The following is a 72,089-nucleotide window of genomic DNA, read 5'->3' as shown; positions in this document are numbered from 1 at the left end:
AGTGGGAGTCTTGTGTTGAACCCCCCAAAAGACTCTTGGTCATTAGAAGTAGCACCAATGTGGTAGATACAAGCTTCGGGTCTGATGTTAAGTCTTCTGCTTTGTCTAGAAGGTTAGAAGCTTTGGAATTGAATCATCCTAAACATAGGTCTCTTGTTGAACCTGACGATAAGTTTAGAGCCTCTCAAGTGTCTAGTTGTGGAGTAGAACCCAATAACTCATTTTGGGAAGGTCAGGTTAGTGAAGATCAAGCCCATGCTATCTATAACAATGCTAGGTTTGAGAACCGATAAAAGTTTTACCCATACTCAGAGACTTACAACCCTGGTTGGAGAAACCATCCTAATTTTTCTTGGTCTAAGGGTCAGAATCAAGGACTGTCTAGTAATTCTCAGCCTCCCCCAGGTTTTGGTTATGCTAAGAACTCTTCAGGTCAACCCCAATTTCAGAATGAGAAAAAGATCTCCATCTTAGAAGAAACCCTTAATATGTTAGCAAAGAACCATGAGATGTTATCAAAGAACCACTGTGGTTTTCAAGAAGAAACCAGGCAGAATTTTAAGAATAATTCCCAGTCTCTTGCTAACTTGGAACTTCAAGTCGACCAAATAGCTAAGTTTCTTAGTGAAAGAGAAGATGGAAGGTTCCCTAGTCAAACTGATCATAACCCTAAAGGAGATAAATCGTACAACCATGTGAATTCTATAACAACCCTTAGGAATGGAAAGAAAGTTGACAATAAGGTTGCCATACCTGATAGTGAACATGTTGTAGTTCACCCTTCTGATCCAGAAAATGAGGAGACTGATAGAGTCTCTAAAGACACCAATGAGGGTCATCCTGAGCCCGGCTTTTTCCCAGAGCCCCGTTCCCCCAGCTACTAGTTCCAACTAAGAGGGAGTCCAACTTTAATGATATATTGGAGGTTTTTAAGCAGGTTACTATCAACCTCCCCTTGTAGATGCGATTAAGCAGATTCCCTCTTATGCCAAGTTTCTTAAGGATATGTGTACGTGAAAGCGAAAACTTAGTATCCAGAAGAAATACTTCCTAGCTAGTCATGTGAGTTCTATTATTCAGAATACCACTACTCCTAAGTATAAAGACCCAGGGTCCCCTACTATTTTTTGCACAATAGTTAAATATCGTGTTGAGAAAGCTTTGCTTGACTTAGGAGCCAGCGTGAACATACTTCCATACCATGTGTACCTTAAGCTAGGACTTGGTGAGATGAAACCTACCCAGATGACACTTCAGTTAGCTGATAGGTCCGTTAAAATTCCTCGTGGTGTGATCGAGGACGTTCTTATTGAGGTCGACAAGTTTATTTATCCAGTGGATTTTGTTATCCTAGATACCCAACCTGTCCCTGACCCAGAGAACCAAATACCAGTGATTTTAGGTTGCCCGTTTTTAGCTACATCCAATGCGATCATTAACTGTCGAAATGGTATTATGAATTTGTCTTTTGGTAATATGACTATTGAGCTGAACATTTTTAATATTAGTAAGCTACCCTCTGAACTAGATGACTCGAGCATAGAAGAGGTGAACATGATAGGAACATTAGTCGAGGAGTCATTACCAAACACTTTGTTAGAAGATACATTTGAGAAATGCCTAGCCCACTTTGGGATTGATTTTGATGATGACGATGTGATCAATGAGGTGAATGCTTTGTTAGATTCAAACCCTTTGATAGACACTAGTAATAGCTGGAAACCTAAGTTCGAACCTATACCCGTTTCTGAGTCTACCCTAGTTCCTTCGTTAGAAAAGCCTCGTAAGTTGGACCTTAAACCATTACCAGATTCCCTGAAGTATGTGTTTTTAGGCCCATATGAATCTTTACCTGTGATTATAGCATCCGACTTGGATAGTGATCAGGAAAGTAGTCTAGTGACTGTCCTTCAGAATAACAAGGAAGCTTTAGGGTGGACCGTAGCAGACATTAAGGGTATAAGTCCTACTGATTGTATGCATCAGATCTATTTAGAAAGTGACGTTCTAGGGAGATGCAACGTCGACTGAACCCTAACATGAAAGAAGTAGTTCGAACTGTGGTTCTTAAGCTGTTAGATGCAGGCATTATCTACCCCATTTCAGACAGTAAGTGGGTCAGCCCCGTTCAGGTTGTTCCCAAGAAATCCGGTATTACTGTAGTCCAGAATGATAACAATGAGTGAATCCCAACCCGGGTGACCACGGGTTAGCGTGTCTGTATTGACTATAGGAAATTGAACAAGGTCACTAGAAAGGACCACTTTCCCCTTCCCTTCATCGACCAAATGCTAGAGAGATTAGCTGGACGTAGCCACTATTGCTTTTTAGACGGATACTGCGGTTATAATCAGATTGTCACAGCCCCAGAAGACCAGGAGAAAACCACTTTTACCCGTCCCTTTGGTACCTTTGCGTATAGACGCATGCCTTTTGGGCTATGTAATGCCCCTGCGACCTTTCAACGTTGTATGATGAGCATATTTTCTGACATGGTAGAACGGTTCTAAGAGGTCTTTATGGATGATTTTTCAGTGTTTGGTTCGTCTTTCGATGAGTGATTGCATCATTTGTCATTAGTTTTGATTAGGTGTAAGGAAAAGAATTTAGTGCTTAATTGGGAGAAATGTCACTTCATGGTTCCTTCAAGAATTGTTCTAGGGAATATCGTATCTTCGAAGGGTATAGAGGTAGATAGAGCCAAAGTTGACCTCATTAAAACTTTACAAGTCCCAAAAACCGTAAGATATATTAGGTCATTCTTAGGGCATGCAGGTTTTTATCGTCGATTCATTAAGGATTTTAGCTAATTTCTAGACCTCTTTGCAATTTTCTTGCAAAAGACGTTAAGTTTGTCTTTGATGATGCTTGTTTAAAGGCTTTTGAGAAGCTTAAGAATTTACTCACTACCGCCCTCATAGTCCAGGCACCCAACTGGAACCTACCCTTTGAGATCATGTGTGATGCTTCAGATTATGCTATTGGTGTTTTGCTAGGTCAGCGAGAAAATAAGTTACTTCATGTGATTTACTATGCTAGCAAAACTCTGAATGATGCCCAGTTGAACTATACCACTATGGAGAAGGAACTATTAGCTATTGTGTTTTCCTTAGACAAGTTTAGATCCTACCTCTTAGGTTCTAAGGTCATAATATTTACTGATCATGTTGCTTTGAAGTATCTTCTTTTCAAGAAGGATACTAAACCTAGATTGATTAGATGAATCCTATTGTTGCAGGAATTTTCCTTAGACATTAGAGATAAAAAAGGTGCAGAAAATGTAGTAGCAAACCACTTGTCTAGGCTTGTTGTGGATACCCTTAATGATTCTGCTCCTGTTAGGGATAGTTTTCCTGATGAACAACTATTCTTTGTTACCCAAGCACCTTGGTATGAGAATATAGTGAATCATCTTGTTACTGGTCGAATGCCCCAACATTGGGGAAAACAAGATCTTCTAGGTTTTTAGCCGAGGTGAAGCACTTATTTTGGGATGATCCTTATCTGTTTAAGTATTGTCTAGACCAGATTATTAGGAGATGTATACCTGAGAGTGACTAGTCCAGTATTATTTCCTTTTGTCTTGATCATGCTTGTGGGGGTCACTTTAGTGCTAAGAAGACTGCTGCTAAGATATTGCAGTGTGTAGACTTTGTCATGATCATGCTTATGGGTCCATTTCCTAATTCTTTTGGTAACCTTTACATCCTTGTCGCTGTAGACTATGTCTCTAAGTGGATTGAGGAGGTTGCGTGTAAAACAAATGACCATAGGGTTGTGATTGATTTCTTGAAAAATAATATACTTACACGTTTTGGTACGCCGCGAGCTATAATTAGTGATGGAGGGACGCACTTTTGTAATGGACCTTTTAGGATTTTGATAAAGAAATATGGTATTACACATAAGGTATCTACCCCATATCATCCACAGACTAGTGGTCAGGTAGAGGTTTCCAATAGGGAGATAAAGCGCATATTAGAGAAAACAGTTAATCCTAATCGGAAAGACTGGTCGTCTAGGCTTACTGATGCCTTATGCGCTTACCGTACTACGTTTAAGACCCCCGTTGGAATGTCGCCTTATCGGCTTGTGTATGGCAAGGCATGTCATTTACCTGTTGAGTTAGAACATAGAGCTTATTGGGATGTTAAGCACCTAGATTTTTCACTTGACAAGGCAGGAGCCCATAGGAAACTCCAGCTCAATGAGTTGGAAGAGATTCGTATAGATGCTTACGATAGTTCGAAGGAGTATAAGAACACAATGAAACTTGTGCATGATAGAAATATTTTAAGGAAGTCATTTTCTCCAGGTTAAATTTTTTTTCTGTATGATACCCGCTTGCATCTTTCCCTGGGAAGTTACGTTCTCGGTGGACGGGTCCTTTTATTGTTCGCACTGTCTTTCCTCATGGAGCTGTTGAGATCGAGACACCGGATGGTAGTAATTATTCGAAGGTTAACGGTCAGAGATTGAAACCCTTTTTATAGCCCTTTCCTACAGGTAATGTTGAGGAGGTCCCTCTGGAGGACCCTGTTTACCCTTGATTGACCATCGAGGCGATTGTATGTTGTATATTAGTTTTTGATTTCTCTCTTCACCCAGGTACTATCTTTCCGACTTCTCTCTTTACTGATTCCGCATGTTACTTTGCTTTTTGGTATTGTTCTTTCACTAGAAACACTGAGGACAATGTTAGATTTAAGTTTGGGGTGGGGAAGAAACTTTTTTTTAGCTTTTAGTTGCAACAAATAAACTCCAGAGCCTAGAAATTTATGCTTATTAAGGTTGGCACTAACCAATCTAAGTGGATGGGAACATCTTGGTTGTAGGAGTTGAGGAACCAATCTGATTAGATGGAAACATCCAAAGAGTCTATTCATAAAAGCACAGAGCTCAGGTGTTAGAATTAAAAAAAACATGATAGTTTCGTCATAACTCGTTGAATCCTAATCCCTTCTGTTTTTATTTCTTAAGTGATTTGGTGGGGCACGCGACTCAAGTTGTTACCATTGCTAGGTGAAATAGGGTGATTGAGATACCAAAAAAAAAAAAAAGTTTGAGACCAGACCATCAGACCAACCGGAATAAATTCAATAAAGTTGATCACTCGTTCCCTTGTATATGCCAGTTGTGTTGACCTAGAGTTAGGTTTATCGACCACTGGTCCCCGTGTATATGCTAGTTGTGTTGATATTAGTCATACCGGTATCTCAGTCCATTAGGATAGGTTCATCTTGGCATAGGCCTTCAAACAGATATGGGAAACACCGCTCACTTCAACCATTTATTTTTCTCTTTATCCATCTATTTAATCTTTCCATTGATTTGTTGACTCCGATTATGATGTCTAGAAACTATCTGAGTAGAGCTCTGTCACTTATATATGAATGTTAGTATGCTGAGTGCAAACTCGTGTACAACAATTGGAATTTCGCATTAGGGTACTTCCTCCTATAGTCAATGATTGTATGCCAACCAAGGAGATTCTTTAGTGCCTTCCAAGGTTCTGCGTAGATAGCTAGGGTCTGGAGTAAAGGTTTTGTGGGTACACCTCTGGTAAACCCTCCGGAGACACCACTCCGCCGCTAGGGCCACCTAGTGGTTTAACGGCTTGCTGCACGTGCTAAGTATAGTCATTTTGTATTTGATTTGCTCGAGGACTAGTAAATAATAAGTTTGGGGGTATTTGATAGACACATTTTTGTGTCTGAATTGTCCTCAGTGTCTCTATTGCTAGTGCTTGATTTTGTACTTATTATGGTGTTTTTATGTTTATGTAGGTGTTTTTGGAGAAATACACTTGTGGGAAAAAGTTGCTCAAAAAGTGCTATTTGGACCCCTGAAAGACATTTACTATACGGACCCCAGATTTGGCTAAGGGGCACCCAAGGTTATGCGTAGCCAAAATTCATCCTCAGCACCCAAATTTGTCCTCAGCACCCATCTGCTATTCGCACCCCTGGTTTGGTTAGGAGGACACCGTCTTCATCATTTCAAAAATCGTTTTGGCGGGAAAAAAACTCACATGATGTAGCAGATTTGCGTTTCACATTTTGGACGGGAATCAAAGAGACTAAACGGTTGAAACTCTTTGGGATGACGTGATTGGGCTTATCAGGCTTGGTAAAGGCCTTTGGTTCGATCCAGTTTGGCTGGATATTCCGCGAGAAGAAAAGATGGTAACACGTTACGGAGAGAAGTTTTCACAAGATTTTTTGTTGTTTTGGAAAGATTATATGTGTCTGAGGCGTGTTGAATCAATCGTACAACGAGTACGATCATGTTTGGAGTGTTTATACATCATTTTAGCGCGTGAATTGTTAATTCAGGAAAGAAAATATCCAAATATTATTTTCTCTTTAGTGCCGAGTAATGGAGAATATTTATTGTGCACGAGAGGTATAAAAAGGTCCCTGGGATGTCTTAGAGGGGTTACGAGAGTTTGGGGGAGATTACAGAGCTGTGAAAGTCGAGTTGCAGAAGAATCACCATTTCTGCTGCTGTGAAGAACACCAAGAATATTAGGCGCGCAACAACAGTCTTTTCTCAACAGTGGAAACGACACACAGGCGAGGGTCGAGAATCAGCGACAATACTCTGTTTTATCGTTCTTTTCAGTTTGTAACACTTATAACTGTTACAAACCCGGTCTTTAATATTTTCTCTCCATTTCATATTTGTAAACAATTTTTGAAGCAATGAACAAATATTTTGAGCGTGTTTACACAATGATGAGCTAAACCCATCCTTTAGGGCGAAGGAGGAAGCTATTTCACCAATGAAAAGTGGTAATTTCTAATTTATGCAATTATTATATGATTATTTGCCTAGATAAATAAATTGATAAAATGGTTTTTGTTAAACAATTGTCATTTCAATTGATGGAGCATGCTAGCCTAGGGTTTTGATGTCCCATACTTTCGATGTATAATTGTTATTTCTAAAAAATCAACTATTGCAATATTAAGAATCAATTTGAATGCATGATTTGCACGATTATAATTAGAGAATATAAATCACTTTGATATTGGTAAATAGTGGATTCCATAGCCCCAGTCTTCTCCATATTTTTCATATCACTTTTATTTAAGTTTGCTATATTTTTAGTCTTAAAAATTAAATCTAAAATCTATTGCTTTCACAAGTCTCAACGAACCTATTACTACAACTCAATTTGAAATCTGATCAGTCATAGATAATTACCCAATTAATTGTGAAAAGGATTTTATCATTGGCAACACAGACTATCAATGAATCGGTTCTTTGTTTGAAGATATTGAGTTCTTCTTCACCACCACCAGTGCTAGAATCGAACCACTTAATCGATTTGTTCAGAAATGTAACAATAATTGTAAATCTGCAACACGAGATTGGTGAGTTTCAGATATAAAAATCATTTGCTTGGTTCATCTTGTTCAGCAGCAAGAACATCAAATATGTTTTAAGCAAATCTAGGGTTAGGGGTTAGATATTGGTTTTTCAATCAAGAAGACGCAGGACAGGGATGATGAACATAAGGTTTTTTTTTTCTGTATTCAAGAACACGGGGTTTCATTTGAAAGATTTCAGAACTTTCACCAAAACAGGGAAAAGGATTTGGGGTTTCATTTGGGATCACAGGAAGAACGAGAAAGAGAAGAGAAGATTGAGATAGAGAATGAATGAATGATTGAGATTCGATAATAATAAAGATAAGAGAACCGAGTCAGACTCCCGTATCTGAGTGAGCTGAATAGTGAGTCAGTTTCAAAGTGTGGGAAGCCACACTAGTTTTTCGCACGCGTACAACTGGGTTTAGTTGCGAATCGCAACTGAAACAAACTGTTGCGAGTTTTGTAACTGCTATAAACTGTTGCGAATTTTTTGCAACAAAAATTAGCAACTGAAATTTCGCAACAGCTACTAAGTTGTTGCGAATCTGAGTTGCTAAACCCCATATTTGGTGTAGTGATGTGAGCAAGTCGTGCAATCAGTTGGAGGAGTTATCAAAGTATTGGATGGAAAATTAACCAAGTCTTCGCACGATGAGCAACTGGTTTTAACACGATTTCCACTTCCCCACTCTTTGACTCCAGCAACTGTCACACTTCATGGGATCATGGTGTCTATTTCTTTTGCAACATAAATAGTTCTCTGAACCGATGATTGGAAGACAGAACAATTCTTTCCAACAAGACAACGTTCATACAACAGACAATTCTCGATAGACATTTTTTCGTCTACGCGAACTCATCGTCTTAGCAATTACTCTCAACTGAGTAAAATCAATAATTCTGAAACTATTTTCACGCAAAATACACAACACACCAACAATCCTTGATCACCATTGATCTCATACATTTCTCAGCTTCCCTCCTACAGATCGACCCATCCTCTCTTGTGACCGAATTGACTCTGGAACGACCATTGTCTTGGTTTAGGCCGGAGTCCTACAGATTGATCTCTCGAACTTAAAGCACTCCCTTATCGCAGTGTATCTATGTGAGGTCAAATATTTCACTCGGTTCAAGGAGTTTCCTCCGCACGATCATCTCGTCAATTACGTAAACACCAGCAAATCGTTTTTCCCCATCTACAGATTGGCGACCACACTGGGAGATTATTCTCTCGGTTGCAGTTCTCACAAAGATGGTCGATCTTCGTTCTGGTTCAGTTACCAACCTGGGTTCAACACCCAACCCTCTCAATGTTGCTGGCTCATGGAATCGCTAATACTACTCCGCCGGCCAGCAATATCACGCCACAGGTTACTACTACTCCTATGAGTGCTGGTGCTCCAGTGATCATTCCTATCAATGCTGCAAGCAATGCTACTGGCACTATCAACAATCCACTTCCTAGCGAATCTCCATAGGAAATCAGCCTTCGATAGTTGATCTCATGAAGATTCAGACTGATAAGGCTGCAACGCAGAAAGAATGATGAAGAAGTCCGCGAAGCTGCAGACGATCCACCAAGAAATGAACCTGTAAGTTTCATCACTCGAGAGGACCTGGAATGATTTTTAGAAGATCGAGGAAAAGACAAGACATTATCTGTCCAACGTCACCAACCTCCATATCCTGCTGCTACACAAAGGATTCCTCTGCCATAAGGTTATACCTCTCCAACGTTCACCCTTTATGATGGAACAGGCAATCCTCAAGAGCATGTTTCTCGGTTTCTGGAATCACTAGGTGAACATGATCACAACCATGTCATTCGTCTGAAGGAATTTTCAAAGTCTTTGACAGGCAGAGCATACGCCTGGTACAACAACATCACACCAGGAAGTATTGCCAATTGGGGAGAGATGATTAATGCTTTCTACAGAAAACAATTCTTCGTTTCAGAGAAAATCACTCTCTCTGATCTAGGAAGCATGTTTCAAAGGAGAAATGAACATCCCAATGGCTATGTGAAAAGGTTCAGAGTTCAAGCCTTGTATTGCCACGACCCTGACGTCATAGAGCAGTAACTTGTAAACTTGTACCAACGGAATGATCTCGGTCTACATAGCCTTTCTAGGAAATCTCTGGTTCCAGACTTTCTCAGAGCTTCATGAAGCATCCATACGATCAGCGGCTTCACCTGCTTTTATTGGAAAAAGCAAAGTCTGCAAGGTCGAGGAACCTCGAAGCAGCCGACGCCTAGTCAACAAGTAGTACAATCTCCAACCTTCCATGAATGATGCTGAAGGGAGCAAGAGAAAAGCCGAAGTGCAGCCACATATGAACTCTTCTCCAACATCCCAAGCTCCTCCGAAAGTGCAACGAAAGGATAACCAATCTTACACAATCCCCGACCCGGCATCAACGAACGGGGAAATGATCAAACAGGGACTCAAACTTTCATCTTCCCACTGAAGAAGTGATCGAGTTAGTGGAATTCTGGGATCAAGATGATGCAATCTACTGTTCATCAGAGAGAGCCAACTGAAGAAAAAATGGAGAATCCCAGGTATTGTCATCTTCATAGATTCATCAATCATCCAACAAGTAGCTGCAATATTTTGAAGCACATCTTCAAAGAGAAGGTTGATCCACAATATATTCAACTAGGACTGAAAGAGCACAGACAAATCCTCTCCCAATCAGAACCTTTACACTCTCTGAACAACTAGTCAAAGAAACAGTTCAATTGTTGATCGAGCATATCTGTGAAATTGGCACAAAGGAAAGACATGTTCAACACTGCATTACATTGTGTTAGACACCTGCCCATCCCAGAAATACTCCTTGAACCTTAATCCACAGAAAATGAGATGCACAACTGGGGACTGCTTACCACAGTCCATCCAAAGGAAATGAATTCAGAAGAATGTTGATCGATGCTGACGCCATCACCAACATCATTCCACTGAAAACCCTCAGATCCGCAGGAATCACTCGACAAGAAGTTACTCGTGATCCCATCTCTATCAGAGACCTTGAAGGAACGCTCGGAAACACTTATGGCTACATCACTCTTAAAGTGAACATAAGTTCAACCTGGACAGAAACCAAGTTTCACATAATCAGGAAGATCTAGGATATGACATATTTTTCAGACGAGCGTGAATCCATGCTGAGAAGATGGCTACTGACAAAGCGCCTTTGGTTGCACATATCTCCAATGAAGAAAGTTCTGATCCAGAAGATTTGACGGACATTCCATCATCAGAGTACTTGGAGGAATTTCAAACTTTGACGAGGTTGAAGCAAGAACCTGCAAAATATGCATAGACACTCATCAAGAAGTTCCGCACTCAGGCAAGTCTCGTTCCATGTTTATGTCATTTACTTCCTCACATGCTATCCTAGCATGGGGACTCAATTATGCTAGAAACTCTGCAAGACGTTATGAATGGTAGCTTCACCGCATTAGTATTTTACCAAGTTGTTGAATCTGACGTTTCTCCGAATCAAGCACTGAAACATTCATTACCAAGATCATGTCCAAACATGGAAAAGAACACTTTGGGCGTTTCTCCTACAAGTACATGTGTTCCACAAAATCAGAAAGCTCTGATGTCTGCACAAGTGTCGAATCCCACAACCGCAACGAACGGGATGCTAAATCAACAAAAGATACTCCAGGGCCGAGATGATCAAACCCCTAAGACATTCTATGCTCAAGGAATGTACTCTTCAAAGCTCAAGCATCTAAGAAGCCTTCAAATTGTACTCCCAATCAAAGAGTACACCTTCGATAATAACACATCTGGCTTCAGCACAAATATCTCGATGGTGACACACTGATTCAGTAATAGCATGATCAAAGTGTAACTAAACTACAATCGATAAGTCTTCATTATCCCATGATAAGACTTCTGAAGCAGATGCAACATCATTCATCCATGGATGGTACAAACTCCTTCAACATACATTGGGGACTTGATCCTATTGGAAAGAATGAAGATTGTTGATGCTATCTGCCGCAACAACATCGATTTCCTGACAAGGCACTTCACAGTAAAGGTTCGGGAGAATTTGGGTTAAACCCTACACCCTCATCTTAGGGACGCTCAACTCATCAATTAGTTCGTGAATATAAAGGCTCACTGGATGAAGGAGTAAAGACTATGTCGATAATCATGGATCTAGCTTTTTCGGTCTCTGCAGCAACTCCGACTATAGTATCGGCATCAACAAGCATTTCTGGAGAAAATTCTATCGTGATCCAGCATCAACGACGGTCTCAGGGGCAACATCCCCATGACCAGCTTCATCAACTATACGTTCTCTGAAGTGTTACTCGATGGATCGGACTTCTCCAAGCACTAATGATTCATATCAAGGTGTGTAGACATGAAATATGTTCACATGAAAGTCTTTCCGAAGCTTGCACAACAGGCGGGCACAATCTCAAGTCTTCTACAAGATGTTCTCATCACCTTTACAAATGAGATACAACATACTTCATCCCATGGGTTTACAAAAACGTACCAATAAGTGAGGAATAGGACAATACTTCCTCAACGAAAGATGTTTATCTATGTCTCTTCTACACCATACCAAAAGGGTGCATTTATCGGAAATACGATCTGAAAGATATGGCCTCCACACTCAACTTCATGGAATCTGAAAACTTGCACGGGATTACAAGTTACAAATGTGCACGCTTCGTTGGATGACCTAGAAAACTCCAAATTGGGTGATTCTTTTCTCATATGATAACTCGGTCTCTTAGATTCAAAATTTGGGGTCAAGCACCGAATTCCGACGAAGTATGAGGTTGCTACAGCCTCCAGAGCATACAACATGCAAGCATAAATTTGTGGACGGGATTCATAACCTCTACAGTCGATCGATGTCCACCAGGTCTTTTCGCTAAGTCCTTCATCAAGGTACCTCCTACTTCGAACACCTAGGAGTTTACATCAAGTTTTTTGTACCTGGGTCCTCTATCTAGGTCTTGCCAGAAGAAGGGAAAAAGAAAGGGAGAGATTTAACAAAATACTGGGGACTGACGGTCCGCTGATCATGACGGTCAGTTCACAGTCCAAGACTCGTGACCGTCATCAAGTTCACCTACGATAATCATTCATCATGAAACGAATGCTACATCCAAGACATACAACTATGGTCATTCCATCATCCCCTCTTGAGAGCAACCTCAGTTAAGGTCCCGTGACCAAGGTTTCAGAAGTGATGTTTCTACGACTGACAAAAACAAGATGACACTGCAAGCACCATTCTCATGTATCAATCACGGGTCCTGATCTCAAATGCGTCAATGTCATTAAAATCCTTCACCAACCGTTCAAGACATAAGCGAATGGTCTAAAGACACAATAGGGGTGTTTTGCAACAAGCTCATCTGAGATGATTTTACACTGTCCCGCACAAATCAGCGAGCTGGAAGAAACTGGTGAAGAATCTAGGGACGAGTCATATACCAATCTCTTCGTATGGATGTCCTCTACAACATATCCAAAATTCACAACAATTCGATAAATGAGCAAAGAGATGTGGCTGAAATATTGGACTACATGACAGTTAAAAATTTCCTGAAAACTTCCTGGGGTTTACTTTTTCGTCAATTTCGGGGCTTAAACATGCTCAAAAGCCGAAAATCTTCTATGATAAAGCTTGGAAATTTTCTGAGGATGAAGAAACATGGGTAGATCATCAAAAACGGACATCGTATAAAGATTCTACAACATTTTCAATGAAGCCCTAATTTCTGAATTTTCTGATGACGAAATTCTTCATTCATCCACATCTTAATCAGGAGATGCACCATCAACGCAAGGCCGAACTTCATCTTCAGCCGTTAGTCTCACTTGCTGAAGTCGGCGGTGCTTCTGCTGCTACTGAGATATGAACATATATCTTAACACGAATCACTCTCAGACGATCAAGTGACATACCATGCATCAGTTTTCCAACATCTCTAAGTGGTTGATTCACCTCGGCATGAGCATCTGCAGAAGTCTTCATCTTTGACTTGATATTTTTGGAGCATTCTCCAGAAGAGCCAGAAGAGTGGTTGTAACCAAAAGTCACCCCTATCTGAAGCGAAAGACATGGAGTCATGGATATACCAATAAAAACGCGTAACAAAAATGGTAACAATCCAACTCTTACCTATTTACAATTTCACTAGCTGTAGTGATTATAACGTCAGAATTTCGAAAACTTGCTCGTTCCCTCAAACCTGCAAAGACGAGCAAAATTCATTATTCAAAATCATGACTTGATTTTCATAAAACCGTGAACAACCCACGTGAATTTAACATCCACTGGTTTTTCAAAAACTAGACAGACGTACATTCTACAATTGTGAAAACTCACATACAAACATTATTTCACCATGTATAATGGTCTACTTTCAACAGTTGTTAAATATATAAATATTTAACGTGAAACTCACGTAAATTTGAAAAATATATCTATATATTTTTGCTCCCTCGCACGAGCATATGTCTTTGAAGCGAGAGTATATTTTCAAAAATAAAATAATTTCATGAAAGCTCATAAACAAAATTTTATTACTAAAAGACGCACGTCTATTAAACAAAACTTTTCTCTCGTACGAACATCCACCTTTGAAATGAGAGTTTATTCCACTTTGTGAAATCTCACATATTGAAAAAAAAATTGATTTTCGTGAAAGCTCATAGACAAAATTTTATATCATCAGACTGAGGTTTATTTTGTTTGTTTCTTAAACTAACAAACAAACGAGCGTCTGTTCCTAAAACAAGGATTTCTTTTCTTGGGCCCGGACCCATGAATCCTAAATTAACCAAGGTTCGATCTCAAAATCAGCAGTGCTGCACCAATTTGTGCTCGATGCTCTATCATGCTACTGGGATCTTCGTTCAAGCCATGGTTCATTCGTGCAATCGAAAATCCGGTAACATTCTATCTTACGACTAAGTTCAATTACTTATTTCCATAACTAGAAAATCACCATCTAATGCTTACTGAGGAACATGACTGTCCCTCACTAAGCAGGGGACTTAATGTAGATGGTGGATTTTATACAAAGGCTAAAATCGTAAAACCATAATCTTACATATTCCTGATCCAGCAATCAGATGAGTATTGAGGCTCATGTCTCTTATCGAAGCATGAAAGCTCATTCCACAAGAGTCTCTGACTGAGTATACTTCTCTCAGAGCATACATAAATATGCAGTCTCTCAACTGAGGCAACGACATATTTCATGAATACTGAGCAATTTCAGTAATCACTTTTATATAGAATTGAACGATTGGACGGTTCCTAGACAGCTTGCCTGCTAGTATAGAGTGATAACGTCTTCAGGATGTAACAATGTTTTCTCTGACTATATGAAAGACATGTGTATAGAATCTTAATGATTGGACGGCTCCTAGACATCTTGCCTACTAATATAGAGCGATAACGTCTTCAGGATGCAACAACGTTTTCCCTGACTATACGTAATAAATATGATGCTTCAACTAGCTCATATCGCTTAATTCTCGAATAATTAATGCTCCTAGATGACGTGCTAGTATAGAGCCATCAATAATTATTTCTAGTCATTAGATTCATTAACCTAATCTCTAGAAAATATTCTACGTCCTTCATAATATTTCATTACTTCAATTCATGGCTCTTCCTAGCATAATTCCATGGGTTAGTAATAAATATTCAACGTACGAGCATATGAGCCACCATCGAGTAAGCCCCAAGGAAATGGTGCAAGTGTATTCAGAAATAAATGCACTAACGAGCACCTGAACGCATGAACGAACATTCAATAACACGGAGGAACGATCAAACCATGGAGAAAATAATAATAGTAAAATATTTAAAGGAGGCGTCTAAGGGGACCAAGCCCACCGACCGTCCGGTCATGCCGCCGTGGTTGGTCCCACGCTTCTCCCTTCATTTCATCATATTTTTATTATTTTCCTTGATCCCATGAAAATCCCTTCAATTGATGATACTCCTTCGTTTCGTGGTATTTCCTTCACATTAAGGAAATTATACAAAAATTAAGAAAGGTGTCACGGGACCGTGGTCACTAGCCGGCCATGCCCTAGCCGTGACTGGTCCCACACCTTGTAATTCCTTATTTTTATTAATTATTTCCATCATCTCATGGAAATTCCTTAATCTTATGAAACTCCTTAGTTTCATGATATTTCCTTCACATCAAGGAAATTGTGTAAAATTACATAAAACTAGGAAAGGTGTCACGGGACCGTGGTCACTAGCCAGCCGGCCATGCCCTAGGCGTGACCAGTCCCACACCTTGTAATTCCTTATTTTATTAATTATTATTTCCATCATCTCATGGAAATTCCTTAATCTTATGAAGCTCCTTAGTTTCATGCTATTTCCTTCACATCGAGGAAATTGTGTAAAATTACATAAAATTAGGAAAGGTGTCACGGGACCGTGGTCACTAGCCGGCCGACCATGCCCTAGAAGTGACCGGTCACACACCTTGTAATTCCTTATTCTATTAATTATTATTTCCACCATCTCATGGAAATTCCTTAATCTTATGAAACTCCTTAGTTTCATGATATTTCCTTCACATCAAGGAAATTGTGTAAAATTACATAAAATTAGGAAATGTGTCACGGGACCGCGGTCACTATCCAGCCGGCCATGCCCTAGCCGTGACTGGTCCCACACCTTGTAATTCCTTATTTTATTAATTATTTCCATCATCTCATGGAAATCCCTAAATTTCATGATATTTCCTTCAAATCATGAAAATAATATAAAATTAGGGAAACTCACGGGACCGGGCCCTAGCTGGCCGACCATGCCCAAGCCGGTCCCACACACCCTTATTTTATTAATATTAATATTATTTGTTTCCCTCATCTCATGGAAACTCCTTCACTTCAAGGAAACTCCTTGATTTCATGATATTTCTCTAAAATCATGAAAATAATATAAAATTAGGAAAAGTGTCATGGGACTGGGCTCATTGGCCGGCCGGCCATGCTTTGGCCATAATCGGTCCCACACTTCATGATTCCTTCATTTTATTATTATTTCCTTCATCTTATGAAGTTTCCTCAGTTTTCAGCAAAAACCTTGAATTCTTCATATTTTCTTAAAATGTTGCTCAAACGCGCATCAGAAAATATTAAACTCTCAGGACTGAGACACGAAAACTTTGGTGACATGAGCATATTACCTTGACCGACCAAGGTTGGATCTTTGGCTTGCAAGAGGCCGGTCCCGCACATTTCATCATTTGACCTAATTTGTTCACATTAGGTTCAAAGTCTTCCAAACAATTTTGGAATTTCATAAAATGATCGTCAGTCGATCCCGTGACCAACCAGGGCCGGTTTCATAACTCCTTCATCGGTCCTTCATCTCTTCATAATTTATTTGGTTTTATCACCTAAGGTTCAGATGAACATTATTTGAATAAATGATTGCACCAGCATTTAATCATCTTTTGACCAACTGGTCTTCAAGAGACTTTGGTATTTTTGCTCACTTGAGCATTTGGATGTTACAAGGTTGACCCATCATCCCATGTATCTGGTCCCTCCTTCACTCCGTGGTTGATTTTCAATAAATCATCAATTGATCAGCAGTTAATCAATATTAGGGTTTCAGATCCAAAGCTCTGCAAAATATAATTCTAAGCAGATTCAAACACTAATAATGTTGCGTTGATCCCATGATCAACATTCTAATTAATTATACTCAGTTACTAATAATTCATCAAACGAGCAATATTTTCTCAGATGAGCAATATTTGCTCAGACTAAGGAATATTGGTTCAACTATCAATATCAACAATCCATCGAATGAGCAACATTTGGTCACCTTAACTATCAACATTCGTTCGACAATTATACCTCTGTCTCAACAGACACGTTCAACTCATGAGTCCTAGAACATTTGCAAGTCATGTTCAACTTAGCGATACAAAGACTCATCGTCTCATCAAGTCAGCAACTGGCTAACTAAAATCACGAGACATCAATCGTGTCACCTGGGGGATATTAACTAGGGTTTTGGTCTGGCGGCCTACTGCACGTGTGTTCATCCACGATGAGAATGTGAGAAAGTCTTGCAATCATTTGGAGGAGTTAGCAAAGTAGTGGATGTAAAATTAACCAAGTCTCCGCACGATAAGCAACTGGTTTTAACACGATTTCCACTTCCCCACTCTTTGACTCCAGCAACTGTCACACTTCATGGGATCATGGTGTCTACTGCTTTTGCAACATAAATAGTTCTGTGAACCGATGATTGAAAGACAGAACAATTCTTTCCAACAAGACAACGTTCATACAACAGACAATTCTCGATAGACAGTTTTTCGTCTACGCGAACTCATCGTCTTAGTAATTACTCTCAACTAAGTAAACTCAATCATTCCGAAACTATTTTCACGGAAAATACACAACACACCAACAATCCTTGATCACTATTGATCTCACACATTTCTCATCTTCCCTCCTACAGATCGACCCATCCTCTTTTGTGACCTAATTGACTCTAGAACGGCCATTGTCTTGGTTTAGGCCGGAGTCCTACAGATTGATCTCTCGAACTTAAAGCACTCCCTTCTCGCAGTACATTTATGTGAGGTTAAACATTTCACTCAGTTCAAGGAGTCTCCTCTGCACGGTCGTCTCCTCAATTACGTAAAAACCAGCAAATCGTTTTTCCCCATCTACATATACAAGTAATCAGCTACCTCTGCAGAGTACGGTGGTTCTATTGAATCATAAGCGTTGTGCTTCATGACCCGGTAGTTTTCCTTCATATACTTTGCGATTGCGTCTTCTGTCATACCCGGAGTTGTACTTCTCGTGCTGGCTATTTTAGCAGTTGTCGCGCTTTGCTCCCTTGCTCGATTCAGATGTCCCCGCAGCTCTTGTTGTTTCTTAATGGACGCGTCTAACTCCTCCTGCATTGCGGACATCTAATGCTCGCTGGCCTCAGCTACGACTTTCTCTTTAAGTATTTCTCATTTCTTCTGGAGTGATCCCGCTCCTTGTACGATAGGTATTGTGACTACTGCTCGGAAATTTATCTCACCGTCACTTTCCCCTTTTACGTATTCTACCGAAACGCCATCCGGGTTAGACATTGCTCCGCCTGCTGGTACTTCCTGACTCGCACCTGGGAGTATCATGCTGGAAAAGAGGCTAAGAACCTCCCACTGTGGTCGCAATGTTGATGTGTAAAATGTGGGAAGGAGGAACTAGCCCTAATCACAGAAAGTACTCCCAAGGAGAAGGTAGGTTTAGGGAAATAATGGAGAATTAATGATGATCTCAAGAAGTGTCTCCTCTTTCCCTTTTATAATGACTATCTTATGAATAAGTGCTCATAATAGTAGCATATTACTAAATTACCATTTTCCTTTCCTTAAGTTAATACTAAACCATAAGAGGCTTTCCTCTTGGGTTAAAGCCCATCTGTCTTGACATGGTCTTGGATGGGCTAGGACCACCCCAATCTAATGGGTTAGGCCTAGTCCCCAAGTTCCTTCATCTTAAGAGGAACTCTTGATGAGCTAGGGGGACACCCCTTTTCAGGACTAAATATTTTCATGTATCAACAGTTCTAAACTCTTATTTCAATCATTGAAACTTTCTTAGAGGATGACAATAACCGTTTTCACACACTATTAGCATCAAAGTTGTTAGAGCATTGCTCGGTCGAACTCGCATGCGTTGCTATCTCAAGCATGTTTGTCAATGTTAGTGATTAAAACTATAAGTCTTGATTTCTAGTCTATTATATCTAAGTCTCGGACTAGGATAGAAAGTGTCGTTGAGCTCAAGGACTTCATGGTGATTCAACATACAAGTAGAAGAACTACTCAAGGAATCGGTGGAACTTCTCGACAAAAAGGTATGTGAATACTTGAACTTATCTATCACTCAAAAGTATATCTAATCTATCTCCTACTCTTTAAGACAAGAAGTTGTATGCTATATATATAGACTTTGATTATACACACTTGGTATTTCGAGCCGAGTATACCTCGCCTATCTATATCTCGAAATATGAGTTGGTAAGCTTTTCGCTTTAATTAAGTTCATCTTTACCATGTGAAGAAAGTCATGATATGATTCGATCATCTTGAAAATTGCTTTGACGAGAAATGTTGTAACAACTTTATAACGTCCTCTAAGAATATTTCAATGATTGAAATGAGAGTTTAGATTACATAACCAATGGTGGACATAAGAATTATTGTGGAGACACATTTACGTATAAGTCTTATTCCTTGAACTAAAGTTTGCGAATTTTGTTGATCAAGAGAACCGGAAGAATGGCGTGAGCCAAGTCCGCGAACTACCGAAATTCTCGAACCCGAGAATTTCTGCCGGAGTTGACAAACTATTTGCGTTAAACTAAATCCGCGAACTCAGTCCACGAACCGGCATAGTTCTCATACCCGAGAATTTTCTGCTGGAGTTTGTAAACTCTAACCGGTAACTTAAGTCCGCGAACCTAGTCTGCGAACTTGAGAAGGTTATATATCTGAAGATGATTTCTGAACTTAAATTAAAAAGACTAAGGAATGCAGTTTGCAAAACGTGGCTATAAAAGTTCATGAACCAATTCAAGTGAATCAAATCATCTTTGCTTCAATTGTGTCTTGTGTAGTACATGAGATTTCCTTGCAATTGGAAAACTCTCTAACTAGTTCATCTTGAAGTCATTTGAACTAGTTATGGTGAAGAAGAACGTGGTTGATATGGAATGCTCATATGGATAACCATTTGGTTAACTATTGTTGAACCAACAAATTCATACGTTTGGGTACGGTTAACAAACCTAGAAGCGTGCATTGTCAAGTGTGTAACAAGATAAGTTTTCGATCTAAAGGTTGAGAAATATTAGTTGAATCTAAATTAGGTTTTCATCTAACGGTGGATATTGATTTCTTTGTTACCAAGGTAACTTAATTGCAAACCCTGATTTGAAAGACTATATAAGGGGACTTCTAGTATTGTGAAAAACTAATCCCCACACCTCACGTGTGATACCAGTTTGCATACTAGAGTCGGTTCTCCTTTAACCTTTGGTTTTTTTCTTCTAAAACCAGGTTAACAACTTAAAGACTTCATTAGGATTGTGAAGCCAGCCAGACCGATACTACTTTTATCGTAGTTGTATGATCTGATCTTTCATCTTCTATCGTAAGAGTACAATCAGATTGATTGGCTTGAGATTGATATCTCCGATAGGCAAGATATAAAAAGTAATCACAAACATCTTCGTCTTATTGTTTGTGATTCCGCAACATCTTGTTTCGATACCAAACGATTAAGATTGTTGTGAGGTGATTGATAAATCTAGGCTGTTCTTCGGGAATATAAGACCGGATTATCAATTGGTTCCTGTTCACCTTGATTATTATCAAAAGACGGAACAAAACCTTTTAGGGTTTATCTGTTGGAGACAGATTGATCCTTTGATAGACTTGTCTGTGTGAGACAGATTTGTTTATTATTAATTCTTCAAATTTAGTCGTAGCAACTCCTGGTTGTGGTTGAGATCAGCTAAGGGAATCAAGTGCGCAGTATCCTGCTGGGATCATAGGCGCAGGGAGTACAACTGTACCTTGGATCAGTGGGAGACTGATTGGGGTTCAACTACAGTCCAGTCCGAAGTTAGCTTGGAGTAGGCTAGTGTCTGTAGTGGCTTAATACAGTGTGTGTTCAAATCTGGACTAGGTCCCGGGGTTTTTCTGCATTTACGGTTTCCTCGTTAACAAAATTTCTGGTGCCTGTGTTATTTCTATTTCCGCATTATATTTGTTTATATAAATGAAATAATACAGGTTGTGTGTTTGAATCAATTAATTGGAAATCAGACCTTTGGTTGTTGGTTGATATTGATTGATCCTTGGATATTGGTCTTTGGTACCATCCAATTTATTCCTTGTATTTGATTAGAACTCGTAGTTCTTTCTTGAGTAAATCAAATCAAGAAGAGAGATATAAACTCGTTGATATACTTTTAATTGATTGAGTCTTGTTGATTCTATTAAAAGTATATTCGAGTCTGTCCATACAGATTGCTAAGAGAAATATTGGGTGGTGTTGTTAGACCCCCACTTTTTCAATTGGTATTAGAGCGGGCAAACACGTTCAAGACCTCAAAAGTCTGTGTTTGTATCTATCTGACTATATGGACCATAAAGTATCAATTAACGCTTCACCAGGTTTAAAAACTGAAAAGGCGAGGGTACCCAAAAATACCTCAAGCTAAAACTTTTCCTACCTATAAGTCCTTTCTCCGAAAGTGATTGTCTATGGACAGAGTCGAGACAATACAACTAATCGGTTCACACTTCGTGTAATCGTCTATGGATACGAGATCGAGACGATACAACAACGAAGTATGTTTAATTGATATAAAGGTTCGGACTTAACCAAACACAATAGGATTGCTTATCAAGTAAATAGGAATTAACGTTTGTGTAATTTACTTTAATTATAATAAAACAATTATAATGTGGAAAATAAAAGTAATTGACACATCAAGGTTTTGTTAACGAGTAAACCGCAAATGCAGAGAAACCCCGGGACCTAGTCCAAAATTGAATACTCTCAGGATTAAGCCACTACACAAAATTACACTTAACTTCGTATAGTTGAGACCAAGTAACTAACCCTATAGTTCACCTATTTCCGTGTGTATTCCCACGCCTCCAACTTATGAATAAGTCACGTACTTGGAACAATATCTTTGGTTCGTATTCCAAACAGTAAAGGAACAAGAAATCTGTTTGGTATCAACTCTATTCAACCAAGTGATATGAGTCGGACAAAGGCTCTTCCGTTTATCTTAAGATAAACTCCTTCGTCGGGTCTGGATCTATCTTATGTTCAATCACCCAAAGGTAATCGATTAAGATTAAGCCAACAACACCTTTAATCCGAAGAACCGTATTGATCCCGATCTACTCAATTAATCAATCCAAACTACCACAAGGAGGATAAACCGATTATTAATTGGATCCTCTTTTACCAAAACAAGTATTGTGCACACAGAAGATTATAAAACCCAAGTCAGATCTTCAATATCATTTTTATCTTCAAATATTCTTAAATCTTCAATAAAAAACTGCACACAATCATTTGAATCTCTTGTGATCAATCACGCACAGAACGGAGTCTGTTAACAATGGATTATCACAAGATCGTCTTTAGAAGTAACAACAGTCTAAAGATCCCTGTAGAAACTCCGAACTAGTTTGAGTGAATCTTATATCAGAAGAGAAGATTCTCAAAAATAAACAAACTAGGTGCAATCAGATTTCAACCACCGTTAGTCAATCAAATCAATCGAAAACAAAGATAAACCGCAATTATCTAGTTTCCCACCAACGGGTCGCGCTAGAGCTTCTCAATCCCAAAGAAGACTTTAAAACGAGCGGTCGTAAGAGATTTCACCTAATTACATTACTCTCCTCTCCGATAGGCGGCTACACCATTAATAAAGACAAAAGAGGAAGTCTGTTATTACGAAGGATTAGTTTGCTAGAAAGGAAAACTTCGTGTATTTATAGACAAGGAAGTTTGGACACCAAGGAATTTCCAAAACCGAAAATATTCTCAATTAAAGCACAAATTCGGTTTCCATAATTCCTGGAAATGATCTGTCCAAAAATAACAATAGAAATCTCTCGGAAAATATAATTAGTAAATGCACATTACTAATTCTGTAATTTCCCTACAAAGATAAATTAATAACCTTAATTAAAAGATTCTTAACTTACTTATGTTTCGATCCTGGGATTCTCTTCCCTTACCCGTTAAGGAATATCTTTGAACAATTATAGAAATAAACATTCGCAGCACGTGTTCAAAGTTTGTCGACATCTTTACTTTGTAAGTTCTCTTTCACAGTTACAACCTTGAAACCGATTTGCCACACTTCCAAACAAGTTTAGAATTGGTTCATATGACTTTCAAGAACTATGTGATTGATCAAACCAACATTCAATCACAATCATGGGTTTACGGTTCTACCAAAACAAGTTTCGGTTCTACCTCCATATGAGTACTACGCATAGTCACACTAGCTTCCCAAAGATTCGGTTGACTAGGTACTAGGATCGGTTTTCCACATATATATATGGTATCTAACTTATATGTGTTGCACATGTCCATAGGATTGATTACCCTTTATGTTATAAACCTTGCTGCACCCCATACAAGGATCGGTTCCCCTTGATGTACTGCACCCCTTATAAGGATCGGTTCCCTTTCCCTTACTAGGATCGGTTCCCTTTACCATACTAGGATCGGTTCCCTTACCCTTACAAGGATCGGTTCCCTTTCCCTTAATAGGATCGGTACCCTTTCCCTAAGGCAGACATAATCCGATCATACCACAGGTGATTACTTAAGATTGGTTTTACTAATAAAAGTTATACCAATACAAAAGTCGGGACTTTGTAAATAGTTCTACCAAGAACACAACAAGTTGTGAGCGGTTATACTCTATCTCACATATTGGTTGTTCATAAGATATGCAATGAATAACAAAACCAATAACTCCTGGCAATTTCCTTTTCGGTCCACAAACAAGTTTATGAACTTACTTCCTTGGAACACATGTAAACATTGTTCCCTAGGATGAAATCCTCACCTCATACCGATACATAATCACAATAGCATTCAGATGATTATGGAGATGTCTTATCTACAAATTTTAATGGTTAAGCAATAAACCTCGTATTGTATTCCTTAGTACTATATCTATCTAGAGTCCATATATGCTTCGCAGTTATGTTTTCAATATGCACGACTTGAAAGATACGTTAGGGAATGAAACAGTTCAAGTCAAATATCACTAGCCTCAAGTAGAAGGATGATTGTTGTCTTTGTAGCTCCTTGATTCTTCACATCTTCATGACTTCGCAATACTTGTAATGTCTCATATCCTAATGCTTTCAAGCTAACTTATGCGAAGTTTAACTCTAGTACATAATCAAGCGACTCTTAACATGAGTTTTGATTCACTAAAATATGACAACCAAACATGACATACCAACGCTTGGTGGGGTTCAACCGAGCAATGCTCTAACAATCTCCCCCTTTGTCAATTTTAGTGATTAAACTCTTACATCATATGGATAAACAAATTACAAGAATCCATTACACTCCGCTTGATTCCCGATTCAACAGCACAGTAAAACTGCTTACATTCAATCCTTGAAAATGCCGTTGTTGACATTATAATAACAAAGCTAATACTCCCCCTAAGGAAGATAGGTAGATATTGAATATGCACGTCTTTGTTATACCAATCAATATGACATGTTACTCCCCCTTAGTCTGTGCTTTCACTCTTTCGTTAGATAAAACATTCAAGTACCAATGTTCTTTTCCTTAGTGATACCAATTAATATAAAATCAATGCCAGTATCACTTGTTTACTCCATATATTTCTCCCCCTTTTTTTCACAAAAATGACAAAGAAACGAAAAAAATAAAGGACAACACGAAAAGAATCTTATAAATCTCAGAATAGACTTGCAAACCTGTAGAGTTAGGCACGAGGGTTCCACACATCATGTTCTGATAACCAATATCAAAACCGAAACTACGAGTAGTCTTATTTTGATATGTTACCAAGGAAACAATTGCCCGAAACAATTTTTCCCATTTAGTTTAGCAAACCAAAAATAACTAATCACATTAGTCCCTTTGCTAAACCGATTATTCAAAAACAACCGCTTAATTCGATAAGACCAAAATAAAGATAAACTCCATTTTTCTCACAGGTTCTAATTATCCATAAACTTAGACCTTTCAATTTAAAAAAAAAACAAAATACTAGGTTAGTTAACTAGCATTTCCTTGTTTAGGCCTTCGATTAGACTTGAATAACCGAAACCTCACTTCAATAAGACAAACTAAGATTAGAATTAACTTAGTTTCTTATCCGGAATCGAATTGGACTAAACAACTCATCACGTACACATATTATTTCGTTAAGCTATAAATAATTCATACAAACCAACATAAATCAACTTGCATAATTATTCACCTCAACCGGAAGCAATTGAAACAACATAGACACTAAAAGAATCGCAATTGCACCGTAATTTTGTAATCCTAAACCATTGAAACTATACAAAAGCAAGATAACAATAGTTTTTCTTAACCGGAACCAATTGAATCACACACCCATCAATTGTACCGAAATTTTGTAAGCCTAAACGATTGATATCACACAATAAAGCAAGATAACAATAGTTTTTCTTAACAAGAACCAATTGAAACACACATACACATACACATCATGAAATAAATATCAATTGAACCTAAATTTTGTTAAGCAAAAGCAACAAATATATATAATACAAACTCAGGCTTTTCTTAAACAGGAAAACAATTAACTAACAAGATTGTTACCTCAAATTTCGCATCCACTTCTCCAATATGATAGCATCTTCGTCCAGGGAGAATTGATATCGAAATATCACCATGTTGTCATCCTTATGCATAAACAAAAGAATAACAACACACCTCAACCTTTACCAGAGAAAGGTTGAAAACCGGTTTTAACAATTGCAAGCAAAAGTCGAAAACCGTCGAAACACATATGATTTTATGCTAAACCAAAACCGATTCGACATATTGTGACTTTTTCACATATTGTTTCTATTAGAACCCCAAATAATCCTTCGATGAAGCCTACCTACTAGGGATAGAACTTAATCTCGCTAAATCAAAGGTCACCCAAACCATCAGGGTTCACCATATGAGATCGAATATTAAGGTAGTAAAACCGAAAACAAACATCCCATAAACATACATATCAATAAGATAAAAGCAATTAAGCACAAGCTATGTAAACCGAAAACTATCACAAGAAAAATTACTAATCAAATAATTTTATTCATAATAGTTTTATTCATAATAGACTTTATTGAAATAAATCAAAATTACTGTCTATTTTTCTAGAAGAGATTTAATCTTCTTTTACTTGCTCATTAGTGTCTTCTTCAGACACAATTATTCGTTCTTCCTTTAGGAACTCATCATTGATTGCCACAATTCCTTACAGAGTTTCTGGATCATTTCTATATACAAACATCAATTGTCTCTGAATACAGTATAATTGTCTTCCAAGACGTAGAATGTGAAACATGAGATCTCCATTACTGTAGATTTGATCGTGAGAGATGCTTGATCCGTTTTGAGCTCCATACATTCGGTTAATGACTCCTTGAGAGATAGTTTTAATAATTTTCTCATCTCCAAAGTTGTTTCCCATTGTTTTTCACACAACTTGGTGATGAGGCAGGGATATCCAAGATTTCTATGGAATCCTGTAACATTGAGAGAATCAACGATTTTGAATATTTGATTGATAATCATTCCACATATATCAATTTGTTTCTTGCCTTCAAGGAGGTAAAAAACCATTTCAGCAAAATCTTTATTCCATTGAGAGGAATCTCTTGAGCAAGCATAGAGAGTTGGTACGGCCAGTTTACCGAAAATCCTTAAGTATAAGGGAACGTCTTTGGTTATCATTCTTCCCTTTATCCATTCAACATTCTTCCCAGTAATGAGTTCTGAAATGTTATCATGCTCAATTTCAGAACCCGTGGTCATATGCCCTTTCACCTTATAGTTGATGACTTCTGATATCATCTTTCTATCAATATGAAGAACCGAACTTCCAACCAAGGTGATAAAAGTAAGATTTTTATGATTTATATTGTGTATATTACCATAAAAGATTATAACAGCCTCAGGAGAGTATTTTTCAAAACCAAACATATTTCCCCAAATTCGATCTTGAACAAAGTTCACAGAGCTGGTTTCTGAAACATCTGGATCGAAACGTTTTTGTTCAGTGAAGCTAGCTCCCTTCAGGGCTTGATATCTTCTAAAACATGTATTGTCCACAAAATTTGTAAAGTCATGCTTTCCTTTGATCAAATGTGGATTCTTGATTATCTCAACTTCTTCAGAAGATAAGAATTGATTTGAGACAAACTTGTCTTCATAAGAGATCTCTTCTCCTGTTTTCCTCTTTCCCATACTTGCGATAATATAAGAAACCCTAGTTACGGTTTTGAGCAATATTCCCCAATATGTTCGAATACATAGCAAGAGGTTATCTTTTATAGGAAGAATTGTCAACAAAAACCGGAAATAACTAGTTTTAGGAGATACTCCCAAAATCGGAAACTATGGCTTGTGGGGAAACAATTCCGATTTTGTATCTAGGTCTTTCTTTTGGAAAACAGTTTTTCTATGGACTGGATCTTTAGTTCGACTTGATTCCAAGTTTTTGTCCAATAGTCTGTGTACTCTTTTATTACCAGAATTTTATAATATTATTTGAATTTTAATAAAGTATACAGAGAAAAATTTGAACTGAATATGATATTTGTTGGAAATATCATCAGAATCAAAAACCACATAATATTTCAAAAGATCACTTGCTTCATTAAAACAGTTATGAGGTGCATGAAGCAATCCATTGTTAATAAAATTATTAACCGAAAACTTATTCCTTGAAGGAATACATATTTTCCAAAACCGCATCCTAGAGGGCGAAGCATTGACAGAGTCATATCTGAAAATGTATATGTATATACTTTGGTAGGCCGACCAAAATATATTTAAGATTCTACAGTTATCAGGAACACAACAGCCATGGTTCATACAAATCGTAAGAGGAATCTTATGCATTTTCAAGATACAACATGTTTCATAGGCCTTAGTATCATTGTTACTTAACAATATGATATACCATCCTATGTTTACCAAAGGAACATGTAAGTCACTCAAGACATACATAAGCATGATTCCTAACAAATTTAAGAATATGAGTATTACATACTTCATATGTGATTTCCACCACGATCTTATAAAGTAATCAAATCCTGCAACTACGTTAAATGAATCATACATAGATTTGAATCTTATAGGTTGTATCGCACCAAACACAGATTGTTAGATCTTTTCGTGTTTGCCTGCTATAATACCAATTGAAAAGGCGAGGGTATTGTTGTAGTTTTGAAAGTGGTAGTAAAAGTTCGTTGCTCGGACTTGTAAAGATTAAAGTTTTCTAAAATAATAAATAAATGATTTTATACAAAAATTTATTAACAGGATGAAGAGACACTAGGACGCAGGATTTCACACTTTTTCATATTCTTGTGGTTTAGTCATTAACTCTAGACAATATAGCTCAAACAAAAGAAGTTGTGACTCTAATTCTTTGCCAAAACTAGATTTCATAAAACATTATCTGTAAGTCGTAAGCATGACGTATCAAAAGTAAATTAAACCAAGCATGCGACTCCAGACAAAATAACAAATAATTAATAGAAATCATTAAACAAGTAAATCTATGCAAAAAGTCATATAAAGAATTAATTCATTTACCACAATCGTGAAAAGTTGCTTCCTCCGTTGTCCCAGTGATGGGTTCTAGCTCCACATATTGGAAACACGCTCAAAAGTTGATTTTATTGCTCAAAGGAGGTGTACAAATGATGAAAAGGAGAAAATAATGAAAATCGGGTGTTTGCAATGTTTTTAATTGTTGCAAACACCGTTACAAAGAACGATACTTGAAAAGTGATGTAGTATACGGAATACTACGACCCACACCTGCCTGTCGTTTCCACTGTAGCATGAACGACTGCCTCTGTTAGTGCTTTGTTCTTCGTGTTCTCCTTTAATGGCAGCAGCAGAGACAAGCTCTGCAACTTTTTTTTCTCGCTCCTCTCGGCTCTGGCTAGACCCCCAAACTCTTCAACCCCCCTTTTCCAAACTGTTTTGCTTTGTATTTATAGTGAATTGGAGCCAAAAATCCGACCATTGATTGCATATATTCTCCATTTAATCCAAATATTCTCGGCTGCCAATAATAACGAAAATTTCCAAAATTAACTCTGTCACACGTTAGAATTGGTTCTGCACACTCCAATTCAGCTCTCCCACGCCTAGTAAGTCGTCGAACGTCCCTTAATCACTTCCATGCATAGCCAAAACACACACAACAGCGTGTACATGGTGTGTTCAGTCCGTGTAGCTCTGTTTTGAGCTCGAGAATCAAATCGATATTTCCAGCCAATTTCGATCAAATTCGACACCCAAACTATCTTCCTTAGGATAAATCATAACTTCCTACCAAGTTTGAGCGATTGAATCGCACTCTAACCCATTCATTTTGACGATCACAATTCTGCCAGTTGAAAACTTCATTTCCCGCCAAAACACAAATTCAAATTGTTGAAGAAGGTGCCCCTTATCCAGAGTGCTGTGATGCGAATAGTAATTAGGTGGAAATAGTAATTTTCTGGGTTCCTCCGGGACATTTCTGGGACGCTTCCGGTGCATTTCTGGGGTGCCTACGGTACATTTCTTCGGGGTGTAAAACACTGCTTTTTGAGCCCATTTCGCCGCAAGGGCTTATTTCTCTAAAATTTCCTACAAGAACACAAAATAACACAATAAGTACTTAATCGAGTCTAACAATAGAGAAAATTGAGAACAATATAGACACATAAATGCGTCTATCAAATACCCCCAAACTTACTATTTGCTAGTCCTCGAGCAAATTTATTCTAGAAAGGAAAATCATTTGAACCCCTAGGTGGCCCTAGTGGAGGAGTGTTCTCTCCGGAGGGTTTACCAGAGGTGTACCCACAAAACCTTTACTCCAGACCCTAGCTGTCTACAACGAACCTTGGAAGGCACTAAATAATCTCCTTGGTTGGCATACAATCATTGACTATAGGAGGAAGTACCCTGATGCGAAATTCCAATTGTTGTACACGAGTTTACACTCAAGCATACTAAAATTCATATAAAGTGACAGAGCTCTACTCAGATAGTTGCACTATGGACATCATATTCGGAGTCAAACTAATCATATGGATAGAAAAAGGAGATGGAAATAGAAAAATGTAGATGGTTTTGATGTTAACCAAATGATCGATGTTTCACATATCTGTCTGAAGGCCACTGCCAGAATGAACCTATCCTAATGGACTGAGATATCGGTCTGACTAATATCAACAACTGGCATATACAAGGGAACCAGTGGTCAATAACTTAAATCTAGATCAACAAACTGGCAAATACAAGGGAACCAGCAGTTGACTACACAGAACAATAACCATTTTTTTTTTATTTATTTTTTTTCAACTTAACGGCATGAATAAATCTTTTTGATCCAAGCGCATGCTTCTTGTCAGCAGATTACACGATAGTTCCCACAGGTCCTGCATTCCACGCTTGCTTAGGCGACGGAAACAGGGAGAACACACACATATTGCTATCCAAGTGTTAATACTTATTCCGATTGGTCTAACTGGTCCGGTCTTTTTTTTTTTTTTTAGTAACTCAGACACTCTAATTCACCCTAGCAGTGGTAACAACTTGAATCGTGTGCCCCACCTAATCACTTAGAGAAACATAGTTTAAAATGAAAAAATAAAATAAAAAAAAGAAATGAAAAGAAAAGAAAAGAAAAGAACTCAACGAGATATGGTGCAACTATCATGTTATTTCTAACACCTGAGCTCTGTGCTTTTATGAATAGACTCTATAGATGTTTCCATCTAATCAGATTGGTTCCTCAACTCCTACAACCAAAATGCTTCCATCCACTTAGATTAGTTAGTGCCTACCTCAATATGCATAAATTTCTAGGCTCTGGAGTTTATTTATTGCAACTAAAAAGTTTATCCCATACCCCCAAACTTAAATCTAACATTGTCCTCAATGTTCTAAAGATGAAACTAAAAGCATGAATAAGGAGAAACTGTTACCATTTGAAGCAAAAGAGTTAAGGAAGGATATTACCGTGTTGCATGAGATTGGGTTACCTCCCAAGAAGTGCTAAGTTTAAAGTCTTCAGCCAGACTTAGAAAAGGATTGGTAAACTCGAACCATAAAGTAACAGTCGAAATAACCGTGGGTCTTCAAAACCAAATAGAGCTGACCATAAGAAACTGCAGTGAACCAAGAAAATGGACAAGAAAAACATGCCCTTACCTAGTTTCCTGAAAACTATCACTAATTGCGGTTCAGGTTCAGGTTCTATGAAAGGGTCTAAATAGAATATTTTCATTGGATGCGTTTCTTCATAGATGGGATCCGAATCACTAGGTCTTAGAGTCTGTAAAAACTCAAATACGAACTTAGAATCACGAAGTAATAACCTAAATAATTGCGGATCCTCTAAGTCAATCATATATGACTTACATAGTTGACCACAGTGAAAGAGGTGGTCTTCCTTAAGAAAATGTGTCGACCCTAATATCCTAAAGTGATTAGGTTTAGTCTCAAAACTTAATAACCGACACATCTTAAAATCAAAAGTTCCCACAATTGGTTGAAAAGTTTTTGGTGGGAAAACAAAGTCAATCTTGGTATCATAGCCTGGGTTAACCACATCAACCAGAGGATGGGTTTCTAATAACTGAGCTTCTTTCTGGACATCATTAGGTTCGGGAAAACGTGTATGAAGATAATCTTGTAAGATGGTTGAGGCACAAATGTCAAGTCCTAAAGGAGGGTACTTTCTAAGAGTTAAAACACACGGAGAATGATAATCACCCCCAAACTTACAGTTTTCTGTGTCTCTAGAAAGACTAGTCACAACTTCCCTAATTTCTAGGTCATCAGATTCCTGGAAATGGTCAATAGATTCTTCTAAGTTGGGTTCATCCTCACTCATTTCTACGAGTTTATCATCTTCTAAGACTAGTGTTTCTAAATCGCTAGATTCTAAAACAGTATTCTCAGGGTAAACTATTTCCTCTAAACCATCATCACAATCATATAAAGGATTATCAGAGAAAGGCTCATAAACTAAGGTTTTAATCATAGTTACCTCCTCCGATTCACTGATAGGCACATCAAATAATGGATTATCCAACATACTGTAGGCTAAATGATCATGAACTACATCGTCTAAAACGGTGGTATCTCTAGTCAAATCCACATCCTTTTGAATAGGTGAATAATTATTAAAATTATTTGGATTTGTATTAGAAACAACACTATCATTATAAAGCTCAATCGGAGTAACAAATTCCTGATCACTATGCCTACATATTTCATGTTCTTCATCAATACTATCCTCATAATAATCATCAATATAATAACATGAAAATGATCGAACCTTATCAAAACAAGTAGTGTTACCAATTCTAACCTCGTCCTCTAAATTAGGCAAATATTCACTATTGATATCAAGGGTAGAATTAGAAACCCTATTTTGGAAATTTAGATTACTTCGAGCAGCATTAGCCAACTGTTCATTTTCTGCCTCTAGACGTGCCTGAATTTCACTGAGCATAACACTTATACAATCACCACTCTCGTTTATCATCTCAGAATATCGTGTACACTCTTCTTTTGAACAATTCATTGCAACTAAACGTTTATACGTCCTTTCAATCCGTTGTTGGGTCTCTTCTAGAGATGGAACAGGTTCATAAATATCATAATCAGGACTAGTTTCCAAAAACGAGTAACCAGTACTACAATGTTTCTGATTTTCTTGCTCGTAAGACCAATTCGCGTGTGGATAGTAATTGGGCTCACCATGGTATGAACCATAACCTTGAAAAGGTTGGCGTTCCCAACTACTATTCCCACCATGGTCATAAAACTGATGACGTCCATATTCAAATTCAGGTCGATACTCATTGTATTGGCTTCTATCGTACCAGTTCGACATTCTTAATTGCAAGGGAATTCTACACAACCACAAACAAGGCCGACTCGACTCTACCAAAACAAACCTAAAGATTTCTAGCAAACAAAAATCATGATGGCTTCACTTAGACTGTTTTCTAGACCAGCTTTTATTCCTTCGAAAAGGAATTCGTTACAATTTGAGCACACCCCTCTTGAATCAATCCGAGTTAATGTAAGTTGAATCGAGGCGAGGGAAGCTCAGTGGAGCTTTGATACCCAAGGCCTCACCGCTACCACAAGGCGGCGCAGTCACGCATTCAACTCACAGAAATCATCATGAACTTTGGAGTGTGCTTAAAGAGCAACCAATACTTTTCGAACGAGTTTCCTATTAAGCTTGTTACCCTATCGGTCTCGTTCTATTCCAAATTTTAAAGCTTGGGTTCGCGTTAGGTTTCGTTTTCCTAAGGCGGGCAAGAAGGGAGCGGTGATGAAATCCGAACCCTTATCTTGTATTGGCCAGGCCTTTCCCTTTACTAGGAATTTAAAAACAGTCCAAATTCGTCCTCAATCAATGAATCACCTTAAGGAATACAGTAACTCGCTTACAGGAGATTCGCGAGTGTTTCGATGGACTTACCTCCCGTACCAGACGGGGGATGAACCGTTGAAGTCGACTCGGGCCACGACTCCTATATCATGTACGAACCCGAGGGGCCGAGACGATATAGTAATCGTCGTCCTTCCCTGCACACAGTTTATATATAATTTTTTTTATATATATATAACCCTTCCGTAGGGTTTAAAATAAATAAATAAAAATAATGTCCAAAGTCCAGAATAAAGTCCAAATAAAAAAAGTCCAAAAATTACAAAAATTATGACAAATAAAGCCTACTTACAAATTCTAAAATAAATAAATAAAAGCTATATACAAAAAAATAATAATAATAAAAATTAAATCCTAAAAAAATATTATGTCTTTTTTTTTCTTCTCTTTTAGCTTTAAGCTTTTTGTTCCCAAGTCCTTAGTATTCCACTTCGAACCTGTAAATCAAAGACACAAAAAGAAACGTAAAAAGGAACAAATAATAGTAAAAAGAATAAATAAATAAATAAATAAATAAATAAATAAACCTAAAAACAAGTCCGCGTCGGCGGCGCCATTTTGTTGTAATTTTGAAAGTGGTAGTAAAAGTTCGTTGCTCGGACTTGTAAAGATTAAAGTTTTCTAATATAATAAATAAATGTTTTTATACAAAAATTTATTAACAGGATGAAGAGACACTAGGACGCAGGATTTCACACTTTTTCATATTCTTGTGGTTTAGTCATTAACTCTAGACAATATAGCTCAAACAAAAGAAGTTGTGACTCTAATTCTTTGCCAAAACTAGATTTCATAATACATTATCTGTAAGTCGTAAGCATGACGTATCAAAAGTAAATTAAACCAAGCATGCGACATCAGACAAAATAACAAATAATTAATAGAAATCATTAAACAAGTAAATCTATGCAAAAAGTCATATAAAGAATTAATTCATTTACCACAATCGTGAAAAGTTGCTTCCTCCGTTGTCCCAGTGATGGGTTCTAGCTCCACATATTGGAAACACGCTCAAAAGTTGATTTTATTGCTCAAAGGAGGTGTACAAATGATGAAAAGGAGAAAATAATGAAAATCGGGTGTTTGCAACGTTTTTAATTGTTGCAAACACCGTTACAAAGAACGATACTTGAAAAGTGATGTAGTATACGGAATACTACGACCCACACCTGCATGTCGTTTCCACTGTAGCATGAACGACTGCCTCTGTTAGTGCTTTGTTCTTCGTGTTCTCCTTTAATGGCAGCAGCAGAGACAAGCTCTGCGACTTTTTTTTCTCGCTCCTCTCGGCTCTGGCTAGACCCCCAAACTCTTCAACCCCCCTTTTCCAAACTGTTTTGCCTTGTATTTATAGTGAATTGGAGCCAAAAATCCGACCATTGATTGCATATATTCTCCATTTAATCCAAATATTCTCGGCTGCCAATAATAACGAAAATTTCCAAAATTAACTCTGTCACACGTTAGAATTGGTTCTGCACACTCCAATTCAGCTCTCCCACGCCTAGTAAGTCGTCGAACGTCCCTTAATCACTTCCATGCATAGCCAAAACACACACAACAGCGTGTACAGGGTGTGCTCAGTCCGTGTAGCTCTGTTTTGAGCTCGAGAATCAAATCGATATTTCTAGCCAATTCCGATCAAATTCGACACCCAAAATATCTTCCTTAGGATAAATCATAACTTCCTACCAAGTTTGAGCGATTGAATCGCACTCTAACCCATTCATTTTGACGATCACAATTCTGCCAGTTGAAAACTTCATTTCCCGCCAAAACACAAATTCAAATTGTTGAAGAAGGTGCCCCTTATCCAGAGTGCTGGGATGCGAATAGTAATTGGGTGGAAATAGTAATTTTCTGGATTCCTCCGGGACATTTCTGGGACGCTTCCGGTGCATTTCTGGGGTGCCTACGGTACATTTCTTCGGGGTGTAAAACACTTCTTTTTGAGCCCATTTCGCCGCAAGGGCTTATTTCTCTAAAATTTCCTGTAAGAACACAAAATAACACAATAAGTACTTAATCGAGTCTAACAATACAGAAAATTGAGAACAAAATAGACACATAAATGCGTCTATCAGGTACCCAAAAATACCTCAAGCTAAAACTTTTCCTACCTATAAGTCCTTTTTCCGAAAGTGATTATCTATGGACAGAGTCGAGACAATACAACTAATCGGTTCACACTTCGTGTGATCATCTATGGATATGAGATCGAGACAATACAACAACGAAGTATGTTTACTTGATATAAAGGTTCGGCCTTAACCAAACACAATAGGATTTCTTATCAAGTAAATAGGAATTAACGTTTGTGTAATTTACTTTAATTATAATAAAACAATTATAATGCGGAAAATAAAAGTAAATGACACAGCAAGATCTTGTTAACGAGGAAACCGCAAATGCAGAAAAACCCCTGGACCTAATCCATAATTGAATACTCTCAGGATTAAGACGCTACAAAAAATTACACTTAGCTTCGTATAATTGAGACCAAGTAACTAACCCTATAGTTCACCTAGTTCCGTATGTATTCCCATGCCTCCGACTTATGAATAAGTCACGTACTTGGAATAATCCCTTTGGTTCTTATTCCAAACAGTAAAAAAACAAGAAATCTGTTTGGTATAAACTCTATTTAACCAAGTGATATGAGTCGGACAAAGGCTCTTCCGTTTATCTTAACATAAACTCCTTCGTCGGGTCTAGATCTATCTCATGTTAAATCACCCAAAGGTAATCGATTAAGATTAATCCAACAACACCATTAATCTGAAGAACCGTGTTGATGCCGATATACTCAATTAATCAATCCAATCTACCACAAGGATAAACCGATTATTAATTGGATCCTTTTTTACACAAACAAGTATTGTGCACACCAAAGATTATAAAACCCAAGTCAGATCTTCAATATCTTCTTTGTCTTGATTTCTTCTTAAATCTTCAATAAAAACCTGCACACAATCACTTGAATCTCTTGTGATCAATCACACACAGAATGGAGTTTGTTAACAATGGATTTTCACAAGATCGTATTTAGAACTAACAACAGTCTAAAGATCTCTGTCGAAACTCTGAACTAGTTTGAGTGAATCTTATATCAGAAGAAAAGATTCTCAAGAATAAACAAACTAGGTGCAATCAGATTTCAACTACCGTTAGTCAATCAAATCAATTGAAAACAAAGATAAACCGCATTTATGTAGTTTCCCACCAACGGGTCGCGCTAGAGCTTCTCAATCCCAAAGAAGACTTTAAAACGAGCGGACGTAAGAGATTTCACCTAATTAGATTACTCTCCTCTCCGATAGGCGGCTACACCAATAACAAAGACAAAAGAGGAAGTATTTTGTTACGAAGGATTAGTTTGCTAGAAAGGAAAACTTCGTGTATTTATAGACAAGGAAGTTTGGACACCAAGGAATTTCCAAAACCGAAAATATTCTCAAGATATTCATTAAAGCACAAATTCGATTTCCATAATTCCTGGAAATGCTCCGTCCAAAAATAACAATCGAAATCTCTTGGAAAATATAATTAGTAAATGCACATTACTAATTCTGTAATTTCCCTACAAAGATAAATTAATAACCTTAATTAAAAGATTCTTAACTTACTTATGTTTCGATCTGGGATTCTCTTCCCTTACCTGTTAAGGAATATCTTTGAACAATTATAGAAATAAACATTCACATCACGTGTTCAAAGTTTGTCGACATCTTTACTTTGTAAGTTCTCTTTCTTAGTTACAACCTTTAAACCGATTTTCCACACTTCCAAACAAGTTTAGAATTGGTTCATATGACTTTCAAGAACTATGTGATTGATCAAACCAACATTCAATCACAATCATGGGTTTACGGTTCTACCAAAACAAGTTTCGGTTCTACCTCCATATGAGTACTACGCATAGTCACACTAGCTTCCCAAAGATTCGGTTGACTAGGTACTAGGATCGGCTTCCCACATATATATGGTATCTAACTTATATGTGTTGCACATGTCCATAGGATCGATTCCCCTTTCTGTTATAAACCTTGATGCACCCCATACAAGGATCGGTTCCCCTTGATGTACTGCACCCCTTATAAGGATCGGTTCCCTTTCCCTTACTAGGATCGGTTCCCTTTACCATACTAGGATCGGTTCCCTTTCCCTTACAAGGATCGGTTCCCTTTCCCTTACTAGGATCGGTACCCTTTCCCTAAGGCAGACATAATCCGATCATACCACAGGTGATTACTTAAGATTGGTTTTACTAATAAAAGTTATACCAATACAAAAGTCAGGACTTTGTAAATAGTTCTACCAAGAACACAACAAGTTGTGAGCGGTTATACTCTATCTCACATATTGGTTGTTCATAAGATATGCAATGAATAACAAAACCAATAACTCCTGGCAATTTCCTTTTCGGTCCACAAACAAGTTTATGAACTTACTTCCTTGGAACACATGTAAACATTGTTCCCTAGGATGAAATCCTCACCTCATACCGATACATAATCACAATAGAATTCAGATGATTATGGATATGTCTTACCTACAAAGTTTAATGGTTAAGCAATAAACCTCGTATTGTATTCCTTAATACTATGTCTATCTAGAGTTCATATATGCTTCGTAGTTATGTTTTCAATATGCACGACTTGAAAGATACGTTAGGGATGAAAAAGTTCAAGTCAAATATCACTAACCTCAAGTGGAAGGATGATTGTTGTCGTTGTAACTCCTTGCTTCTTCACGTCTTCAAGACTTAGTAATACTTGTAATGTCTCATATATTAATGCTTTCAAGCTAACCTATACGAAGTTTAACTCTAGTATATAATCAAGCGACTCTTAACATGAGTTTTGATTCACTAAAAAATGACAACCAAAATTGACATACCAACGCTTGGTGGGTTCAACCGAGCTATGCTCTAACAAAAACCAACCGCGGAAAAAGGTCTGATAAACTGGTTACTCTTAAAAAGGGATTGGATGAAAAAATCAGGATCAACTCTGATCTTGTTGCAGAAATTGCAATTCTTAAGGATTTGATATCTGATAATAGTCCCTTGGTGAATCTGGGAAACTCCAGTTGTTCCTCTTTAAACAATAGTCATAAATCAGATGGTAATCAACGACCGGTTGTTGTGAAAACTGATATGACTAGGAATCACTCAGACAAACTTCAAAGATTTGTCCCGTATTGTTGTTCTGATTCCTACAATCACCTTCAAAAAGTTTGTATGTCATTTCAAAAGAGTATGAATGTTGCGAGTGATCCTTGTAAGAAAACGAAATAACTTTATGTTACTCTAAAAAGACATACAAAATTATCAAGAAATTCTAAACAGAAAAGTACTGATAGTATGGGTATCTTTGCTTTAAGTCCTACATCTACCTTTCAATGGTTTTTTGACAGTAGATGTAGTTATTTATTACATATGATGGGCGATTCTCCATGGTGTGTGTCGTCTATCGACTATGAAGGTGGAAGGGACTCTACATCCAAAACAAAAGGATAACTTCAAATTATGTGCAAGTTTGGTTGTTATCTTTCACAAGTAGAACCAGGAAATTCTGATGAAACTCTGAACGATCCTCTTTGGGTGAATGCAATGCATGAAGAGTTAAATCAACTTCAAAGACAAGATGTGTGGGATCTTGTACTATGTCTTTCCAATATCAATATTATTGGTTCTAAATGGGTATTCAAGAATAGGTCTGATAAATTAGGCACAACTGTCAGAAACAAAGCCAGACTTGTCTCTCAAGGATATTCACGGATTGAAGGATTTGAGTTTGACGAAACCCTTGTTCCTGTGGGATGCCCTGATTCCACTCAACTTTTGTTAGCTCGTGCTTGTTTTCTTAAGGACAAGTTGTTTCGAATGGATAATCGTCATAGGTCCTGTGAGACGAGTATTTCCAGAATCAAAATGAGGAGGATTTCTTCTCACATAACAAACCTTGAAAATTCACGATGTGATAAACCAGGGGAGCTCTTGGCTCACAACATCTCTATCTAACTCCATAGACGTTCGCATCCTCATCTTTAACTTGAGAAAATGGGGTTTTGTGTCTTTTTGGCTCAAGTAGTATTTTCTTGGATAAAAAGTTTTGTTTAAAACTATATAAATAATGAATCTTTAAAACTACAAAAGTATTGTTGTCTAGGGTTTTAGTCGTTCGTAAACGTTGTGTTATTCCCAAAGGAATACTGTTTCATGGCTCTTGTAACTAGAGGCAACACAAGCAGGGATGTATTTGAAGCAGCTAACGTACGTCGGTATACAGGAATTTCCTCCACAAGGATGAAGAAAGAGAAGGATGCAATTAATGGTAAAGGTCCTTCCTCAAACTAGTTCTTGTCCTTTTATCAAAGTGATGTTAACTTCAGGAACCTGGTAAAATAATTCATCAGCAAAAGAAACGATTTAAAATCTCAAATCGCTTCGTCTTTGGAAGAGCTAATTCACTATAAACGGATGTTGTCTCTAACAACTAACACCGTAAATAAACTGAAAAGAGAACTTAGTAAGTTGACAGTTATTTCCAAAGAGTTGGAGGAATTGAATGATCCCATTATCAATGGTGTTTTCAACAACGAGAAGGAATTCTCTGAAGAGGCCTTGGGAAAGCTTCATGTTGCCTAGTATGTCTTCTTTTTGATTTAGTTGGAAGAATAACTAGTGCTTTGAATAGCAATGATTGTGACTACACATAACTATTATTTTCATCTTCTTGTTCTTTTTTAGGTTTATTGGTTTTAATTCTAAAAATTGTTTGGAGGATGATGTTTTTGCAGTATTAATCTTTATGATTTGTTATATTGCAATTTGTTATGGGATGTTTGTGTTTACGTCTGTGAACTATGTTCGTCCCATAATTTGTCAAAAGTAAAGTCGTTCGTGATCGATATTCACGTATTGATAAAAAAATGAATGTACTTTTGACAAATACAAAATTTAAGCCTATATAGTCAAATAGTTGATGGAAGATAGGTTAAAATATTTTTTTTCAAGGATTATGTCTATTAAATATCGTTATGCAAATAGTGATGGAAAATAGAATGAATCCTTGTGTACTCCGCAGTATTGATCATCCATGATCCATTTTATGTATTACCGTGAGGATCCGTAATATATCTTATGTTGATCAATATACAACCAAGTTGATTTTTTTAGCTTAGTTGTTGTTCCCTGAGATATGTTATGTCGAGCATATTGAACTAAATTAATCATCCTATTTGGTTATTTAGTTATTGCTCCGTAAGTTTTCTTAAGTCGAGCAAAACAAATGATAATTAAATTGATTACTTTTGTGATTAGTTTGGTTGTGTATTCCAATTATATTAATTAAGGGTTCTCTTGTAATTAGTCTAGTTGAGTATTTTCGTGTCTCCATAAGTTCTCTATGTTGAGCATAATCAATTGAATTGATCACTTTTTGTGTTTAATTTGATTGCGTATTCCGATTAAATTAATCATGGGTTCACTTGTGATTAATTTGATTGATTTTATGGATATAGGAAATCATTCTCATGGTTTTTGGTGGCCAATAAAATCCTTCTTTTCTTTTGAAATTAAGGTCGCTCTTGTTGTTCCTTCGGGAATGACATCAAATGGGGGAGAGTTCTTTTGAACTCATGCTTAATGGTTATATATTGAGGGGTGTGCGGCTTTTAGATGGGTTATCTTGTATATTTAAACTCCTTGATGAATGCATTTAGCTTCGGCTTTATGATTGCATCTGAATTAGTTGGTATGTATTTTTCCTTTTGTCATGAAATGTCTCTCTCGGAAATTTCATTGTGATCCCGTTCTTGTACCTTTGCCAATTTTATTGACAAAAAGGGAGAGAATTAATATGTAGTTCATACTACAAATACATATGGTTTTTGGATCATTGTGTAAGGGGGAGTGGTTTCCATGCGAGATGGAGTATTGACTAAGGAGGAGTGATACATATCACCATAATATTATTGTTGAAGTTGTGATACAATTGAACTTTGACGCTGTGTAATAATACTATGACACTGTATAACAATGATCGAGAACTATGTTTTCTCATTCTTATAGCTACGGATCTTCAACAACGGTGATGCTAAACTTACAACCTTTGGGATCATTGGAGTACTTGGAAGTGACGAAGATTTCGAGGAATGTTGAAGATTAGACATGTGGAATAGGAGCTACTAAAGTTTCTTTATTATTTTTGTATTCCATATGTATTTATAGTATTGTCACTAAAATTAACAAAGGGGTACATTGTTAGAGAATTGATCGGTCGAACTCGCATGCGTTATTATCTGAAAGTATAGTTGAGCTCAAGGACTTCAAGGCGATTCATCATACAAGTAGAAGAACTACTCAAGTAACCGATGAAACTTCTCGACCAAAAGGTATGTGAAGACTTGAACTTATCTATCGCTCAAAAGTCTATCTACTCTATCTCCTACTCTTTGAGACAAGAAGTCGTATGTTATATATATAGACTTTGATTATACACATTTAGTATTTCGAGCCGAGTATACCTCGCATATCTATATCTCGAAATATGAGTTGGTAAGCTTTTTGCTTTAACCAAGTTCATCTTTACCATGTGACGAAAGTCATGATATGTTTCAATCATCTTGAAAATTTCTTTGACAAGAAATGGTGTAACAACTGTATAACGTCCTCTAAGAATGTTTCAATGATTGAAATGAGAGTTTAGATTACATAAACAATGGTGGACATAAGCATTGTTGTGGAAACACATTTATGTATAAGTCCTATTCCTTGAACCAAAGTTTGCGAACTTTGTTGATCAAGAGAACCGGAAGAATGGCGTGAGCCAAGTCCGCGAACTGCCGAAGTTCTCGAACCCGAGAATTTCTGCTGGAGTTGACAAACTATTTGCGTGAAACTAAGTCCGCGAACCGGCGTAGTTTTCATACCCAAGAATTTCTGCTGGAGTTTTTAAACTCTGACCGGTAACTTAAGTCCGCGAACCTAGTATGCGAACTTGAGAAGGTTATATATCTGAAGATGATTTCTGATCTTAAACTTAAAAAGACTAAGGAATGCAGTTTGCAAAACGTGGCTATAAAAGTTCATGAACCGATTCAAGTGAATCAAATCATATTTGCTTCAATTGTGTCTTGTGTAGTACATGAGATTTCCTTGCAATTGGACAACTCTCTAACTAGTTTATCTTGAAGTCATTTGAACTATTTATGGTGAAGAAGAACGTGGTTGATATGGAATGCTCATATGGCTAACCATTTGGTTAACTATTGTTGAACCAACAAGTGCATACGTTTGGGTACGGTTAACAAACCTAGAAGCGTGCATTGTCAAGTGTGTGTAACAAGCTATGTTTTCGATCTAACGGTTGAGAAATATTAGCTTGAATCTAAATCAAGTTATCATCTAACGGTGGATATTGATTGCTTTGTTACCAAGGTAACTGAATTACAAACCCCGATTTGAAAGATTATATAAGGGGACATCTAGTATTGTGCAAAACTAATCCCCACACCTCATGTGTGATACTAATTTGCATACTAGAGTCGGTTCTCCTTTAACCTTTGGTTTTCTTCTTCTAAAACCAGGTTAATGACTTAAAGACTTCATTGGGATTGTGAAGCCAGACCGATACTACTTTTATCGTAGTTGTGTGATCTGATCTTGCATCTTCTACCGTAGTACAATCATATTGATTGGCTTGAGATTGATATTTCCGATAGGAAAGATATAAAAAGTAATCACAAATATCTTCGTCTCATTTTTTGTGATTCCGCAACATCTTGTTTTGCTACCATACGATTAAGATTTTTATGAGGTGATTGATAAATCTAGGATGTTCTTCGGGAATATAAGACCGGATTATCAATTGGTTCCTATTCACCTTGATTATTATCAAAAGAAGGAACAAAACCTTTTATGGTTTATCTTTGGGAGACCTATTGATCCTTTCATAGACTTGTCTGTGTGAGACAGATTTTTTTATTGTTAAGTCTTCGAATTTGGGTCGTAGCAACTCTTAGTTGTGGGTGAGATCAACTAACGGAATCAAGTACGCAGTATCCTGCTGGGATCAGAGGCGTAGGGAGTACAACTGTACTTTGGATCAGTGGGAGACTGATTGGGGTTCAACTACAGTCCAGTCCGAAGTTATCTTGGAGTAGGCTAGTGTCTGTAGCGGCTTAATACAGTGTGTATTCAAATCTGGACTAGGTCCCGAGATTTTTATGCATTTGCGGTTTCCTCGTTAACAAAATTTATGGTGTATGTGTTATTTCTATTTGCGCATTATATTTGTTTATATAATTGAAATAATACAGGTTGTGCGTTTGAATCAATCAATTGGAAATCCGACCTTTGGTTGTTGATTGATATTGATTGATCCTTGGATACTGGTCTTTGGTACCATCCAAGTTATTCCTTGTATTTGATTAGAACTCGTAGTTCTTTCTTGAGTAAATCAAATCAAGACGAGAGATATAAACTCGTTGATATACTTTTAATTGATTGACTTTTGTTGATGCTCTTAAATGTATATTCGAGTCTGTCCATACAGATTGCTAAGAGAAATATTGGGTGGTGTTGTTAGACCCCCTCTTTTTCAAAAGCAATTTTCAAGTTATTGAAATAATCATAACGAAACATTCCACGATAACACCAAATGATTATATCACACAAACCATGTAAGATGTTACTCGGAAATTTTCACATGATATACGATGAACTTGGTCGAAGCGAAAGCTTTCCAACACATATTTCGAGAAATATGTAAGCGAGATAAACTCAGCTCGAAATATCAAATGTGTATATAGATAACTATATCGTAATACGACTTATGTCTCAATATAGGATATAGAGTAGAAATAGACTTTCCAAGTGATAGATGAGTTTAAGTCTCCACATACCTTTTGTCGATGAAGTTCTACAAGATCCCCTTAGTAGTTCTTCGTCTTCAAATGATGAATGTCGTGAAGTCTAAGCTCAACCACACAATTTATGTCCTAGTCCGAGACATCTATAAATAGGCTAGAAATCAAGACTTGTAGTTTTGATCACTAACATTGACAAACATGCTTGAGATAACAACGCATGTGAGTTCGACCGAGCTGTGCTCTAACAAATATGTATTGACTACTGCAAATTTAACAAATCTAGCCCGAAAGATGACTTCCCTTTGCATACATTGACATCTTGGTCGACAACGCCTCGGGACAAGGGTGTCTTTTATTCATGGACCATTTCTCCGTATATAATCAAATCAGAATGGCAGAAAAAGATATGACCAAAACATCTTTCATCGCCCCATGAGGGATATTTTTTTTATGTTTTTATGCCCTTCGGATTGAAGAATGCCGGAGCCACATACCAAAGAGCCATAACAACCATCTTCCACGACATGATGTACAAGGAGCTAGAGATCTATGTAAATGACACGGTGGAAAAATATGCACATACCAAGGATCGTGTAAGTGTCCCCAGAAAAGTCTTTCATCGTCTTCGGAAATTTCAACTTAAGCTCAATGTCTGTTTGACACCAAATCTGGGAAATTATTGGGGTTTGTCATCAGCAACAGAGAAATCGAATGTGATCCATCATCGACATATATCCACCAAGAACAAAGAAGGACATCATGGGATTTTTGGGTCGGCTTCAATACATAAGTTGGTCCATAAATCAACTTACTCCATATGTGAGCCAATATTCAAGCTGCTAAGGAAGAATGTGTCTACTGTGTGGAATCATGAATATCAAGAAGCATTTGAAAAGATCTAGAAATACTGGACCACCAGTACTTGTTCCCCCTACCCCTAGTGTTTCTTTGATTATAGATCTCTCAGTTATTGATACCTCTATGGGAGCAAAGCTGGGGCAATATCATGAAGATAGCGACAAAGAGCGAGCTATTTACTACATCAGCTAAACTCTTTCAGAGTACGAATCTAAATACACCATGTTAGAAAAGACTTGCTTGGCATTCGTCTGGGCAACCCAACTGTTAGAGCATAGCTCGGTTGAACCTACCAAGCGTTGGTATGTCAAGTTTGGTTGTCATATTTTAGTGAGCCAAAACTCATTTAAGTGATTATGTACTAGAGTCAACTTCGTATAGGTTAGATTTAAAGTATTAGGATATGAGACATTACAAGTATTGCGAAGACTTGAAGAAGTGAAGAAGTAAGGACCTACAACGACAACACCATCCTTCCACTTAAGGTTAGTGATATTTGACTTGAACTATTTCATTCCCTAATGTATCTTTCAAGTCGTGCACATTGAAAACAAAATTGTGAAGCATGAATGATTATACTCTAGTTAGACATAGTATTAAGGAATACAATACGAGGTTTATTGCTTAACCATTAAACTTTGTAGATAAGACATCGACATAATCGTTTGAATGCTATTGTGATTATGTATGGGTATAAGGTGAAGATTTCATACTAGGAAACAATGTTTTACATTTGTTTTAAGGAAGAATTCATGAACTTGTTTTGTGAATCAAAAGAGAAATCGCCAGGCATTATTGGTATTGTTATTCATTGCATATCTTTTGAACTACCAATATGTGTGATTAGTATAACCGCTCATGACTTGTTTATGTTCTTGGTAAAACTATTCACAAAGGCCTAACTTTTGTATTGGTATGACTTTTATTAGTGAAACCGATCTTAAGTGATTACCTGAGATGGTATGATCGATTTAGTGTTATTGGTATGACCGACTCTGGGTAAAGGGGAACCAATCCTAGTAAGAGGTGCAACCTATCATAAAGGGGAAGCGATCCTTGTATGAGGTGCAACAAATTTTTAGCAGAAAAGGAAACCGATCCTATGGACATGTGCAACACGTTTTTATACAAAAGGGAACCGATCCTATGTACATGTGCAGCAAGTACAAGTTAGATACCATATATATGTGGGGAACCGATCCTAGTACCTAGTCAACCGAATTTTGATAACTAGCATGACTATGCAAAGTACTCACATGGAGGTAGAACCGAAACTTGGTTTGGTAGAACCGTGAAACCCATGTTTGGTGATTGAGTGTTCTTGATCAATCACGTAGTTCTTGAAAGTCAGATGAACCAATTCTAAACTTGTTTGGAAGTGTGGCAAATCGGTTTCAATATTGTAAGTATGAAAGAGGACTTACAAAGTAAAGATGTCGACATACTTTGAACATCTGCAGTAACGCTTATCTTTAATTGTTCAAAGTTATTCCTTAATAGCTAAAGGAAGAAAATCCTGGATCGAATAAAATAAATTGAGAATCTTTTATTTCAGGTTTTTAATTTTATTTTTGGAAAATGAAAATTAGTAATGTGCATTTGCTAGTTGAAGATTTTCTAAGAGATTTTCGGTCATTATTTTGGATAAAGCATTTCCAAGAATTATGGAAACCGAATATGGAATATATTGCATATCTTGAGAATATTTTCGATTTTGGAAATTCCTTGGTGTCCAAACTTCCTTGGTCTATAAATATCAAAGTTTGCATTTCGAGCAAACTAATCCTCAGAGACGGCAAAAACTATCTTAGTTGTGCTGCTACTGGTGAAGCCGCCTATTCGGAGAGGAGAGTAACCTAATTAGGCGAAATATCCTACGACCGCTCAGTTTAAAGGCTTCTTTGGGATTGAGAAGCTCTATTAGTACCGTTGGTGGGAAACTAGATAATTGTAGTTTATCTTTTGTTTTCGTTTTACCAACGGTGGTTGAACTTTGATTGCACCTAGTTTGTTTATGCTTGAGAATCTTCTCTTCTGATATAAGATTCACTCAAACTAGATCGAAGTTTCGACGGGGATCTTTAGACTGTTTGTAGATCTAAAGACGTCTTGTGATAATCCATTGTTAATAGACTTCGTTCTGTGCGTGATTGATCACAAGAGATTCAAGTTGATTGTGTGAAAGTGTTTATTGAATATCTAAGAAGATTTGAAGACAAAGAGGACTTTAAAGATTTCTGATTTGGGTTCATAATCTTTGGTGTGCACAATACTTGTTTCGGTAAAAGAGGATCCAACTATAATCGGTTTATCCTTGTGGTAGATTAGATTGATTAGTTGTGTAGATCGGTATCAATACAATTCTTTGTGATTAAAAGTATTGATTGCAAAATCTTAACAATTACTTTGGTAGCTGATAATAAGATAGATCTAAGAACCTGACAAAGGAGTTTAGTGAGATAAACAGAAGAGCCTTTTGTCGAACTCACATCACTTGGTCGAAAACAGTTGATACCAAACAGATTTGTTGTTCCTTTAATGTTTGTAATACGAACCAAAGGAATTGTTCTAAGTACGTGACTTATTACAGGTCGGAGGCGTGGGAATACAAACGGAACTAGGTGAACTATAGGTTTAGTTGCTCGGTCTCAACTATACGAAGTTGGTTTGATTTTGTATAGAGGCTTAATCCCGAGAGTATTCAATTCTGGACATGGTCCCGGGGTTTTTCTGCATTTGTGGTTCCTCGTTACAAAATCTTGTTGTGTCATTTACTTTTATTTTCCGTAATTATAATTGTTGTTATTATAATTTAAGTAAATTACACAAACGTTAATTCCTATTTACTTGATAAGTAATCCTTTTGTGTTTGGTTAAGACCGAACCTTTTATCAAGTAAACATACTTTGTTGTTTCATTGTCTCGATCTTGTATCCATAGCCAATCACACAAGTTATCTTGTTGTCGTACTGTCTCGATCTCGTATCCATAGATAATAACACGAAGTGTGAACCGATTTGTTGTATTGTATCGACTCAATCCATAGACAATCACTTTCGGAGAAAGGACTTATAGGTGGAAAAGTTTTAGTTTGAGGTATATTTGGGTACCCTTGTATTTTAAATTGGTATCAGAGCAGGAAAACATGAAAAGATCTAACAATCTGTGTTTGGTGCGAACCAACCTATAAGAAATTGAATCTAATGGTCGATTTAGTTAACTTAACGACAGGATTTGACTACTTCAAATATTTGTGGTGGAAAACGCGAATGAAGTTTGTAATACTTTTATTACTAAATATTCTAGGAATTGGAATTATGTTTATGTATGTCTTGAGTGACTTACATAATCCCTTGGATCCGAAAGAGTTGTATATCATTGTGTTTGTTACTAGTGATACGATTCTATATGAGACAGATTGCATATCGAAAATGCATAAGATTCCTCTCAGAATTTTTCATTATATGAACTATGACTATTGCGTTCTAGAAAAATCTGGAATATTAAATATATTTTGGATAAACTGTTAGAGCGTTGCTCAGTCGAACTCGCATGCGTTGCTATCTCAAGCATGTTTGTCAATGTTAGTGATCAAAACTATAAGTCTTGATTTCGAGTCTATTATAGCTAAGTCTCAGACTAGGATAGAAAGTGTAGTTGAGCTCAAGGACTTCATGGAGATTCATCATACAAGTAGAAGAACTACTCAAGGAACCGGTGGAACTTCTCGACAAAAAGGTATGTGAAGACTTGAACTTATCTATCACTCAAAATTCTATCTACTCTATCTCCTACTCTTTGAGACAAGAAGTCGTATGCTATATATATAGACTTGGATTATACACATTTGGTATTTCGATCCGAGTATAACTCGCCTATCTATATCACGAAATATTTGTTGGTAAGCTTTTCGCTTCGATCAAGTTTATCTTTACCATGTGACGAAAGTCATGATATGTTTCAATCATCTTGAAAATTGCTTTGACGAGAAATGGTGTAACAACTATATAACGTCATCTAAGAATGTTTCAATGATTGAAATGAGAGTTTAGATTACATAACCAGTGGTGGACATAAGCATCGTTGTGGAAAAACATTTATGTATAAGTCATATTCCTTGAACCAAAGTTTGCGAACTTTGTTAATCAAGAGAACCGGAAGAATGGCATGAGGCAAGTCCGCGAACTGCCGGAGTTCTCAAACCAAAGAATTTCTGATGGAGTTGACAAACAACTTGCGTGAAGCTAAGTCCGTGAACTCAGTCCACGAACCCAATCCGCGAACCGGCGAAGTTCTCAGACCCGAGAATTTCTGCTGGATTTTGTAAACTCTGCCCGGTAACTTAAGTCCGCGAACCTAGTCTGCGAACTTGAGAAGGTTATATATCTGAAGATGATTTCTGAACTTAAACTTAAAAAGACTAAGGAATGCAGTTTGAAAACCGTGGCTATAAAAGTTCATGAACGGATTCAAGTGAATCAAATCATCTTTGCTTCAATTGTGTTTGTGTAGTACATAAGATTTTCTTGCAATTGGACAATTCTCTAACTAGTTCCTTTGAAGTCATTTGAACTAGTTATGGTGAAGAAGAGCATGGTTGATATGAAATGCTCATATGGCTAACCTTTTGGTTAACTATTGTTGAACCAACAAGTGCATACGTTTGGGTACGATTAACAAACCTAGAAGCGTGCATTGTCAAGTGTGTGTAACAAGCTAAGTTTTCGATCTAACGATTGAGAAATATTAGCTTGAATCTAAATCAAGTTTTCATCTAACAGTGAATATTGAATGCTTTGTTACTAAGCTAACATTGATTGCAAACCCTAATTTGAAAGACTATATAAAAGAGACATGTAGTATTGTGCAAAACTAATCCACACACCTTACGTGTGATACTAGTTTGCGTGCTAGAGTCGATTATCCTTTAACCTTTGGTTTTCTTCTTCAAAAACCAGGTTAACGACTTAAAGACTTCATTGGGATTGTGAAGCCAGACCGATACTACTTTTATCGTAGTTGTGTGATCTGATCTTGCATCTTATATCGTACGAATACAATCAGATTGATTGGATTGACATTGATATCTCCGATAGGCAAGATATAAAAATTAATCACAAACATCTTCGTCTCATTGTTTGTGATTTCGCAACATCTTGTTTCGCTGCCATACGATTAAGATTGTTGTGAGGTGGTTGATAACTCCAGGCTGTTCTTCGGGAATATAAGAACGAATTATAAATTGGTTCCTGTTCACCTTGATTATTATCAAAAGAAGGAACAAAACTTTAGTGTTTATCCGTGGGAGACAGATTGATCCTTTTATAGATTTGTCTTTGTGAGACAGATTTGTTTATTATCAAAGCCTGCGATTTTGGGTCGTAGCAACTCTTAGTTGTGGGTGAGATCAGCTAAGGGAATCAAGTGTGTAGTATCCTGCTGGGATCATAGGTGTAGGAGCATAAATGTAACTTGGATCAGTGGGAGATTGATTGGGGTTCAACTACAATCCAGCCCGAAGTTAGCTTGGAGTAGGCTAGTGTCTGTAGCGGCTTAATACAGTGTGTGTTCAATCTGTACTAGGTCCCAGGGTTTTTCTGCGTTTGCGGTTTCCTCGTTGACAAAATTTCTGGTGTCTGTGTTATTTCAATTTCCGCATTATATTATTTTATATTTATAATTGAAATAATACAGGTTGTGCGTTAGATCATCAATTAGATTAATCCAACCTTTGGTTGTTGATTGTCATTGATTGATCCTTGGATATTGGTCCTTGGTACCATCCAAGTTATTCCTTGTGTTTGATTAAAGACTCGTTGATTTCTATTAGCTCGAGTAAATCAAAACAAGAGAGAGATATTAACTCCTTGATATACTTTAAGCTAGATTGAGTTTGACTGTCTAGTTGATTCTCTAGCAAAGTATATTGGAGTTAGTCCATACAGATTGCTAAGCGAAATATTGGGTGGTGGTGTTAGACCCCTGCTTTTTCATTTGGTATCATAGCAGGCAAATACCTTTAAGACCTTATAAGTATGTGTTTGTAGCGATCTGACTCTATGGAAAAGAGTACTATCTATGATAAACGCGTCCCCAGAAATAAAAGTTTTATCTCGTCAAATTCTATTAAAGAGAAAGTTTCATCAATCTCGAATATAGACAAACCTTGTGTTCTGACGAGACAGACTAACATCGACATGTGTGATCCCAATTACCCTTCAAAAGAGAGCTTCTCTAGCAATGAACGGGATTCAGCTTAAGAGAGTGAATTGATTCTAAATCTTGTTATAATTCAATCTAATAGATTTAATCGGTTGAAGCACCATGTCAATACTCTTCTTGGTGTAGTAAGTGATTACAAATCCAAAGGTAATGCTGAAGATCAGTCTTCGTGCACGACTCTTGAGCCTAGACTCAAAAAGGATTCCCTGGAAATTGAAAATTTCTTGAGTAAGCTCTCTATTCAAGGATGCTCAAAGCAATCCAATATGCCAAGTGATTCTGACACAACTAAAGATGGTTCATGCTCAGAAGTAAAAACATAAGCCATTTCTAGTAAAATGGATGTGCCTGAAGTCGCCATCACTCAAGGATGTTGCACATCAAATGGAATGAAGAAATCTTCTAACGATGATATTAAGACTGTACTATCTAATCATTCTGATGATCAGAAAGTTTGTCTTTTCTGTGAGACAAAGAGTTCTGTTAAACGAAAGGGAACCTCTAGGTTGAAGAAAAACTCCTTGTTTCAACTTCAACACACCTTAGATTTAATTCTCAAAGGTGTAACTGACATTTGTATGACTAAACCAATTGGTTTTCGTACCTACCCTGTGTATGTTACCAGGAAAGTCAGTTCAATGAGTTCCTCGAACACTCAAGAACAAAACAGACATCTTAATAAACATCGTCTAAAGGAAGATCGTGTCATGGTCTCTGGAAATAACGCTGCCCCTGATGAGAAAGGAAGTTCAGAAGAAAGAAGAAAAATTGATGAAATGAGAAATAATCTGAAAGAGATAATAAAGGGTATAAATAATTCTTCAACAGGTTGTCTTCCTCCTCAAACCAAGATTCTTCTGATAAGAACTCAAACTATGTCTCGTATTTTGATGATAATAAGTTTTATGATAATTTCTCACATAGAAAGGGATCCCTATCTAGATTAAGGAGGAAAAAGAGACTTGACCATAAACACAAATCTCTTCTTGAGCTCGTGGCTCATACTTGTGCTAATTAATCACAAGGTTTGAAGAGCTTACTCATAAAAACCATGTTGAGTAAGATGTGTTAATAATCAGGTATACTTTTGGCATATGTGTCTGTTAAGTTGAGCTATCTTCTTATCGTCCATAGCTAAAAAAATTGTTGTGCTAAAAGTATTGTTGTGTCTAAATTTTCTTCTCTTTTTCTTTAGGAAGTCCTCGTTTGAGTCTTGTTTCTTGCTACAACTATGCTCATAATTGCTTTCCTGAGTTATGGAATTTTTTTTGAGTCTTCTGTTGCAAAAGTCCCTTTTGGGATTTATTTTTTTGGGGGGTCATGTTGTACTCGAACGGATACCCGTGTTCCGGGACGAGTCAACTGTTTAAGAAAACCTTAGAATTCCTTACCTAAGAGACCCTTAAATATCAACCTATTGGGTTATGAAAGTCACGTATGCATACTCTAGGTTGGCTTCTGGGTTGTCAAGAATGTCTTCTTCTTCATCTTGTTATGGTGGTTTTGCAAGAGGATTCCTTGACAAAGGTTGTGATGTTGAGTCAAAGAAGAAAAGAACCCTCGTAGATGAAGATCATCCTAATGCTTCATGTTATTTTTCCTATGTTCATGAGGATGCTGAAAAGGATGATATGATCTCTGCTGAAGTTGTTCATGACTTTCTTAAGTACTTTGGGGAAGCAAAACAAGAGCTCATTGTTACTCTGAAAAATTTTGATGCATTGAAAACTGAGTTGGAAAAGGTTATTGCTGACCTTGCTCTCATAAAGTCGTACATCAATGATCTTCGCAAAGAGAATCACCTATCTGATGTTGCAATGAATGTTGTTGATCACAAGCTAAAAGACCCTTTGTCTCGTGAGGATTCTGAACCGTCCATATGATCTTAGTTCGTGTTCGGGATAGCACCGGAGTCTGTTTTTAGCTTGCTTTTTTGTTGCCTAGTATGTCTTCTTTTTGGTTTATTTGGAAGAATAACTAGTGCTTGAATAACAATGATTGTGACTACACATAGTTATTATGTTTCATCTTCTTGTTCTTTTTTTAGGTTTATTGGTTTAAATTCTAAAAATATTTGGAGGATGATGTTTTGCAGTATTAATCTTTATGACTTGATATATTGAAATTTGTTATGGGATATTGGTGTTTACGTCCGTGAACTATGTTTGTCCCATACTCTGTCAAAAGTAAAGTCGTTTGTGATTGGTATTCACGTACTGGTAAAAAAGTGAATAGACTTTTGACAAAAACAAAATTTAAGCCTATATTGTCAAACATTTGATGGAAGATAGGTTAAATTCTTTTGTTTTCAAGGATTATGTCTATTAATTGTCGTTATGCAAATAGTGATTGAAGATAGAATGAATCCTTGTGTATTCCGCAATATTGATCATCCCTGATCCATATTTTATGTATTACTGTGAGGCTCCGTAATGTATCTTATGTTGAGAACTATACAACCAAGTTGATCTTTTAGCTTAGTTGGTGTTTCGTGAGATATGTTATGTCGAGCATATTGAACAAAATTAATCATCTTGTCGAGCAAAACAAATGACAATTCAATTGATTACTTTTGTGATTAGTTTGGTTGTGTATTCTAATTAGATTAATTATGGGTTCTCTTGTAATTAATCTAGTTGAGTATTTTCGTGTCTCCATAAGTTCTCTTATATTGAGCATAATCAATTGAATTGATCACCTCTTGTGTTTAATTTGATTGTGTATTCCGATTAAATTAAGCATGGGTTTACTTGTGATTAATTTGATTGAGTTCTTTGGATATAGAAAATTGTTCTCATGGTTTTTGGTGTCCAATAAAATCCTTATTTTGTTTTGAAATTAAGGTCGCTCTTGTTGTTCTTTCGGGAATGACATCCAATGGGGGAGAGTTCTTTTGAACTTGTGCTTAATGGTCATATATTGAGGGGTGTGTTGTTGTGGAATTTTAGAGGGGTTATCTTGTATCTTTAAACTCCTGGATGAATGCATTTAGCTTCGGCTTTATGATTGCATCTAAATTAGTTGGTATGTATTTTTTTCCTTTTGTCATGAAATGTCTCTCTCGTAAATTTCATTATGATCCCGTTATTGTACCTTTGCCAATTTTATTGACAAAAAGGGGGAGAATTAATATGTAATTCATACTACAAATACATATGGTTTTCGGATCATTATGTAAGGGGGAGTGGTTTCCATGTGAGATGGAGTATTGACTAAGAGGTAGTGATACATATCACCATAGTATTATTGTTGAAGTTGTGATAAATTGAACTTTGACACTGTATAACAATGATCGAGAACTATGTTTTCTCATTGTTATAGCTACGGATCTTCAACAACGGTGATGCTAAACTTACAACCTTTGGGATCATTGGAGTACTTGGAAGTGACGAAGATTTAGAGGAATGTTGAAGATAGACATGTGGAATAGGAGCTACTAAAGTTTCTTTATCCTTTTTGTATTCTATATGTATTGATAGTTTTGTCACTAAAATTGACAAAGGGGGAGACTGTTAGAGCATTGCTCGGTCGAACTCGCATGCGTTGCTATCTCAAGCATGTTTGTCAATATTAGTGATCAAAACTATAAGTCTTGATTTCTAGTCTATTATAGCTAAGTCTCGGACTAGGATATAAAGTGTAGTTGAGCTCAAGGACTTCATGGCGATTCATCATACAAGTAGAAGAACTACTCAAGGAACCGGTGGAAATTCTCTACAAAAAGGTATGTGAAGACTTAAACTTATCTATCACTCAAGAGTTTATCTACTCTATCTCCTACTCTTTGAGACAAGAAGTCATATGCTATATATATAGACTTGGATTATACACATTTGGTATTTCTAGCCGAGTATACCTCGCCTATCTATATCTCGAAATATGTGTTAGTAAGCTTTTTGCTTCGATCAAGTTTATCTTTACCATGTGACGAAAGTTATGATATGTTTTAATCATCTTGAAAATTGCTTTGACGAGAAATGGTGTAACAACTGTATAACGTCCTCTAATAATGTTTCAATGATTGAAATGAGAGTTTAGATTACATAACCAATGGTGGACATAAGCATTATTGTGGAAACACATTTATGTATAAGTCATATTCCTTGAACCAAAGTTTGCGAACTTTGTTGATCAAGAGAACCGGAAGAATGGCGTGAGCCAAGTCTGAGAACTGCCGAAGTTCTCAAACCCGAGAATTTCTGCTAGAGTTGACAAACTACTTGCGTGAAGCTAAGTCCGCGAACTCAGTCCACGAACCCAATCCGCGAACCGGCGAAGTTCTCATACCCGAGAATTTCTGCTGGATTTTGTAAACTCTGCCCGGTAACTTAAGTCCCCGAACCTAGTCAGCGAAGTTGAGAAGGTTACATATTTGAAGATGATTTCTGAAGTTAAACATAAAAAGACTAAGGAATGCAGTTTGAAAACCATGGCTATAAAAGTTCATGAACGGATTCAAGTGAATCAAATCATTTTTGCTTCAATTGTGTTTGTGTAGTACATAAGATTTTCTTGCAATTGAACAACTCTCTAACGAGTTCATTTGAAGTCATTTGAACTAGTTATGGTGAAGAAGAACATGGTTGATATGAAATGCTCATATGGCTAACCTTTTGGTTAACTATTGTTGAACCAACAAATGCATATGTTTGGGTACGGTTAACAAACCTAGAAGCGTGCATTGTCAAGTGTGTGTAACAAGCTAAGTTTTCGATCTAACGGTTGAGAAATATTAACTTGAATCTAAATCAGATTTTCATCTGACGGTGAATATTGAATGTTTTGTTACTAAGCTAACATTGATTGTAAACCCTGATTTGAAAGACTATTTAAAGGAGACATCTAGTATTGTGCAAAACTAATTCCCACACCTTATGTGTGATACTAGTTTGCGTGCTAGAGTCGATTCTCCTTTAACCTTTGGATTTATTCTTCTAAAACCAGGTTAACGACTTAAATACTTCAGTGGGATTGTGAACCCAGACCGATACTACTTTTATTGTAGTTGTGTGATCTTATCTTGCATCTTCTATCGTACGAGTACAATCAGATTGATTATCTTGATATTGATATCTCCGATAGGCAAGATATAAAAAGTAACCACAAACATCTTCGTCTCATTATTTGTGATTCCGCAACATCTTGTCATACGATTAAGATTGTTATGAGGTGATTGATAACTCTAGGTTGTTCTTCGGGAATATAAGACCGGATTATCAATTGGTTCCTGTTCCCCTTGATTATTATTAAAATACGGAACAAAACTTTAGGGTTTATCTGTGGGAGACAAATTGATCCTTTGATAGACTTGTCTGTGTGAGACAGATTTGTTTATTGTCAGAGCCTGCGATTTTGGGTCGTAGCAACTCTTAGTTGTGGGTGAGATCAGCTAAGGGAATCAAGTGCGTAGTATCCTGCTAGGATCAGAGGCGTAGGAGCATAATTGTACCTTGTATCAGTGGGAGATTTATTGAGGTTCAACTAAAGTCCAGTCCGAAGTTAGCTTGGAGTAGGATGGTGTCTGTAGTGGCTTAATACAGTGTGTGTTTAATCTGGACTAGGTCCCGAGGTCGTTAACAAAATTTCTGGTGTATGTGTTATTTCAATTTTCGCATTATATTGTTTTATCTTTATAATTGAAATAATACAGGTTGTGCTTTAGATCATCAATTAGAGTAATTAAACCTTTGGTTGTTGATTGTCATTGATTGATCCTTGGGTATTGGTTCTTGGTACCATCCAAGTTATTCCTTGTGTTTGATTAAAGACTCGCTGATTTCTATTAGCTCGAGTAAATCAAAACAAGAGAGAGATATTAACTCCTTGATATACTTTAAGCTAGATTGAATCTGACTATCTAGTTGATTCTCTAGCAAAGTATATTGGAGTTAGTCCATACAGATTGTTAAGCGAAATATTGGGTGGTGTTTTTAGACCCCCGCTTTTTCATAAACTACCAAAGTATATATATGTACATTTTCAGAGCAAAGAATGTCAATGTATTGCCGTTTAGGAAGCTATTTTGGAAGTTATGTATTCCTGCAAGGAATGAGTTTTCAGTTAATAATTCTATTAACAATGGATTGCTTCATACACCTCACAACTTTTTTAATGAAGCAAGTGATCTTTTGAAATATTACCGGGTTTATGATTCTGATGGTATCTTTAAGCAATATCATATTTTGTTCAAATTTATTTCTGCATACTCTAATAGAAACTCTTGAGTAAATTTCAAGTAATATTATCAAATTATGGTAATAAAAGAGTAAACAGACTTTTGGACAAAAACATGGAATCAATCCGAAATAAAAATCCAGTCCATGAAAAATCGGTTTTCCAAAAGAAAGACATAGTAAATAATTCATATGATTTTAGTGTCCATTCCATACTTGCTTTAGCTATTATTCTTGCATATTTTCGTATTATTACTCTAATTTTCTCTCATTTGTCTCAATTAGGTGAATCATCCAAAAAGGATCTACAAAGTGCTGAAAATATCTAGGAAGATAAGTATTCCAAGTATCTAAGTTCCCAATTCCAAGAGAAGTGGAAGAAGTGCGACGAAAAGGAGCAAAACGCTCAAAATCAAGAGACGGGCCAAAGGCGGATCTTAACTCATTCAAATTAATGATTTATCATCATCATCTTGAATATAATTGAAATATAAAAAGAATGCAAAAATAATTAGGTCATTCCGAGTTCGGGTGAAGAAGTTGTGGCCAAAACAGTTTTCATCAAATACCGAAGACAGGGAAGTCCGCGAACTAGGTTCGCATACCGGGTTCGCAGACTTAATTCCAAAAATATCTGCTGTAATTTGAAGTTTGAGAACTGGGTTCTCAAACTTAGGTAGTAGGAAACGTGTATTTACACTTTGGAAAGGCTAAGGGCGCGTTTGGGGTCGCTAGTTCGTGTTTTCGGGTCGGGTTCTTGAACCGAACTAAATACTTGGAGACCAAGTAATGTAAACCTATAAAAAGGTATTAGGTTATGTAAAATAATATAAAAATCGACTCTCATATCACAAGTTCTACATCAAAACCTAGGGTTTACCCCTTTAGGGGGAAACCACCATTATTCATCTTCTTTGTAATATGAGTAGCTAAATCCTTTGTTGATTAAGGATGAATTCAATGTTCCAAGAATGAAGCTTTATTAATAATACAAATCTATTTGAGAGTTTTTATCATCTTCGTTTGTCTTTACCATATCTAGGGTTTATGAATGATTCTTAGATTGATTTGGGATGCATACTAGATTAGTCTATTGATTGTTCTATTGCTAGTGGAAGTTATGAGATAAGTAATCGTCGATTAACTCTCTACACAAGTAGAAATCGCGAGACCTTACAGAGGGATTCTGTGGAGCAATCGTGTGTGAAGACAACACCAGCAAGTAAACCTTGATATAAGAGTTTAACTACTGGGATCAACCTAGATTCACAAAGCTTAAAGTGTTCCATTGGATTACACCTTGAGTGATCTACTACTTGTTGGTTCGTTGGACAGAATCTGGTAGTCGAGAACTTCCGTATCCAGTGATTGAAGGAGTTTTGGAGATAACACTGATCTAGCTGTTTTCCTATGGTTGGTGATGAATGGTTCTTACAAAAGATAGATAAGTATATTAATCCAGTTATCGCTTGGTAACGACGAAGGATTCCTTAATCATCCTTTTCTTCTTTATTGTCTTTTTATCTATCTCACAACAAAACCCCCTTTGTTATATTTACTTTATTTTGCTGATCAAATAACCTATCAATTACACAACTCTCTGTGGGAACGATCTCTTACTACCGCTATATTACCAGTTAATTAGTGGGAAATATATTTATTAATTTGTTGAGCCTACGACAGCCCATACAGATATAAAATCGGAATTGTTTCCCCACAAGCCTTGGTTTCCGATTTTGATCGCATTTCCTAAAACTAGTTATTTCCGGTTTTTGATATCAAGTCTTCCTATAAAAGATAACCTCTTACTATGTGTTCAAACATATTGAGGAAGATTGATCAAAACCGTAAGTAGGGTTTTTCATATTTTCGCAAGTATGGGAAAAAGGAAATCAATAATCAAATCTACTGATGATCGGGTCAGATTTGATGATATTGATAGGATCAAATTTCATAACATTATTGATAATAAGCATGAATTTGCACGTTTTCGTTGACAGCTTTTGCTTTAGAAAATACGAAACACTCAAGGGAATGGAATTTACTACTGAAAAGAAGTTTGATCCTGATGTCCAAAATAAGGATTATGTGAAGTTTGTTCAAGATCGAAACTGGGGAATCTTTTTGATCCTAAAGAATATTCACCTGATTTGGTAAGAGTGTTCTATGCCAATATACACAATGTTGATCACAAAAAACTCATCTTTGTGACTCTTGTTGGTCGAGGAATCTATTAAGTTGATCGTAAGACAATTTATAATGTTGTTAAGTATAATGTGGAATGTAATCACTTATTACTGGAGTTGAAATTGAATGTGATACAATTTCAACATGTCTCATTGAAAAGAAGGCTACCTGGGAAAATGATAGATTACCAACAAAGGATATACCCTTTCATCTGAGGGTTTTCGTTAAACTTGCCTTAGCAACCATATTTGCAAGTACTGGAGATAAGTCAGTTTGGGATAAGATGTTTGCTGAATTCGTCTATTTTCTGATAAAAGAATATTCTCAAATAGATCTCTGTGGAATCATTGTCATCCAAATGATCAAGATATCAGATTCTATCTCATCTTCTGGTATCAAGAGACATCTGGGTTTTCTGTGTATAATTACCAAGATTTGTGAATTGATCAGAGGAGATGACTTTGATGATATGATAAGTATTAATGTTGTGACTGATAATACTATAAGTCAAATGATTGGGGGACAAACCCACAATGATGTTGTTAAAAGAATTCCACCAAATTCTATCAACAAGTCTCTTCAAGGTCATCTTGAAAATATTGGTAAACAACTTGACTGTTTTCAGAAAAAGCTGGGCTTTGCTGCTCGGAAAGATCCAGAAACTCTTCAAAGAATTCAAAAAATTGAATCAGATTTTTGGAACCAAGAATCGGAAATTGAAGAAGAGCGTCAAAAAACACTTGGTCACGAGGAATGTTCTTCCCAATAACTGAGTTGCAAAGAAAAATAGACATCAGTTTTTTTTTATTGTTTTCAATAATTGTATTAGGTCTATTATTAAAAAAAACTATTATTATGAATAAAATTATTTGATTTATAATTTTTCTTGTGATAGTTTTTGATTTACATAGCATGTGTTTGAATGCTCTATGTTATTGCTATGTATGTTTATGGGATGTTTGATTTCAGTCTTACTACCTTGATATTCGATCTCATAATGTTGTGAACCCTTATGGTTTGGGTTTGGTTTAGCAGGATTAAGTTCTAGCCCATGTTGATAGGCTTTACCAAAGTTCATGAGGGGTTCTGATAGAAACAGTATGTGAAAAAGTCACAATATGTTGAATCGTTTGGTTTAGCATAAAAGCATATGTGTTTCGGGGTTTTCAACTTTTGCTTGCAATAGTTAAAAACCGGTTTTCAACCTTTCTCTGGTAAAGGTTGGTTGTTGTTATTCTTTTGTTTTGCATAAGGACGACAACATAATGATATTTTGATATCAATTCTCCCTGGAAGAAGATGCAAACATATTAGAGAAGTGGATGCAAAATTTGTGGTAACAATCTTGTTAGTTAATTCTTTTCCTGTTTAAGAAAAGCCTGATTTTATTTCATATATTTATTGCTTTTTCTTAACAAAATTTCGGTACAATTGATGTTTTATTCTAGTATTGTGTATGGATGTGTGTGTGATTCAATTGGTTATGGTTAAGAAAAACTATTGTTATCTTGCTTTATTATTTGGTATCAATTGTTTAGGCTTACAAAATTTCGGTGCGATTGCGGTTCTTTAATGTCTATGTTGTTTCAATTGCTTCCGGTTGAGGTGAATAATTATGCAAGTTGATTTATTTGGTTTGTATTAATTTTTTATGGCTTAACGAAAGAAAATGTTTATGGGATGAATTGTTTAGTTAAATTCGATTACGGATAAGAGAAACTAAGTTAATTCTGATCTTAGTTAGACTTATCAAAGAGGAGGTTTCGGTTATTCAAGTCTAATCGAATGCCTTAACAAGAAATGCTAGTTAACTAACCTAGTACTTGTCTTGTTTAAAATTTAAAGGTCTAAGTTATATGGATAATTAGAACCTGATGACAAAAATAGAGTTATCTTTATTTTGGTCTTATCGAACAAGCGATTATAATCGGTTTAGCAAAGGAACTAAGGTACTTAGTCAATTTTTGGTTTGCTAAACTATTAGGGAAAATTGCTTCGGGCAATTGTTTTCTTGGTAACATATCAAAATAAAATTACTTTGTAGTTTCGGTTTTGATATTGGTTATCAAAAATAATGTGTGGAACCCTTGTGCTTAACTTTATAGGTTGCAAGTCTATTAAGATTTGTAAGATCCTTTCGGTTTGTCCTTTATTTTTTCGTTTCCTTGTGATTTTGTGACAAAAATGGGGAGAAATATATGGAGTAAACAAGTGATACTGGTATTGATTTATGTTGATTCTTATCACTAAGGAAAAGGACATTGGTGCTTAAACGTTTATCTAACGAAAGAGTAAAATCATAGACTAAGGGGGAGTAGCATATCATATGATACTTGTAGTTATATGGACTAAAAATGTGAATACTAATATTATGTGGAGCACATGTTACGATCTTAGTGGCTGCATACAAGAGAACTGTGTAGCCCTCGCTATACAGAGCAATCCAAGCAACATAGGATACCTTCGTAGATCTACTTTATCTTGTCCCAAGAAGGGATACCTCGACGGCTAAGATGAAAATAATAAAAGCCTAGTCTATGAGGAGGCAGCTGGCGAAGGGATAGAGGTAGATGACATATCTAATCAGCATTAAATGCACAAATCTCTTATCTACATGCATATTTAAAGCACGTGGAGAGAGATGATATGGCGGTACCAGATTGGCAGAGGCTAGCGGTGAACGAAGGTACAATCTATACTAAGATTGGGAAGTTCCCGAAGGAACGTGGGTCAGCTGAGGTGGCAAAGTTCTACTGGAGAAAGCACGCGGCGAACGAAGGTACCATTGGTACGGAAGGTATATCAGGAAACGATGGATCCAAAGACAACAAAGATATACCTGGAGCAGAAGGGACTATTAATACCAAGCCTCACCAACAAACTAAGGGAATTCAATACCTAGGAGAGAAGATCTAGTCTTAATCTTATACCTCTTTAATGTTTAGAACTTAAGTATTTACTTCAACTCGAGTTCTCTCTATTACTTTGGGAAGCAGTTAAGATCTTTGTAACCACCATAACATAATACAAAACAATCACTCATTACCCCGTGGATGTAGGATAAAGTCGAACCACGTAATCTCTTGTGTCTCATGATAACTTAGTTCCTTTTACATTATATTTGTGTTCTTTGTTATTATTGCGATCTTGAGTATATTGTACTACTTAGCATTATCAGTTCAACAGAGGCATCAATACTACTTAGTATCCGATTCTATGAGTTGTATACATTACGTAGACTATGGGAAAACGAGTAGTCACAGTTTGGCGCTAGAAGGTTTTTCTCAACAACTTGAGTTTTTATATTCCGTCATTAATTTTACTTACGCATCTTCTTTAACGAAGATATCTGAGTTCAACAACGATGGATCTCACTTTCCAGTGATTGGTTCGTCCATTTTTCTCGCAAGTTCTTTGAGTTCATAGCCTCTAAAGACTAGCAATCTCACAGATCTATAAAAGTTTTCACAAAAATGCACACACAAAATGTTAAAACTTTTGTTTTGTACTAAAACGCCTTTCCGACGAAGCATCCGTTAGATCTGAGTACCTCTAACTGCAGAGGAATCTCAGTGAGATTTTAAGGAAAAAAAATCTTCTAAATCATTTAATAACCTTGTTTTTTTGGGAGATCTGACACCCTTTTTAATTGGTTTCCAACGTTTAAGGTTGTTTCTTCCAAGGTTGTCATAAAAATTTAATACCCGTCTTTCAAAACGTCATTTCAGTCCTTTTTCTGAAAAAATCTGCTTAGCCGTCTTCTGTGTCAGAGCATTAATTGCTACTTTTGACGAAGGCGCCCAAGTAGCAAATTTCTGTCGTTTTTTCTGTGACCGCGGGATAAAAAAATCCGAAGGCATGCAGAAACCTAGTGATGTACCAACAAGCTCACGACCAACAATCACGAGACGAAGATCTCAAAATCCGTCTCAAGCAAACCAAAGAACCGAAGCAGAGACAAAGTGAAATAAAAAGAAGAACGATTGCTAACAAATCACCTATTCATGCTAAAGGGATGGGGAAAACATCGGGAGCTCAACTACTTTACGACATGTCGTTTCCAGAGCGTCCCGCCATTATGAAGCCACCTGCGGCCAACGTAGGGTTACCCAGAACCTTAGTTCCTTCGGAACGAGGGTAGGGAAACCTAACTCTGATCCAGATAGATCCAGACGCACCGGTCATAGAAGAAGGAGTGGATAACTCTAAGGATTCGACCGAAAACACTCCTCAGGGTGGTGGAGTCCACAACGAAGAACAAATGGCAGCACAAGTAGCAGCTTTGCTACTCCGTAACAAGGAGCATGAGGATGCAATGCACGAGATGGCCCAGGAGAACCAGAATCTCAAAGACATGCTGGACATACAGATGAAATGTTCCCAAACTCACCCTCCGTTAAAAAGGCGTGAGAACGGAGCTATCTTAGGAAAACGAAGGGTGGATCTTAACCCACCAAAGGCTAACCCACCTAAGGGAGCCAGGAGAACGCACCACGATCCAGACGAGACAGACTCAACCTATAAGCCCTCTCAATCCTACTATGATGAGGCATTTTACAGAGATGCCCACAATGTGAACATGGTTATGAAGCAAATGGAGAAGATGCGGAAATAAATACAAGGGCTGAAAACCATCCATGTGGCGCAAGACTAGAAGAAGTTCTCCATGAAGCGACAACATCTTTATTGTTTCTCCGCATTTTGAGGGAGCCTATCCCTGCGAAATTCCCAATACCTGCGTTTCAGACCTACAATGGTACCTTTGACCCCGCATCCCACCTACGATACTATACTCGTGTCCTTGCCCATTAAAAAAAAGATGAGGTAGTACTTTGTAGATATTTTTCTGCAAGCTTGACAGGTTCGGCATTGGCCTGGTATGACAATTTACCAGCAAACTCAGTTGACTCCTTTGAGCAATTTTCTACGGTATTCTTGGATACATACATGTACAACAAATAAACAAAATCAAGGTTAGATAGGCTATCTGCTTTACCTATAAGACCCCGGTAAACATTAATGCAGTACACAGATAGGTGGCAGAAAACGTGCCAAGCAATCGGAAAAGTCAATCCAGAAATTAGCATTAATTGCTATAAGTACGGACTTGATAGAACCTCAGCTATCTTCGTGGATATTCACAATAGAGACCTTGATTCCGAATGAGAGATCAGGGTTATCCAAGACCGCTACTGTACATGGGGAAAAACGATTTGCTGGTTTTTACGGAATTGAGGAGACGACCGTGCGGAGGAGACTCCTTGAACCGAGCGAAATGTTTAATCTCACACAGATGCATTGAAATAAAGGAGTGCTTTAAGTTCGAGAGATCAATTTATAGGACTCCGGCCTAAACCAAGACAATGGTCGTTCCAGAGTAAATTCGGTCACAAGAGAGGATAGGTCGATCTGTAGGAGGAAAGCTGAGAAATGTGTGAGATCAATGGTGATCAAAGATTGTAGGTGTGTTATTTATTCTACGTTAAGAAATAAAATAAGTTCTGATTGATTGAATTTGTTCAGTTGAGAGTAATTGCTCAGACATTGAGTTATTAATCTCGTGTTGTCTGCTTGACGGGAGATTGTCTTGTTCCTTCAATCATGATTCAAAGACTTATTTATATTGCCAGAATTGTAAACACCTTGATCCCACGAAGTGTGACAATTGCTGGAGTCAAAGAGTGGGGAAGTGGTAGATCGTGTCAAAACCAGTTGCTCATCTGTGCGGAGACTTGGTTAATTTTCCACCCACTACTTTGCTAACTCCTCTAACTGATTGCATGACTTGATCACATTCTCGTCGTGTGTATGAACACATGTGCCGTAGACCTCCAGACCAAAACCCTAGTTAATATCCCCCATGTGACACGATTGACATCTCGTGATTGTGGAGTCAGTTGCTGACTTTATGGGACGATGAGTCCTTGTATTGCTGAGTTGAACGTGATTTGAAAATGTTCATAGACTCATGAATTGAACATGCCTGCTGAGACAAAAGTATATTGTCGAATAAATGTTGATAACTTAAGGTGAGCAAATGTTGCTGAATTTTTGAATATTAATAGTTGAACCAATATTCCTTAGTATGAGAAAATATTGCTCGTATGATGAATTGCTGGTGTCAGGACCAGATAAAATAAAATATTAATTTAAGATACTGGAAGCTAGGCCGAGCATAATAATAAAAGTGTTGATCACGGGATCATCATAAAACTATTAGTATTTGAATCTACTCAGATTATGTTTTGCAGAGCTATGGATTCGAAACCCAAATTTTTGATCAATCGATGATTTATTGAAAATCAGCCACAGGGTGAAGGAGGGACTAGATACATGGGATGACGAGTCGACCATGTAACGCCCAGATGCTCAAATGAGCAAAATACCAAAGTCTCCTGAAGACCAGTTGGTGAAAGGATGATTAAATGCTAGTTTAATCATTTATTGAAATAATGCTCGTGTGAGCGTTAGGTAGTAAAACATGATTATGGAGAGATGAGGGACCGACCAAGGGGTCATGGCACTGGATCTTGGTGGTCGTGGAACCAGCTGACTGTCGTTTGAGCAAACTCCCAGTTGTTTGATAAGAGTTTGGACCCAATAGAACAATTGAGCAAATTAGGTCAAAATTATTAAAACATGTGGGACCGGCTATTTGTAAGCCTTAGGGACGGTATTGGTCGGTCAAGGAGACATTCCCGTGTCACCATAATGTTCGTGGCTCAATATTGAGAGTTTCAATATTTTTTGATGCGCGTTTGAGCAACATTTTGTGAAAATATGAAGGATTCAGGGTTTTGCTGAAACTGGGGAATTTTCAAGAGATGATGAAATATAATTAATAAAATAGGGGATTGGAAGGTGTGGGACTGGCCATGGCTAGAGCATGGCCGGCAAGTTAGCAAGCTCAGTCCCGCAACACCTTTCCCAATTTTATGTGTTTTCCCTGATGTGAAGGAAATACCATGAAACTGAGGAATTTCATGAGGTTAGGGAATTTCCATGAGATTATGGAAATAAAAATAATAAAATAGGGAGTCATGAAGTGTGGGACCGACTATGGCCAAGGCATGGCCGGCCGGCCAAGGAGCCCGGTCCCAAGGCACTTTTCCTAATTTTATAATATTTTTCATGATTTTAGGGGAATATCATAAAACCAAGGAGTTTGTTGAAACCAAGGAATTTGTTGAAATCAAGGAGTTTCCATGAGATGAGGGAAACATAAAAAATAACAATAATAAAATAAGGGGCGTGTGGGACCGGTTAGGGCATGACCGGACGGCTAGGGCCCGGTCCACGAGTTTCCCTAATTTTATATTATTTTTCATGACTTGAAGGAAATTTCATGAATTTAAGGAGTTTTCATGAAACGAAGGATATTTGCTCAAATGAAGAGATTTTCATGAGACCAAGGAAAATAATAAAAATATGATAAAATATAAAATTGGGCCTGGGATTGGCCACGACACGACCGGACGGCTGGTGGGCCCAGTCCCCTGGCGCCTCAATTAATATTTTATTATTTATTATTTTCTTCCTATTTTGAATAGGTTCACCGTTCCTTCGTGTTTTGGAATGCTCGTTCGTGCATTCATGTGCTCGTTTGTGCATTATTGCTGAGTACACTTGCACCATTTTGGTCGGGGCTTACTCGATAGCGGCTCAGATTCCCGTACGTTGAACATTTATCACTAACCCGTGGAATTTTGCTGGGAAGAACCACGAATTGAAGTGACGAAATATTACGAAGAATCGTAGAATATTGCTGAATATTCAGTTAACGATTAGAGATAATTAATTGATGGCTCTATACTAGCAGGCATGCTGTCTAGGAGCATTAATTATCTGAGAATTAAGAAATATGAGCTTGTTGAAACGTCATATTTCTTTTATATATCCAGGTAAAACCTTGTTGCATCTTGAAGACGTTATTGCTCTACACTAGCAGACAAGCTGTCTAGGAGCCGTCCAATCTTCCGATTCTATATAGAAGTAATTACTGAAATTGCCCAGTATTCATGAGATGTGATGTTGCCTCAGCTGAGAGACTACACATCTACATATACTCTAAGAGACAGTATTCTCAGTCAGAGATTTCATGGCATGATCTTTCATGCTTCAATGAGAGACATGAGCCTCAATACTCATCTGATTACTGGATCAGGAGCATGTATAATTATGGTTTTACGATTTTAAACCTTGTCCAAAATCCACCATCTACATTAAGTCCCCTGCTTAGTGAGGGACAATCATGTTCCTCAGTCAGCACCGAATGGTGATTTTCCAGTTATGAACGAATAAGTAATTGAACTTAGTCGTAAGATAAGATGTTACCGGATTTTTGATCGCGCGAGCGAACCACGGCTTGAATGGAGATCCCAGTGGCATAATAGAGCGTCGTCTAATGAGCATGAATTGGTGTAGAACCGTTGATTGGATGGTGGAACCTTGGTCGGTTTAGGATTCACGGGCCGGGCCCAATAAGGAAATCCTTGTGAAATTAGGTTTTGGAAATAAAATTTGATATAAAAGGAATTAACCCCCCTTTTTTTTGCACCTTCACATAACCATCCACCTCCCTTTCTTCTTCATCTCCCTCAAGTCAGCAGCGGGAAGAATCGCCAGAAGTTCGCCGGAGCCGCCGTCGTCCGATCACCGTCCGACCAGTTTTCGGCCGGCGCCGTCAGGTGCGTTTATTTTTTTATTTTTTTTCAGAAGTTTGATGATCCATCCATGAGTTTTTCATGCTAAAATTATATATATGTGTATATATTAAGTGTGAGTTTTGTAGAAAAACCCTTGTTTTATTAAACGTATATTCGTCCGATCGTTAGTTCAAGAGACTAGCAATAATCCCTAGCTTGAGAGAGATTTTTCTTTTAAAATAGACCTGTGTCCAGTGATAAAATTTTGTTTATGAACTTTCAGGAAAACCAAAACTTTATCTCAAAAGGTGTGAACTTTTCACAAAATTGAAATAAAACTTCGTTTCAAAGAAAGACGATTGTACGAAGAAAAAGGTTTTTTTTTATGTGAAACCGTGAAATATACCATAATATAATGCCATATATTTATTTACGTGAGTAAATAAAGGTTTTGAGAATTTTACGTGAATTATTCACGTTAATCATTGTTTCGTAAAATCAAAACATGGGTTTTGAGTAACCCTTGAAATTAGACATTTTATTTATGGTGAAATATTGTCTTGGTGCAAGTTTCATAGCTCAGTTGTGGATGTTTATACTATGAAAATTATGTTCATGATTTTACGAAAACCTGAGTTTTTGCTCGTCTTTTGTAGATTCGAACGAGCAAGTTTTGAAGTGCTATCTCTCGTATCACAATCACTACTGTTAGTGGAATTGTAAAAAGGTAAGATTTAAGGATTACCATTTTTGTAGATTCCTGCATGAATATTTTGTTGTTAGATTGTATAGCTCCATCATATTTTCGAAGTTTGCGTCTTATATGACAATATTCTGAAATAATGTTTGTTAGATTGTATAGCTCCAGAGACGATACATGTATGGATGAGACTTCTGCTGGTGAAGAAGAAGAAGAAGAAACTCCTGGGCTCAAAAACGTTCCAAATATAGATGATGCATTTTTCGCGGTTCAGCAGGGAACTGAAAAACGTCTTCAATCTCCAGCATTTCGCCTTCTGATAAATCCCAGAGAGGTTTTTCAGAAGAAATTAGTGACTCCTCGAGCAGCTATTCGATTTTGTTTTGAACGAGGACTTTTTCTTGCGTCGATTATAGAATTCAAGCTTTCTCGACGACCTTTAGAAAAATTCTCTGGGTAGGCGAGACATATGCTGGGTTTTCCTTGTGTTAGAGCCATGTTGGATAGAGCACATGTAACCAGGGCTATCCAAGCATTTGGAGATTTGTTCATTTTCCATGATGCGCGAGGTATTGTATCTATACTTGCTCGCTGGTGCATTCCAATTCATACCTTCATACGCAGATGGGGAGAGTTTACCATTACTTTGGAGGATGTAGTTGCTTTGTTGCATCTCCCAATCACGAGTAACTTCCCTGAAGAGATTTCAGCAAAGGAGACAGCAGTTTCCAACACCTTGACAATTGAGATGGAGAGAATTAATAAGGCGTCTGGCAAAGGTTGTTACGCCCACTGGTTAACACACCGGTGGCCACGAGATACCGCTCTTGATGAACCTGATAGTATGTTATCTATTGATGCTTTCTTGTGTTTATGGCTATCCAGGGACGTGTTTGAAGACCTCGTAACTTTGCTAAAGCCATTTGTAATCCCTTTTTCCATTAAGATGGCTCAAGGTGAATAACTTCCCATAGGTAGTCTATTCTTGGGTTCTTTGTACTCTAACCTGGACTCCTTGGTTATAGACTCCAGCGTTTCGAGTGGCTTTATGAAGATTGCATGCTACGCAAATACGATGTTTCTCCAGGACTTGATGTGGGAGCGCTTCAAGAATTATGCACCTATTCCTCGTAATATCTTGCAAGGGCTGAATGCTGCTGATTCTCGTCGTATTTTTCCTGAGAAGGATAATGTCAAGATTATGCGTTGGTCTACAAAGCAACCTCAATACAAGACATGTCTCATCGATGTGTTAGACAATGAATCTAAGTTTAATTTCCGCCCCTGGGTGCTAATTCCTTCTTATGTTTCTCAGTTGAAAACTTTCAATACTGAAGAAAGTATGACTTTGAAATCTGGTGTTGACTTGAACGATGGCGAAAGATCCTTCATGTTGAGTTGTACTCCAGGTCACTTGATATCAGCAATATATGGAGACTTTTCATTAGAGGAATACAACATCGATAGAGCAGCTCGTCAGATGGGTATGGATCAATGCGTTCCAACTTTTCGAAGAAGGAAACCATCAGTGGAACATCTTAAGACCTGTTTAGATCGCACACGTGTGGAAGGAGGTTCTTACTGGTTTCCTTGTTCTAAAAGAATTATATATGTAACTCCAGGTTACATAGATTTCAGGGATCAGCAGCTTGAGCGTTTACACGATTTTGTAATGGTTGGCCAACCTTTAGTGAAATAGCCTCCTTCTGCTGATATGATTGCTTCTCGACCAAGATTGAAACATATATCTGGCGGCGATAAGCGAAAGACATCTCCAAGATGTTCACCAGTATGTATCTTTTGCATATTCTTCATATAATTAAAATAACTGCTTTTGATTATCAATTCAATTTTCTTTTGCAGGACGGTCGTGCTGTGATACCTCGAATCGAAGTAAACTTCTCAGAAGCAGAAACAATCATTCACGGTGGAGAAGGTAGGAAAAAGAATTGTAAGTTGTTGCCTAACACCATAAAGTCCCCAGTTGTTTCCTTGGTGAGTTGTCAATACTTTTTCGTCGTGACCTTTTCCTATCCGTATTACTAGGATCGTAACCCAACATTCGTTATTTGGTTACAGAACTTTGCTCCATCAAGTATTGATGGTCTTCCATTCTCTGCTGCTGGGAAGATGGTTTCTGACTTGAATGTTGAAGAAGAAAATGATGTGAGTACTCTTCCACATAGCCGAATATGATGCTTCGTAGATAAAATGCTAATTGTTTGAGAATATGTCCAGGAGGATGTTGCCATGGAAGTGGAGAGCGCTGATGCTCGTTCATCCTCGGAGGATAGAGATAAAGAAAATTCCCAAGGTTCAAAACCGAATGGAAATAATGAAACTCTTGATGTTGACACGGGAAATTCCGATCCTTTGAACGTTTCAGAGACCACCCAAGTAAGTATTTAACTTTAATTTTATCCATAGAAACATGAAATTGATAATTTATGAATGAGTGAACGAGAATCCATGTGCATATACAAAACACTTTGCTGAAATACGCCGCCAGAAAATTCAGAACGTAGTCTTTTAGCAAAAACGCCATAAAATATTCATCTGAAGTCAGATTTTCACGGTATGCATATGTATCTTCAAGGCCGGAAAATTTCCAAGCTATTTGAGGAATATTTTTATGTTTTGAGCACGTTTAGGGCCTGAAAAAGGCGAAATAGTAAACTTCCAGGAGACTTTTAGAACTTTTTCAGACTGTACGTTT

The sequence above is a fragment of the Papaver somniferum genome, chromosome 2 (genome assembly GCF_003573695.1).
Source record: "Papaver somniferum cultivar HN1 chromosome 2, ASM357369v1, whole genome shotgun sequence".
NCBI classification, from domain to species: Eukaryota; Viridiplantae; Streptophyta; class Magnoliopsida; order Ranunculales; family Papaveraceae; genus Papaver; species Papaver somniferum.
Note: the sequence above shows the minus strand (reverse complement) of the source record.